Below are 61,225 nucleotides of genomic sequence, written 5' to 3' on the forward strand. Positions count from 1 at the left end.
CTTTCTACTGTAAAAAAAAAATCTATTGATAATTACAAACTTTTCACTGGTAGTATATTTAAAACAGAAAACTACATTTATATAATAATAATAATAATAATAATAACTAGAATATTAGATTTGCTTTGGTTCAAAGATCTGCACAGCTTTTTGAATTGATATGGAACTATAAAGCACTATTCATGGTCAAGCAGTTAAATAAAATTAATCAGCATTCTGAAATCCAAACAGAATAATGTTTCATGAATATTCCTGTGGCGATGTTGATTTCAGCTTTGCATTCATCAGACACAGTGTGGTCATCAGTTTGGCGTGAATGTGCTGACACAAGTGTTTTTGGCGCATGGCGGGGATTAAGTCACTAGATGTGCGCTACACTTCCCAGATGGTGGGGACACCCCGGCTGGCCTGGGCTGCTTTTGAAGGGAGGGTAGAGGGGATAACTAGCTTTTCCACCTGTTCATCTCACCTCAAAAGGCCGAGAGAGGGAACAGTGCAAATTAAACGATGATGAAGTGGAGGGGTTATCCATCTGCATCCTCAATGTCAGCCACAGTCCACCACACACACACCCTCAAAGAGGACTGGACACTCACCCCAACCCTCCCTAAATCCCCTCGGGATGATTTAGGCTCGTGTCTGGGGCAGATGGGCTAGGTTGGCGCGCTATGGGCACAGGGTGAGCGGTAAGTGCTAATGCCATAGCAGATCTGTGCCGTTGACCTTTGTGTTTGATCCTATTAGTGGCTGGATGGGAAGATGGACATTGAAATTATGGGGCCCAGAGCTCTGTTCATTTATCCGATGTGTGTGTGTGTGTGTGTGGGGGGTGGGGGGGTCGGGGTCACTCAGGCCTCAGTCCAAGACCTATCACTGGATAGTCACCCTGCCCTTCTGACCTCACCAAAGACACATATACTGACCACAAAATAACATACTGGCTCATGTGTCTTACAAAACCAAATATGGATCACTGTGAACCAACAGTAACAGTGTACCTGCCCTTCTAAAATGAAAAATGCACTTAATTGTATTAAATGTGAACTTGTAGTGAACTTACGATCTTAAAAGTAGATTTAAAAAACATTAATGAAATAAAAGGCTGCTTAATTGCACTTTAAGAGAGTACACTTTCATTGCTATGTTTGCTTTAATACATTTAAGTACACTTTTAAAAAGAGCACATTGTAATATCTAATTAAAGGTCTTACTTTAAAAAAATTAAGTGCACTTTTTGTTTTAGAAGAGTGGGTATGATGTTACTGTTGGTTCACAGTGTTATGTTGCATATATGTTCTAAATACGATGTACGGTTTGGAATGACATGAGGGTGAGTAATTTATGACAGAATTTTTGTTTTTGGGTGAACTATCCCTTTAAAGTAATTTCTTTAAAAGGGATAGTTCACCCAAAAATAAAAATTTTAGATAGTATTTTACCTTACTATAAATGCTTCTCAGTGTTTTTGGCAGTACACTTTAGCCATATTTCAAAGACAACAGAAGTAATTCTGAAAAAAAAAAAGTAAAGATAGTAACAAGTCAAGACTTAAGTGAGTAAAAGAAAAAAGCACTCTTAATTTCAAAACTTTTTAAAAAAGTAGGCTAAAGTGTATATCTTTTAACAAAAATGGATGAAACTTTGGCAAAACTTTGACTATTAATTAACTGTCAATGTTATCAATTAACTTTGATTAATAACATTAACAGACATTATTATTGTTATGTATTGCCAATGTAAAAATCCATAGACGATCTTAAGAAAATGTAGTTATATTTACTTAAATAAGGTTCACCACTGTCTGCACACAAGTTGTGTAGCCTATGCTATGCAGTTTATACATACAAATAAGACAAGTTTTAGAAAAAAAGTTTCCCACACTAATTACATGTTCAAAGCTTGTCTGAACTTAGAACAAATTCTGTATTCTCTGAAGGTGAGAAGTACAATTTAGCATACTTTAAAAAACAGTAGTCCTTCTTATTATAGCACTTTATGTAACGTTTAACAGACACTTAATGTATAATGTTTATTAAATGCAAATGTATTATATTTAAATTTATATATTAAATGCAGTTAGCTGAACAGCAGACTGTATAGTGATTTTTTGACCCACTTCTTCTTCACCAGGGGTCATTTGTCATCTTTACACCTGCAATGTAATTACTTTGTATCTGGCAAATTAAGAAACAAGTATGAGAGACACAGAGAAGCTAAAAGAAACAGGGGAATAAAGGAGGGATGAAGGCACTTTGGAAACACTACATATGAGGACCTCATTTTCACTGGCAGTCTGAATGTGTGTGTGTGTGTGTGTGTGTGTGTGTGTGTGTGTGTGTGTGTGTGTGTGTGTGTGTGTGTGTGTGTGTGTGTGTGTGTGTGTGTGTGTGTGTGTGTGTGTGTGTGTGTGTGTGTGTGTGTGTGTGTGTGTGTGTGTGTGTGTTGTCACCAGACTCTGCTGCCAAATGTGTGAGAGTGTGTTAGAGGAGCGTGGCGGCTAGCTGGCCCCCCAAGCAGGCCGGACTGTTGGAAGCAGAACACAAACCTCATTTCCAAAAGAGAGAGGCAAGAAAAAAAAGCAAAAACACACAAGCCTCTCTGATTAGGGCATGAGCCCAGATGAAAGGCGGCAGGGCCAATCAGTGATGAGTTAGGGGCACCCAGGGAGGAAGTGGGCCCGCCACAGGCATTCTGGGCCGTCTAGTTGTTACTATTGAAACGGCTCCCAGAAACAGAAACAAATCATAAAAATGGGGGTGGGAGACGTGTACGTTGTAGAAAATGTTATTATAATCAACTCTCCCCTTTGCAGCTACAGTATCTGAGATGTGCTCTGGAAGAAAGTTCAACCATTTTCTTTTCCCTCAAAAGCCATGACGGCCTCCACTTGCACCTTTTTTTAAATGTTGGTTTAACGGTTAAAGGTCAGGATTGTTTTTTTACTTTTACTTTTTCACTTTAAGCATTGTACTTTCTCCAACCCAGTCCTCCCACTAAATGACATCACTCCATCATGACTGATGCCTATTGAACTGCGCTGCCAGATGTGGTTTATTTCTTACGTAACAATGCGATCCTTCAACAATATGCTTAGCTCAGATTAGCAATGCCGTGTTTTCTTTTAGATTCGGTTAATAATGCACTCTGGCCACATTCAAATCTTTGAATACAAGATGCATTTGGTTTTCGAATACTGTATTGTACTGTCACACATTGTGATGTGTTGAAAGGTTTATTGTAGTTTTGATATGGCTTGTTTTAAAACCACACCACACTTGTTAAAACACTTGAGCATTGAAGAGAACATTCATGTCTTGTTGAGTATTCCCATTTGAGATGTACACACCAGTATGCAGACAAGGTGTGAAAGAAGGGTCAGGCTTGAGCATGTAGGAATAAGACGTACAGCCCATGTGGGAAAAGACAGACTCCATGGATCAAAAGGTCACTGTCAGTCCCCTTGGACGCCACAAGGCTTTTCAAATGCTTGGAGAAGGATCTTCAAAAGCTTTTCAAATTTTTTATCAAATTTGTGGGATAAAAACCATCAAAGTCTCTTTGGTCTGATCTGACTAAATAACTTATCTGAATAAAAAAAAAAAAAAATATATATATATATATATATATATATATATATATATATATATATATATATATATATATATATATATATAGATATATATATATATATATATTTTTTTTTTTTTTTTTTTATTATTATTCAGATAAGTTATTTAGTTATATATTCAGATTAAGATTATATATTATATATATATATATATATATATATATATATATTAATTATTTTTTTAATGCAGGCTAATATTGTGAAAGATACATTTTGACTTCATTCTCAAAATATTTCAGCTTATTTCTTGTATTGCTATAATTTTATTCTCATAATTTTGACATTATTCTCAAAATATTTTGACTATATTCTCATATTGCTATGGCTTTATTCTCGTAATTTTGACTTTTTTTCTAAATATTACAACTTTAATCTCGTAATCTTAATTTTTTAAAGTGTCACTAAAACCCCAACATATTAATTAAATAATTCTGTTTTAATATACAGAAAGTTTCATTCTTGTTTATTTGTGTTTTTAATGTTTACATGTTATTAATGTCTAAAGTATTAAGATCTAATAAATATTCATTTTAAGTAGGATTTTAAATCAATTTTAATCAAGTCTAATTATTTACATGGCATGCTGATGAATTAATGAAATTAATCATATTTATGAAAACTTTTTAAAAGTGCTGTCAGAAGTCAGTATTTTGGATGCTGAGTTGTCAAGATAAGGTAAACTTAGGGAAATTACTTTTTTTTTTTATTGTTGATCTATGTACACATGCAGATGAACAATAGTTCAACTTTTAAAAATACACCTTGAGACATATATGTAAAGATTTTTTGGAATGAGTCATAAAATTTGGTACTGAGACATGCCATATTTGATTCTGCATACTAAGTTATATGAATGTTTTATCTGCGAGTGAACAATTGCTTAAATTTTTGTTTTATTTCTCTTTTATGTTCTGCTTATAGTGCATTTTGGTGAAGGGACAGAGAAACAGCTCTTGAAGATAGCAGGTACCATTTCTTTCTCACATTTCCATGGAAGTGAAGGGACAAAAAGAGAGAGGCGAATGAAATGCTTTGAGCATGCACCACAAAATAGTTGCGGATGAAACAGTGGCAGTGCTGGGTTTTAGACTGAGATTATAAGGCAGTGCTATTACGTTTTCCACTCTAGGATTTACCCCCATTCCCTTAACCCAGTCTACACAGCTGCTTGCACCTTTGGTGGGATGCTTATACTGTGTGTTTCACATTTTGCCACACTCTTAAACCAACCTCTCAGACAGACATTAAAACGCTGAGAATGAAAACGATATGAGGCGCAACATTTGATTTTTTATTTTTTTCCTCTTCCAGCCACACAAGATGGATCAGCATAGGATTCTCCCAGCCTCGCAAACAGCATGTGTTGCCTTCTTTCTTCTTAGTATAGGCTTCTACAGAGGCAGCAACTGTTTATTTTTCCTGGTGGTATGGTAGCGTTACCAGACTAACGATAAGAGGCCTCTGTAAATACAGTTGTTTATAAGACTACAAGCTGGCCAGATCTACACCATTAGTATGAGATTTCAGTTTATTCCTGCTTTCTTTTTTGACATTGCAAGAACCCCTATACATCAATCTGGCTTAATGCAAAGCATATCCAAAATGTTCTTACACCACAAAACCCCCACAAACATACACAATTAAATTTGATGGTCTCCTTCAATGTCAGTGTTAAGTCAATATCTTTTTTTGACTTAATCATATTAGAACGGATAGATCAATAGCCCTCATGTTTTGCATTTGGAGTAAATGGCCTAGTTAAAATCATGTGTGGAGCCCCAACCATTTGTGAGGGGCCCCCTCACGTCATTATGAGGCAATATATCTATATCTCTCTTTCTCTCTCCCTCTCTCTCTCTCTCTCTCTCTATATATATATATATATATATTTATATGAGGAACCAATATATATTGGTTTTTCTATGACATCGCTGGCAAAACACATTTTTAAATTTTTATTTTTAAGAATGCAGCTGCTTTACTTTGATGCAGAGTATTTTTTAAACAGAGTGTAATTCTAAAATAACTTCCTTCTCATTTATATTATTGTAAAATGCATTTAAAATGTAAATCTATAGCACACTTTCTACATGACAGAAATTGAGAAAACAATTTTTTTTATCACAGAACAGTCAGAATAAACATATTTAAGAAATGTCTAAACCACTGTTCTCTTTAAATGATATTATTTAATCCCTGACATAAACATTCCATGCATGATGTCACTATTTGTGGGTGGGGCCTCACTTCATGGTTAATGTGGGAGGAAAGGAGGGGTCATGTTTTGCAGTTGGTCACTGCTGCCAGTTACAGAAAACATTAGTCAAAGACAATCAATAAGGACAATGTGGAAGCTCCAATTATCCTGATTATGGTCTTGACTATGAATGCGTGAGACAGCCATGTGCGGCATTTCAGGGACAGCTCTGATAGACATATATCATAGATCAATACTACATGAAGCAAAAACATGCAAATTCCAACCTGCCAGGCAGGGCCATAACCCCCTTTCATGGGAAGATCCTCTGCTGCTTGCTCTCTCAAAAACTCACTTTCTTCTTCACAAGCATTTATTTGCAAGGTATGGATTACATAGGAATCTTTAACATCAAGCATATGAGTGTCTGTTTGCAATCCACATGTTTTGATTGTAAAACATGCCTTTGCAATTTTTTTGATAGCAAGACAAGAAACAGCTTTGATTTCATCTGGTCCAGACTCTTCATAGCATATCTCCACCAGACCGGATGATGGTCTTTCTCTAAATTGCCTCAAATAGTAGTTTAGGCTCTCAACATAGCACTACACACAATTATTGCCATATTAGCTGTAAGTTCACTTACACCCCATGCAACATATTGGGGGAATTTACAATGAATGAACAGTACCTGCTGAAAGCATTGCTTATTTGCACAAGCTGTCTGAGTTTTACAGTCTGATTCATTCAAAGAATTAAACAAATCAGGTAATGACAGTTTTAAAGATCAGCTGCAGCAGACTACCACAATTTTACATACTTTACTGAGACTGTACCTCATCGCCCTGTTTCCATCTATTACTAAGCCTGCCTACAAGTGCACCTGGGAAACTTGTACTTCCAAGTCAGGCCTTCGTAATTACGACATGTCACACATTCAAGTTGGAACCAGTACATGTAAGTGTCCTTAAACAAAACTGGAGAATTATATTGTGAACAGCAAACCCTTATCTGAATTCACAATAGTGAAATAATTGTGTATCATCTAGAGTTTCTCGCTTTGCTGTGTCATTCATGTGCTCAGAACTCCTTATTATAATATTTCTAATGCTTTTCAACTTTTTTTAAGATTTCCTCAATATGCTTCCTTTTCATTTCTTTAAACGCTTTACCACTTTTGCAGGAGCGCTCAGTGTGGTGCATAACAGCATACTGTTATCTGCCATAATCCATGTGTTTTGGTACAACACAACTATGTTTGTTTTGGTGTGTTTTCTCACAACACATCCTACAATGATTACATATTAGGTCAGCAGGCAAAGAGTGGGCTGTCCTTTGTGCCTATTTGAATGCAATCAACCACATGAGCATCTAAACTATGAAAACAATTTGGTTAAATACATTTTAAAAAGTGGTCAAAGGTGGACAAGACACGTTTTACACCTGTGTTTGGATCAATAAAAATGCATCTTAAAACCAGGGGTAAACAGCACCTTAGGAATATTGACTCCTGAAATTATGGATATATTTCACTTACAATGCACTTCTCCTTCATTTAGTCATCATCTGATGAATTACTGCTTCCTTGATTACCAAAAAAAAGTGTACAGTTCTGTTGGGCATTGATAGTTCAATGCTAATTGTGCCATACTAATAGCTCTGCATTTTTTTGAATAAGGCAAAGCTATAAGTCTAATTTACATGAAAAGAAAAGACATTTGTGCTGAAAAGAATGGGAATGACTTAATGACTTTATTTCAGAGCATTTTTCCCCATTGTTAAATTGGATTGAAGGAGGTTGGCTGGTTTCATCCTATTGTAAATTAAGGCAAATTATGAAATTATATTAAAAAAAAATAAAAAAAAAACAATGCTTCAGACAAAACTCATGAACCAAACAGAGAGTTTTAAAGAGACGGCTTAGCATTAACTTTGACATGATGATGGAACAGGGGTAGGCCACATGCACCTGGAGGCAGCTCTGTCAAAGCCGGTATTGACCTAATTGTCTTCGTTTGGTTGGAGTGATCTGTCTGACTGCCAGGGAGAGGATGTTTAGCACAGACAAGCTTCAGTGCACAGCAGTCTCAGTCGTGGTTGTGTGACAGGTAAACCAGCCCTGTGGCAGCAACCGTGGCCCCCACACCTTTATTTCCTTTCAAGCTGAATGACAAGAATAAACCAGGCTTAGACAAGAAGGACTCAAACACCACAGATATTTACAAAGGCATTCTAGGTCAAACATTACCGTTTGCAACTGAGTACAATGGGTATGTATCCAGCAGTATGACAGGATTTATTTTTATTTAATTTTCTTTTTTTTTTTTTTTTTGTAGTTAAGAACACCCACTCCACATCCGAATATGAAACTTCCAAATAGTTTGCACAGCAGATTGCAGAAGTCAAGCTTAAATGCACTTCTATATGCAATGCTATATGTGTTTGTAATTGCACATTTGTACAAATATTTGCTTTACACTGGCATTTGTGCTTGTCTTATCTTATTTTTAATGTTTGCCATGCATGCAAAGACCAGCTTTCATGCAAACATCCTTCTACTGAAATACAAAAAAATACAAAAGGTTTTCAGGTTTTTTATATATTTATTTGTATTTCTTGTATCGCTTGCAGCCATTGTGTAACAAATCAGAAAAAGAGGGGGGCATGAGAAAACATATATTGCAAAGGGCCATTTTTTCTATGACTGCTTGATCTGTGTGAACCAGACTTTTCTCTTTCATCATACCAAACCCGATTACGATTGTGCCCTGTGTGCTGCACAAAATCTGAAACCACTTAGAGGGGCTCCAGGAGTGAGTGAGTGAGTGTTAGGGAGCAGGAAAGACAGCGAGGGGAAAAAGTTGACTCTGAAAAGAATGGAAAGCTCTCTGCCGCCATTAGAAGGCCATCAGACTCCATAGGACTCCCGAGTTCTTGGGGGGGTTGGACGTGTCTCATTATATTGACCCCCCATTTCTAAGTACACCCAGATATCGTAAGATTGATTGTGGCAGCCAAAAATAACAAAAGTCCAGTTTCTCTGGTGAGCTGTCGCCTGTACGAGCTTGTTTTTGAGAATCATTCACGTTGATGTCACTGATTTCATTTTAAGCATAGAGAAGAATGCTGTGTGGGTGCTTTCTTTGTGGTACTCTAGGTGGAAGATCAGTGTTTCAGTTTTAGGGATATGCAAGCATGTCAGCTTACGTATGCATATGTAGTCAGAGGACAGTTAATAAAATGGAGGTAAACTGATGCATTGCAAGGGCATTTTACCCCTGTGGCAATGTTTAGGGTGGTCAGCTATAGTTTAACTCAGCAGGGCAGCAGCAGTTCACAGTAGCCCTGCTCAGGGGTCCCTGGGGGGCCAGAATAATCAGAGTATGGGGCCCACGTAGCCTACACGAACTGACCCTCCCCCAGCAATGGCTGAGTTCCCACCCAGGTGGCATCCGGAGGTCATCCATCCAACCATTTTTGAGGGCCCCTTTTTGGGGAACATGGAGAACATTGGTCTAAATCTAGAGTTGAAACACAGGGGAGTTTAGTTGTGGAAACTAAAATGGAGTATTTTACTTTGATTTGATGATCAAGATAAGTTTTATCTACATGTTTGCCCTTAATCCAGTATTTGATGCCTGAGACTATGACCAAAAAAGCTATTATTTTGCATTTTTCCACTATAATAAAATATTTTTGGTACAAATTATATTATCAGCATAACAATCTGAGTGGAAAATGAGTTGAAACGGTTTAATTGCACATGAATTTCAAAATGTCTTAGTATTTGGTTTTTTCCTTATTTGGTTTAATGACACAAGTGCACAAGTTTGTGCAAAACCTTATGATCATGTTTTACAGCATGATTTGGGAACATGACCTTTTGTGCAAAGTTCACACTGGTCAATGTCACAATTGTTCTTATGTGATTACTGGCGTAGAAATAGTGTAGAATCTTATTATTTCTGAACTTTACATTAGATTAGGGTGTTTCTTTGTTCTGAAACATAAAGCTTCTATTGATTTCTTGATTTAAATTAGATTATACATCCCAGATTTTCAGTGCGGTCTTCAATTTTTGGACGCGTCTCTATAAGTGCACATGCTAGCCTAAATATACATGTGAAGACACTGCTAGTATTAAAGGGACAGTTCAACCAAAAATGAACATTTTGTCAGTTACTTAACCTCAACTTGCCATTGACTTCTATAGTATGGAGAAAAATGCTATGGAAGTCAATCTATACAGTCAACTGTTTGGTTTCCAACATTTTTCAAAATAGTTTCTTTATTTTCTTTAACATTAAAAAAGAAATTCACACAGGTTTGAAAGAAGTGGAGTGTTAGTAAATGATGACAAGTTCCATTTTTGGATAAACTATCCCTTTAAAGGCTTATAGAACACTCATGTCTCTATCACATACCTGTCTATACCTGTTATCAAGGAGGAATAATATTTCAGCTGTCCAGCTTTTAACTACAACTCATTTTGTTGGTGATAGTGCCAATACGTTTACTGGAATGAGTGGGAGCTTCCCAAGAATTCCTCTTTTATCCGAGGCTTTGGATCAATTGTAGTCTATAACCTGATTTGTAAATAAACACTCACTTCCTAGTTCAGTCAACTGTCTAGTTTTTTTGACATTGGACTAATGGACTTCAATACCATATCAGCTTGCTGTGGTTTTCCAATCAGCACCACCAAGTAATGGCCAGATGAAACTGGACCAGACACGTTGAGCTGCAGGCTCATACTAGAATGGAGAAGTTTTACATAGTTTTCCTCTTACTGGACGATGGTGATCTGTCATGCTGGGGGAACAAATGGAGAAGGGTACAAAATGGTCAGAAACTGCTAACCCCATTCATGTTTTTTCTCCCAAATGTTTCTCATTCTTGTTGCCAGAGACGTTTTTGTTGGAGGTTGAAAGCTGTGAGGGGGGTGTCCTCGCTCAGACTGTGATAGCTTTAACTGCTGCTGCTCTGTGGTGCTCAACATTGTAAATGTCTGTCAGAATGGACTATAAAAGCCGCTGAAGTCACCGCTCTTTGTACACCAGAACCCTTTGACACAGGTCAAACCTGAGAAAGCCAACCAGTACAACATGCCACAACTCCTCTTGAAGCATCCATCAATCAAGCAAAGTATGTTCACACACTGTTGTAAGCACTAAATTAAAACACTGCAGACACATGAATGCAGTCTAGAAGCCAAAAGATATGAATTGTACATCAATGATCTGGTCCTCTTTTTTTTCTCAAAAAGAAATGAAAAATGCAATTCATGACTTACAAATCACGAATAAACCTCACCTATAATGTGATAAGTGTTTTAATTTTACATTATGCCTCAAAAAAAAAAAAGATCAAAGTGTATTTTAAAGAAAAATATCAAGATATAATGAAAAAAAGCAAACGTAATTCTTTGAAAGAAACATTTATTATATTTGGAAGAGTCATTTATTACTTTTTCAATCAACCAATCAATCAGTCAATAAATATATATCAAATATGTATCTTTTAACAATTTGTTTTTATATGTATCACAATCTGCTTCAAAAACTTTCACAAACTCGAAATCATCTGGTGCGGCTAACATGTAAAAGAAAAAAAACTATATCATAATAGAGACATATCATAATAACAGACCCTCATGACTGTGTATTAAAGTCAATAAGGGTCTGAAAAACATAATTTGACGTGTATGACAATGCAAGATTAGTTGTAAGATGCTTTGTGGTGCAGTTTCCTAAAAACATAATGATATTTATGAATATGACAAGTGTATGGAAAATATGTTGTTACGTTTTACTTAACAGTCCTTGCATTGAAACTTGTCTTGAATTTTTTTCATTGACCCTTATTCGTACAAAATTCAAAAGCCTTTTCAAATTACATGCACATAATCGTTGAATTACACTGCATTCAAACTACTGCCTAATGGTTCATCCTAATAGGAATTTCTACCACAGGGAGGCAATTGACACATTACACATGGACGAAATGTAAATGAAGGAAAGCTTGCCCAACCATTCTCACCTTAATCTCTCCAGCTGCATGATAATGTCAACAAAACCCTGAAATCTGGCTCCGCTGGTTTGCACATCCTTGTCTGCTGTCTGTTTACAGTCACAGAGTCCATATGTAAATGCAAATGAGGGTTCTCACTGGGTGACAACAGTTCCGATTAGGAAGGCCAAAGGAAAACAAACAAACAAACATTTCACTTTGAAGAGGTTCTCCAATCTTCACCCAACCAAACCATGAATGACTATCAGCCGCTCTACATAACAAATGGGTGATCTCAGACTCATGCAGCAAGAAAAGCTGGCAGATGTCAAGATGATCAGAGAAACGCAACTTTCTGAGGGAGAGTCTGTTTGCACTGGAGCGGATAAATTCAAAATAAAGATGTTTTATTTAAGTGGGGAATATGGAGAGTTCCTGGGGGTTTATGGGAGAGGAACTGGCCCTGGAATGCATCTTTAGATCACTGCACTGGGGTGGGCTTTAAAAGCTCCTTAGAGAAAGTTTGAGCGATTCACAGCCAAAGGTCACATTCTCTGGCTTTAGACTTGAATAATTAATATTTATAAGGGTTTAATACCAGTTAGAAGTCCTAACTAACACTCCCACACTCCCACTCCCCTAGCTTAACATGTAATCATGTCCTTAAAGAAAGATTTTGAAGATAATGGGATTTTTACCACATGATAGAGGATTTGTAATGACTGACAATTTCACAGACATGTAACTCTTGACAAGGTTTTTTTTTTTTTTTTTTTTTTTTTTTTTTAAGGGTACCATGGTTAGTCCAATATTCAGATACAATCCTATACTGGGGCTCTCACTTATCTATCAATAATGGACACAGTTTGTCTGAGAAAGATCTTTTTAATGGTAAATGTATTAATGTGAAAACCAGATAGGATTAATAAAGTAAAATTATCTGCAATTTTTGTATTGCTGAATTCAGTGACCATCAAAGCTTAACAAGCTTGAAATATAAGAAAATTTATTACAGAGAAATAATGTTTGTTTGCTGTCACTACTGTTTTGACTGTTGTGTTTTATTGTTTCATTTATAACACTGTAAAAATATTTACTGTAAAAACAATGTTTCTTAAACATTATAATAGTGCATTTTACAAAAAACAAGATACAAGATACAAGTTCAGATAGTAAGTAATAAGTAACATAGTAGTAGTTACGTTTAGGCATAGGGTAGGTTTAAGGGATCTAGAGTTTGGTCATGTGTAATAACACATTAATATGTGCTTTATAAGTACTAATAAACAGTCAATGTGCTAGTAATATACACACTAAAAAGCAACTAGTTTATAGTAATTAGTGTTTCCTAATCTAAAGTGTTAACCTTCAAAATTTCCTGTTTAATTCAATGTGTTACTTGTCATTTCTTTGTAGTTATTTATAAAAATATTTTTTTGATGTATTAAATAAAAAAAACAATTAAAAAAAATCATTTGTAAATCTAAATGTGACAGATATATTGATATCATGTTTTAAAAAACATACTAGAGTGATAGAAGTCCAATGTGCTGAACTTTACGCGCAAATAACTACGAATACTAATGAGATCCCATTGGAGTTGTCTATTTTCTAGGGAAGGATGTTTCTTTGATACACATTCCATTAGCGTCTAGTGTCAAGGACGATTTACTTTCAAGAGGGGAACACAAAAAGTGTTTGTCAGTATCCTGAGATTATTACCATAATTGAGATTACTGGCGATGAGGCCATCCTGTGTTGTCTTCTTAATAAACACATTGTGGGCATTATTACGGGGCATAAAAAGGGATGGAACGACGGATGATGGAAACCCCGCAGCGCAGCAGCACTCATCTGCCGCAGTCCCAGCATCCTGCGGGCCGCAGCGGCGTGAACCACGCTAACCTGATTAGCGGCACGCATCCCTCCTCTGCTTTGTGTGTGTAAGTTGCGTTTTGTCACTGACCCAGGCGGGAGTTCAAATGCGATTACGTCCCCGTGAACAGAGGGAACCACGAGATCGCTCTCCAATGGCTGTGCAACAATCGCAAAATGAGAGGGAAGATAATGAGCCTGTCCGGTGTGCTTCTGACAATCTTGAACATGCTCAAAAAGACAAGAGTGGGAACTGATCGACAGAAAAAGATCCAGAAAGGAGCCTCAGAGGAAGAAAGAGAAAGATCAAACCTTCATGCCCTGTTATGGCTCATAAAGGGCACATCACAGGAGGAGCACAGTGAGGGACTGTGTCATTATCTGAGATGGAGGAGATGAGGCCCAAGCCTGCTTGGAGTGAATATAAATATGCACATTCCCATGACAAACAATACCCACATCTCAATGCCTGCGAGAGAGTCCCAGTTTACAGCTGTCAGACCTTTTCATTACATAACTCACACTGTACCACCACAGCTAACTATTATAGAGTTGTATTGCAAAAAACACACACATTTTGCATTCCCATCCACTCATAATGCCATTTCAAGATAGAGCCTACAGTTTGTGAGCAGAGGAAAACCGTACAATTAGTCATTTGCTCTCGCACAATCAGGGGCCGATGGCAAACAAAGACTTCCGTTGGAAGACAGGTGTTTAAAACAACAGGCAGAAGGTAAATAAAGCAAGCCGCTGGGCTGAATTTTGGTAATTAAACCAATAGTTTAAGCCACAGCCTCAGGTGTAGATTTAAAACGGTCACACCGAATTGGAGCATCCTGCATAGATCTTCCACTACAGTTAGAAGGCGGGTCTGTGAGTCATAACGTACATTAGCTCTTCTTCATTCTTATCAAGAGCACCTGTACTTGACATATGAGTCACACAGCAAAGTAAACAGCTCCTTTCACTGCTTGTTATGCTTTGTGTATAAAAAAAAACAAAAACATGGTGAATGTTTGCCACACTTAGCAAACTTCCTTTTTTTAAACAAAGAAGAATGATTCCTTTTAACTATGCTGTATTATTCATTTAAATTCATGCTGGCACTGTTTCGTCTTGCCCCAAAGCTCTTTTCTTGCCTTACTAGACAATTTCTAGTATGCAATACACACAATAAAAACTGTGCGGTTTGCTTGAGATCAGAAAGGTTGATTGTGCAAGGGGTTTTGGCCTGCTTTACTTACAACAGGATTCCCGGTGCTTTTCCAGGTTATCCAAACAGTTCATTCTAAACTATCAAGGAACAGTCTGCCTTCTTTGGGCGGCAAATGCAAAATGGATGGAAAATTATGCAAATGAGCTGTTTGGAACGTGCCACAACCACATCAAAATTTTTAAGAAGGTCAAACAAAAGCTGGCGCTGAACACGCTTTCGTTATGCCTGAGGCGCACTGGTGGTATTGCATTTCCTCAGCAACACAGTCAAATCCATGCTCTAAATGAATTCTACTGAAAGAGGTCTGTATTTCATTTGAAGCAGCCAGAGTCCAGCTGAAGATAATCTCTCACATCACCACGGCGGGCGGCGAGCTTGAGATCTGGGGTCTTCGTAAACCAGTGCGAGAATCATTCATATTATGAACAAAAAGTTGTATGGTTCAAGGATTGTGTACACTAAAAATAAAATTCTGTCACATACTCACCCTCAAGTTTTCCAAGACCTTTAAGACTTACTACTTTCTTCTGCAGAACACAAAATAAAATGTTTTGAAGAACTGCTTTGGCCATGTAATGAAAGTCAATGAGAATTTTTTTTTTTTTTTTTTTTTTTTTTTGTAATTTACAAGACTCTATAATCGATCAGGGAGCGTTTCCTGAAAAAATAACGTAACTTGCTGCTTAACTACCATAGTTCGATGCATTGTTGGAGAAACAAACTATAGCTAGTCACAACTGTTTCCAAAAAATGTAGGAATTTTGTTACACATCCGTTGTTCAAACCACATTGGTTAGAACTGATGTTAACGATTTCAAGCAGATGGTGGCTTGAAAACTCCTGCTAATGAATCGAGCTCAAATTAATATCAGGTTATTGTTTTAAATTACAAACATGGCATCTGAGGACTGCTTCACCATTTTTGTTTTGCATTATTTGCTGTTTTGTGGGTTCCCTTACGTCACTCCAGAGTTCCCTGTGGTAATAGAGCAAGTACACACATGCACACTCTTCAGAAATTCTAATAATCAAAGAAGTAGAATGAAATTAGTATGCATATTGAATGAAAGATATTGATTGTACGTGCAAAATCTATTTGTCCACATGTCATAGTAACAAGAAACTATGCTTCAAACCACAGATCAACAGCTGTAGTTCCAACCACACAACTTTATGCTGCTGTTTGTGAATGTTCTTTGGAACATAGATACGGCAAACACCAAATCCTTGAATTGTGTTGGTAATGAAGGTTCTTATGACCATTGTTGGCTCACTATGCATTTGGGAAACGTGTTTATGGAATAATGCATATTTCCTTCCTTCAAAAGTCAAAGATTGAATGGAGTGATGTATGTTAATACAGTCTGGAGACAGCGAGGCACTTGAATATCAGGGGCGCAGACAGAGAGCTATGAAGATTTATCAGGTCACCTGGGGCACACTGACAGCCTTTGAGCAGGACATTCAAATGGCTGTTGGGAGAAGGAGCAGGTGATAACGCTCTCCAGCCCCCTCTCCCAGCATGCTCATATTGTGTGTGTGTATGTGTGTGTGTGACAGAATGCGAGTGCTCTTTGTATGTCTACCTCAAGACAGGAAAAAAGAGGGTTACGAGGGCATTCAGAAGCAAATGAGCAGAGAACCAGCGTCCAGAGGCTGTTAGAGCGAGAGAGAGCAGTGTGAGAATTCAGAATCAAGAGCCAAGCAGACCGGTGTCGCTCTTCAATTTACCTTCTAATGTTGAAATACTGTCAAACCAAAATTTATTCAGACACCTTCAACATTTCTTACATTATCACAGTTTATTCGCTTAAATGGTAATAAAATATGACAAGAACTCAGAGTTAAACCGTGTCAGAACAAATTTATTTTGATAATGCCATCCTTCTATTAGACTGTTCACAAATAGATACAACCTATTTAGGTCAAGCAATGCTTAATTTTGTTCAGTCTGTGGTGTAAAAAGGTCACATTAGCAATTAAAGAAAACACACTTAAGCAAAACATGGTCAGGTCAAAGTGTCTGAATTATTTTTGGTCCCAGATTTTTATCAGTTTTACTGGTAGTCCACTGTATGAAGAATTTTTGGGTGTGATATGTCACAGTTAATTTTATTTGGCTATCCTCACTTACATAAATGAACTATAGTGTCCTGCACCCAGTAGTAAAAAATAAATGTCAAAAAATATATCTGATGTCTGAATAATTTTGGTTTTGACTGTATATGTAAGGCGCTGTTAAATGAGCTGTGAAATCACAAATGAGATTTCTTTAATATCTTAATTGATTCTCCTTGAAATCATTGAGATTAAATGAAAAATTTTCTCTTGAGAAATACATTTAAAACCAAATTATTTGATATATATCAATTTTAAAATTAAATCTGAATATATATATATATATATATATATATATATATATATATATATATATATATATATATATATATATATATATATATATATCTATATAAATTATCCATAACTGAGGGCTGCAGCAAAATTTAATAGTTTATATGTATAAAAAATTGCATATGTTCTCTCTGTCATATTTGTGACTCCAGACTGATAATTCCAGACAAGTATTGTAGTTTTGAACTAAATGGAGAAGGAGGAATTCACAATTCTCTCACACACCACTGGAAAACTATGATCATAATTATCATATTCTGATTGACAGATTGCAATCTTTTGATGAATGGATTAGGAACATGACTATTTGGCTCTAATAAAGGGATTCAGATCTGTTGACAACACATCATGTCTGTTTCACATTAATGTCAGAATATACCAACATGCCCAGCATGGCAACAATATTTTACAAATTGCAATACACTGAAAACTCCTAATGCAAATGGGATTTCCATTTAAGACCACCATGGCATTGTCAGAGTGACTGGAAAACAAGATGGATGATTCCATTCCTCCATTCTAATTGGCTTTGAATGTTCTAATTCTCCATCTGGCCCTTTCGGAGGTGACAACGTAAACAACAGAAGAAAGTGAACGGTGGCAACCCTGACTGGGAGAATGGGCCTGCCTGATCAATCAGCCAACATTGATTTTAGCACATGTGTAAATACGGTCTGTGTGCCTCTGTGTGAGTGTTTAGTTTGCATGTGTGTATGTGTTAGGGGGTAATGGTTGGGGAAAATGCAACGTCCATGTTCAGGGTGTGAATTTTGGGCCGTCTGACCTCCTAATTAAGGCTTAAACCCCACTTACAAAAGGTTAGAGGGTCTTAAGACTATGTATTTCTTTTAGATTTATCTATATATCGATCTATAGACAGATATCTGTTCATATATTCCTTGACAATCGAACCATGTCCTTAGCACCATGCTGTATTATTTGAGCTACAGGAATGCTACAGAAAAGTTGCTTTTGTGTGTAAACATAACAAATACAGTGCCGTGAAAAGGCATTTTTGCATATTTGTCACACTTAAAAGATTCAGATCATCAAACAAATTTTAATATTACACAAAAATAATGCAAGTAAATTCAAAATGCAGTTTTTAAATGATGATTTCATTTATTAAGGGGAAAAAGCTGTCCAAACCTACCTGGCCCTATGTGAAAAATTAATTGTTTAATCCTGTTAAATCATGAAATAACTGTGATTAACCACATTATTTTAGAAAGCTGAGTTAAATTTCACTAGCCACACCCAGGCCTGATTACTGCCAGACCTGTTGAATCAAGAAATCAAGTGAAGCATGCTTAAAGAGCAACACTGACCAAAAAGAACACAAAGGCTCGTCTCACATTTGCCTTCTTGATATTCCCCAAGACTTTTGGGCAAATATTCTGTGGACTGATGCGACAAAAGTTGAACTTTTTGGAAGGTGTGTGTCCCGTTACATCTGATGTAAAACCAACACAGCATTTCATAAAAAGAACATCATACCAACAGTCAAACATGTTGGTGGTAGTGTGATGGTCTGGGGCTGCTTTGCAGCTTCAGGACCTGGATGCCTTGCCATAATTGATGGAAGCATGAATTCTGCACTCTATCAGTAAATCCTGAAGGAGAATGTCCATCAATTTGTGACCTCAAGCTCAAGCGCATTTGAGTTTTGCAGTAGGACAATGATCATAAACACACCAGCAAGTCCACCTCTGAATGCCTCAAGAAAAACAAAATTAAGGTTTTGGAGTGGACAACTCAAAGTCCGGACTTAAATCCGATTGAGATGCTGTGGCATGACCTTAAACAGTCCATTCATGCTCGAAAACCCATGTGGCTGATTTAAAACAATTCTGCAAAGAAGAGTGAGCCAAAATTCCTCCACAGCGATGTGAAAGACTCACTGCCAGTTATCGCAAACGTTTGATTGCAGTTATTGCTGCAAAGGGTGGCACAACCAGTTATTAGATTTGGGGGGCAATTACTTTTTCACGTAGGGCCAGGCAGGTTTGAACAGCTTTTTTCTTTTCAAAACTGCATTTTGTATTTACTTGGGTTATCTATGTGTAATATTAAAATTTGTTTGATGATCTGAATCATTCAAGTGTGACAAATATGCAAAATATATATATATAAAAAAAAAACAGGACGGGGGCAAAAACTTTTTCACACCACTGTATATAACAAAAAAGTTACTCAAGTCAACATCCCTGAATAATCTGTAAAACAAAACTAGACTGTGATGTGAAATTAAAAGCATGTTCTAAATCTTCAGAGGAAAAGGAAGTGGTTGAGCTTTGTCCACTATGTTTGGTCTTCACATGGCCCTCAGCAGCCAGTCCTTCTGCTGCTGTGCTGTCTCTTCCAAGGACCTCTATTATCTTTAGGGTTTTTTTCCTCTTCTCAATGCCCTTGGCTTCAATTCATGTGAAGGCCTGACCCAGGCCACCCCTGCACTGCGGCGGAACCCTGTTTCTCGTCATTTGCGGATCACTAAACAGGACAATCACTCTATCCATCTTTTCATGGGCTATTGTAGTGCCACCCTGCCTGCAAAAAAAGGGTCCTTTTCAGTGGGGAACTTTTTTTTTCTCTTGCTCGATCTTTCCTCTCCTTTTGATGGGTTTTCTTGGAAGTGGGTGGGGAGGATTTTGAGGGTGCAAAAGAACCCCCCTATACTTTGTCTGTTATGGTTCTTTTTTAGCACATATCAAAGATATGAAAAGGAGTCAAGACTTCAAAGCTGAAGATGGACTTAGTGTGACACTGACCTCCCCCAACTCAACGAAAGAGGTTAGATCAGAGGTCAGACTTTGGGGACAAATGAAAATATATTTGCTTGCAGGCCTGTACAAAACCCAAAACTGGGCAATCATAATTTCAGTCACTCAGATTATTTGAATTATCCAATACTCAAGTGAAACAATTCCATGTCATTGTTTTGCCCACATAAAATAAATGCTAATGCACATTTTATATCTACTAAAACTTTTACAAATTTCTTAACTATTTCAACCATGTTTGTAAATGAGATTAGACTTATGTATGTGCCTATGTTATCTGCAAATACACAGTTATTAGCATTCTTAAATATAGAATTGTAAGATAAATGGGCTAAAGCAAAGTACTGCTTTAGCAAATCAGGAATTCTTTGAAGAGGATCTCAAATCCTAATCTCATGGGCAAGCATTTGCACTAAAAGACGGTGCATTGTCTGTCATCTGGTCACTGAAGAACAAGGCTTCTCTGCAGGGTGACCCTGTGTGCCCTTGTCAACACCCACCCGGCAAATTACAGACTTAAGTCATACAATTATGCATATGTGCTAGCATGCATTCCTTCCTTGATTAGAGGATGTAGCCAATGTAATGCAGTGTTACTGTATGTAGTACAAGACTTGGCCCTTGAACTAACAGATACTTCTGGTGTCAAATAATGGGCATGGGATAATGCTTCCTCTATGTATGTGCATTGCTATATATCCAAGGACCAAGGGTCCATGGACCTCCTTATCATTTTAACAGACTGTCTTTGTAAAGATGACCAGAATACTGAACACAGACATGTTTTAAGACATTTGAAGAGTTACATAACACTCCCAAATCATCTGCTAAAATCCATTTATTCTATATCATATCTGATCCCTGAAAATCAACATTGTGTACAATGCAATAACTGATTAAAATGTCAGTAAAATGTGAAGGGGTGTGAAAAGGGTTTAAAATTTATATTTTCTTTTTTGAGGGTTATGGGCCTGCTGCTCTACCTCCTGCAAGGTTCTTGGGAAATCCATTTGCTTTCATTTGGCACCACATTTATCTTCATCACCAGTAGTGGAATAAAAGTTAGCCACTGGGCGAGAGTGCACTGGCTTTGGGATTGGAATGGATCCCTTCAACAAAGAGGTTTTGGGGGCAGAGAGGCCGCAGGACTCCACTTGTAGTTTTTGGACACTGCTCACTGCTCACTAGTTCTGCTCAAAAATGTGCAGACGAGCATTACGGAAGTGGTATGACAGGACAGCAGAACTAAACAGGGAATCTTCGGATTATATCATCATGCTTATCTTGCAGAAAAAAAAGGGGAACGCTTCATCCTTCCTTTTTCCTGAATCAGAAATCAGCTGTGAAAGGGCACAGTGTTGGGCCTTGAAAGTACTCTTTTGGTTGTATCTCAAAAGTTACTGTTGTTGTATAAACGTTTTTGCAATGCATGGGCATCGCTGTCTGAGAATGTACCTGAAATAAATGCAGTTACACTACTCATTCATCTTGGATCCCTGTTATATGGTGCTGTTCCATACCGGTGTAGTTGTTTTTCCATTATTAAGATTTTATCAAGGCTGAGACATCACGACTTTTCATCATGAAGTCCTTTTCATCTCTATTTTACAATATTGTAAATTCTCAATAATTACATTCCAAGCTGTTGTGCCACAAACAAATTTTAATTTGAGATCACACAAGGTATGTTTACATGCACTAATTTTAATAAGGCGGAATGAATTCAATTTGATTTCAGATTCTCTGAAATAAAGGCACAAAAGCTGTCACTGGGGCGCTACCTTTTCAAGAGGTACATGTTTGTACCTATTAGGTTCTAATATGCACACTTTAAGGTACCAAAACAAACCCTTTAGGTACAAACATGTACCTTTTTTGACAGCTTTTGTACCTTTATTTCTAAGAGTGTATGAACCCTTTTTGCAATCCATTTTTCGTCACATTTTAGTTTACATGTGCATGTATGTATTTTGAACAAAACATCAGCACAGTGCAAATATTTTGTAAATATTCAGTCTCCTCCAGTCACCAGTTCAGAAGACTTAAATAAAAACTTATCAGAGATCTTATTATAAAAGTACCCTGGTAAACACACATCACATCATGTGAGCAAGGTATTTTTGAATCTGACTGAGAAGACAACATTGAACCGTTTACATGCTTACATTTTTGCTATTGATTGGAGTTTCAGTCTGATCAATATTTCATTCGGATCATATTGATTGAGTATAGCTTACATGAAGACTTTTCAATCCGACTGAGCTGTCAAATCAAATAACAGATTATTATAATCAATTCAATATTCAACAGATTATTTTGGTTTCTATAGACATGGCTAATGAAAGCACCTGAACTGAATTGTGTCCAAGCAAGCATCCCATCCCAAGAGCTAGAGATTATCAGTCTATTGTATGCTACAGGATGGACAAGATCAGTACTTGTACACCTGAGGGCACAGGACAAATAGCCAGGGCTTAATGAGTGGTAATATTCAGTAAGAAAGACGAAGGCTACAGAAGAGGAGAGAGCCTGCAGGTAAAAGTGATAGGTGGAAGGATTAGCTCAAGTGATTGATGGTCAGCGTTCTGCTCATTAGAATAGCCATTAGCTCTGCGCTAGCAACTAAGCATTACGATAGCTGTACTAGCACAATGATTTATTGCTGATTTACTGCAGGCTCCTTTAATATAATGAATGAAGTCATTTTTACTTTTCAGGGTTTGATGTTTGATGTTTCACTTCTAAAACCACCATGGCAGATTATTTTTGACTTTTACTCATAATTCTATATAAATGTTAAAGCAGAAAGTATGTAACTGTTAAATATAAAACAATATAAACACTAAATGACTCATACACTGTAAAAAAAAAAAATCATAATAATAAAAAAAAGTTTTGTCATGTAATTTAAAGCATGTGCTTTGTGTGGTAACATCTAAATGAACCAAGTTTTATTAAAGTAATTTTTTTTATTATTATTATAACTGAATACAGCCAATAATGGGGTACTTTAAGGGTTCAATCAAAACCCTTAAAATTCCAAAAAAGTGACAATTAATGTAACAAATTTTCACCGTTGTTACAGTATGGTGTATGTATGCACAAGCTACCGCTCAGATACCTCTGTCTTTTGTTGCAGTGGACAGATGTCCAGCTCTCTCAAAATATATTATTAAGAAAGAAAGAAAAAAAAGATATAAATAAATAAATTAAAAAAAAAATCTTTTGTGATTTAAATTAAGGCATCCAGGGCTATGTTTAAACAAACAAATTGCATATGTGCATGGTACAGTATATGTGCCATTGGCATTATGGAGATGGAAGGAATGGAAGGTGTAACTGCACAGGTAAAGGTATAAATAGTTGGGGGAGGAGATGGGCACTCATTGGCAATTAGACTGCCAGCATGTTTGAATCCTTGAAAAAGGATAGTCCTTTGTCCTGCTACTTTTGTTTCTTAATCTCAGTGCTTACCAGGACTGAGTCATTTACCTCTAGGTAGTCAGAGAGAGTTATTTATTGTGCCCTCATCCTTGCATTCATACACATGCTTCCTTCACATTCACCTTAATCCTCCCTAATGGGTAATGTGCTTAAGACTCCACCTGAAAATTACCTGATGGAAAAAAAAAACCCTCAGCTCTTTTGTTATACTTTTAAATCCAGGTTGTTTGTTGAGGCAATACATATAAATGTGTGTAGATTACAACTGCGCCACAAAAAATGTCATCTGTGTGTGTATGTGAGTGTAAATATATTTAACATAATCAAAAGAAAAGGAAAAAGATTTTCCATTTTAAATCACAAATGACTTTGCATTAGTTTTTCATTCATTTATGATTCAATGTAAACATGACTGAATTTATTATAACTATTTTTTATATAGTTTTATTTTTATGAATATCTATTATTATAAATTCTTTGAAGGCCCAAAGGACACCACTTTTATAGTCCCTGATATTTCCATGACTGTGGGAAACCTGCTAAAATAAAAAATGCAGTATAGCTTGCATTCATTGTAATTTCTTCCGAACCGACGGCACTTGTTTTCTGTGAGGCAGAAGAAAAGAAAATGTTGTGTTAATGCTGTCGGTTTACTATGGATTGTGATAGTTTCAGTCACTTGCAAAAGGCTACCTTAAAAACTGCATCAGTAATCCACAAACATCTTATGAATTCAGATACTTGTTAATATTTTGTTATCTCGTTTTTAAGAGTGAAATTGAACTTGAAATGTACGTGCACTGTTCGCTGACAGAAGAGATTGGACCGCAGCACTACAACTTCCTACTCTTTCTGCCGTATTTGTAGTAATAGAAGCACAAGTAAAAACTCACATGGTCGGTCATTCATTGTTAGCAACACTTTTGTAGCCCAAGAAAGCTATCAGTAATTATTTGCAGTCTATTTACAATAGCTTAGTTTCGAAACTTTCCTGAAACAGCTTCTGACCGTTTGTTATTGATAGGTCGATCTCAGACGTCTTGTCAGGGAGAAAAAAGGAGTTTTTAGAAAATTATTGTGTTATAACAGGTTCTTTAGTATATTATTATTATTATTATTATTATTATTATTATAAGCGTGAGTAAAAATAATCGTCCAGGTTTTTTTTTTTTTTCTTCTTCTTTAAAGATAATTGAAAAGATTGCAATGTTTTAAATAGGCTACGTATAAACATACAATGCATATATTATGTTTTTTTTTCCCACTCGGACGCATGTTCTGGACATGCACAGATAAATTAGTCTTAATTATACAAATATAAAAGTAATAAAGGTCTAGGTAGCATTTAATCTCAAAGAGCACAAAGTGAACTAATGTTTACTTGTATTAAAAATAATTGATATAGTGTGTCGGTGATAGTTATACAAAATAATTAAATCAAAATGAAAACGGTGTAATGTGAAGAATTTGTTCCTTTATATTTGCTAGCTCCTCTCAACTCCAAAGTTTTTGGGACAACCAAATTACTTGTTTTACGGTACTGAAAGTGGAATGTGTGGAATTTGTAAAGCTTCAATTCATCCTGAAGCTACAGCAGTGAGGCAGTGAGGTCTTTAAAGAGAGAGCGCCCCTATTTGATCAAACTCTATCAAGCAATCTGTGTTGTTAACGCTATGTGCAGATGGTCTGTCTAAACTCCATAAACAAGCCAGTACTCTTCAAAGGGAGGAACACTGTTTTCTCACGATTCGAAAAGGTGTAATGACATTTTTCAGGATTTTCTGAAATATGTAATAGCCTACTGACATAAACATTTTTTTAAACTTCAGGAGCTATATTTCTTTATGAAGTTAGGATGTGGAATACCTCGTGACATTCCTTAAAATTTTTACAAAATATTGTGTAGGCTACATTATAGCTTACATGTGCACGAGGAGTTTTCAGATGAAAGCTATGCCGCAGTTCTGCCTGGCAACAGGCGTTCTCGTTCATTGGTTAAGGATGATTTGTGCTTCCTTCTTTTAGGGTAACCCAAAAGAGTTAGCTTTTTTTCCACCCCAGACCACACATTTGTCTCATAAGGAAACCACATTAGAGTTTATGCATAAATGACCGTAATATAAAACTTCATAAAGTGATTGTGCCATAGGCTAGTACAGTCATAAAGAGTTGAAACAATCTAAAAAGCTGTCTCACCAGAAAACAATTGTTAACAGACTTTGAATTTGACATGAATAAAACTTCGGGTCCTGAGCGCACTGAGTTTCTCAATGCGACGGTGCAGGGCACCTTGATTTGGGCTATTATACCGCCCCCTACCAATATTACTTCACCAATACACATCTTCAGACCCTTTTACCCATTCTTTCCAGCCCCGAAACCCACAACACTAGCAGCTTGCCCCTTGCACCCCCACCCTAGCCTACCCCCCACCGATTCTCCTTGGTCACTCGTCACCCGGCATAGGACCTCCTATTTCCCTACTGCTGAAGAAAGGAGCCAAAGCTCGAGAGAAGACAGTTGTTTAAGATTGATCCTCCGCCCTGAGCAGACAGCCTCTCGCTCTCTCACAGGCTCGCTGCTGCTTTGATCTTCCCTTAACAACAGTCACGTCATAGGGGAGTTTTGTCAAGCGGAGCTGCAGCGAGAGTTTAAGAGGGTTCAGCAGAGGCAGCAAAGCATCCACGGGACCAGTGTCCGAGACGAGATCCAGTTTTCTTTCTTTTTGTCACCGCTAAACCTCGGGCACCGCTGAAGACATGGAACACCAGTTGTTTTGCTGTGAAGTGGATACCATTAGAAGAGCTTACCAAGATAGCAACCTGTTGAATGACCGAGTTTTACAGACAATGCTCAAAGCAGAGGAAATCTATCTTCCATCGCCAAATTATTTCAAGTGTGTTCAGAAAGAAATTGTACCTAAAATGAGGAAAATCGTCGCCACATGGATGCTCGAGGTTTGTTTTGGATAATAGCTGTCTTTTTGTATTAGCTGCACAATTTTGCCTCATGATGTGCTCTTGCTCTTTGGACCCCAAGAACTGTTTAATAAATGTAAACATGTTTAAATGTAACTTGAGCTCTTCAGCAATGTTATCCATCCAAGAACTATCACACGGAAATATGCTGTCCGAATATTATTAGTGATTTTTTTTTGTTGCGTAAAAATAATGTTATATTACGAAAGTAATATCAATCCTACACCTGGGAAGTTTTCCGTGGTTTCCGCTATCGCATTTTTTATTTAAATCGATTATTTTTCCCCGTTCATATGTTTCGTTTCTTATTAATCTAAAGAAAATATAAATGAATTTAGATTTTATTTCAATTTAATACCAATGTACACGTATGCATTCTCACTCGTGCCAGTAGCCTATTATACGCCATCTTTGTTGTCGTTTGCTTAAGTTTTTTATATCTCTAAATTCTAAAATGGAAACATTATTGACATCACTTGCGTAAAGACGCTTACTAGTTGTGCTTTAAATCACAGTTATAATTCAAACCTCATTTTTTGCAAGAAAACGTAATATTTGTATCTTAAAAGTTTTGTTTCTGTTTGCCATACACCTCCTGCACGACGGTCTAAAAATATAATATTTTTTAAGTTTCTAAATTCCATATCGTAATATAAACGGTCGGATTATATTTCCCATCGAATGATTTGGATTTACAGATGTTTAACATTAGATTTAATGCTTTGGAATAATTTATATTAATTTTTTGAAACACCCGCTTCTCGCAAATGTCGCATGCTTCTCTTTGTATGTTGGGGCTTTAGAATTCAATTCATTTCGCATCGTTTTTGTCACTGAATTCGAAAGATGTTTTGCTTTTATTCCAATAAAGCATGCGTTACCCAACATTTACATGTGTTTTTTAAGTCGAGCGCGAAACAATTTTCGTATATTTTTAAATATTTTTTGAAAAGATGACGAACTAGAAAATTGTTTCCTGAACCTAGCTTGGACGCCACCTTTTTGCTTCGGAAAGCAACGACCGCTAACATCAGCAGCAAATTGCAATATTAATACTTTGTCCGATGCTTTAAATTTATATTAACTAAATGATTAAGTACTCTTTTTACCGTTCGCAAAAGTCTCTTTTGTAACTTAACCCTTTCTAGTGCAAACGCACGACTCAGCAGATGCTAAACACGTGGGGCGACTCCATAAGATGAAAGCATAGCAAAAATATATAGCCTATATTTCACTTCGTTTATTTAATTCATTTTCACCCAAATATTAGTTTATTTCGATTCTTACCGCATATTTAGAGGGGAAAGCAGCCAATTATTCGAGATCTTTGTTTTATTATATGTACTTTGTTTTATTTAAAGGTCTGCGAAGAGCAGAAATGCGAAGAGGAAGTCTTTCCGCTGGCTATGAACTACCTGGACAGATTTTTATCTGTGGAGCCCACCAAAAAGACCAGATTACAGCTGTTAGGAGCAACTTGTATGTTTTTGGCCTCTAAAATGAAAGAGACTGTGCCATTAACAGCAGAGAAGTTGTGCATATACACGGACAACTACGTCCGTCCCAGCGAATTATTGGTAATTATTCAACACTTCATAATTATACAGCTTGATGCTGCTTTCTTATATTACATAACTTAAGTCAATTAAAGTCATGCAAGTAAAGTAATTTTGCTCAAAGATGTGTACCTACGTGAATGTCTTGGATAAAAAATCTTTACCAGATACATAGGCTAATTGGATTTGTCTACACATGTAAAGCCACCCCTCAGACATAAATATAAACGCGCATGTTACAAACTTCTTTGTACTTTTTATGTGTCCGCTAATTGAATGTAGGCCTTGCTTGACTGTGTAATTAATCGACATCTCCATCTAGCGGTCAAAGAGTGTAAAATCGGATATGGAAAATGCTCCTTTATGTAAACTTGGGCCTTTTTATATCTCCCCTCGCAGCAAAATGGAACTGCTGGCGCTAAATAAACTGAAGTGGGATCTGGCCTCAGTGACACCACATGATTTCATTGAACACTTCCTCGCCAAACTGCCTATACATCAGAGCTCCAAGCAGATACTACGCAAGCACGCCCAGACGTTTGTGGCCCTCTGTGCAACAGGTATGTTTAACTGTTTGTGTTTAGTTTTACTTTGTGCATATTTATTAATGTAAGAGTATTTGCCTTGGTATAAATATTGCTGACCAAGCAAAAGTATTGAGGGCTTTGTAATGAAACATGCATTGAAGAACCTCCCCTTACCTCACCCAGTTCTTTGCTATCAGGCGAACTTCTTTATTGCAATGGAAAGAGCCATCTCGCTTGTCCTAATTCCTCACTCGCAGTTATTGTAAACCAGTGTGGGCCTCTGCAAGAGAGAGGAAGTCTGTTTCCCTTTTGTGGTGATTGCTGTGACTGCACCATGGCTCCTGAGAAGCCCTGCCTGCTTCACAACACCACTGCTATGCACGCAGTGCATGTGAATCAAAAAGAGGAAGCTGTTTTCTGACATTTTTCTTGTGAAAAGGGCTTCGTAACCTGATATTTTCCTATGTCTAGACATCTTGATGTCCAGGTTTCTTTGATTGAGAGCATGTGCTCAGAAGTTAGGCTGCAAATCCACTTTTTTTTTTGCCCATAACACATCATTATCGCGAAACCTACAGCAGTCAGTTTATCACCTGCCAGAATAAGCCAGTAATGCTTCAGGAGGGAGCTACTCCGGTATATTCCCCACTCACATTTACATGGTGGGTATCACCACAGCTCGCTCCCCTTTTTATGTTTATGACCAGCATTTCTTTGGGAAGTAGCCTGGGATCTCAGCCAGGGAGAGTGTGGTTGGTTGGATACTGGGAAGGGGGTGGGCGCTGGTGAATGAAATGAATGAGCTGGGGTGAAGGCTCCCGTGCCTTTATGCTCAATTTGTCTTGACAATTGCCCTCTCGTCTCTGAGCTAGCAATGTTAGATGACTTCCTATAAGAAAGGCAGTTGTATTTCTCTGTTCGCCATGTGTGGGCGAAGCTCAAAGTGAGAGTATAAGGGAAAGAGGCGGCATTGATTTATAAGCTCCGCTTATTGTCCGTTCAAGTTCTGAACGCACCGGAGCCATTTTGAGCTAGATGTGTTTTATGAAGTAGGAGATTGTAATATCTTGAAAACCCTAAGATGCATGATTTATGGGATGTTTTGGGAATGAGAAGGCTGCAGTAGGGGGTAGCTGGCCCAGGACCTACAGCAAAGTCCTCTGCCTCCCCCCAAAGGCTTTGAGCCCTGCCGCAGAATGGTGTCGGGCCTCAAATGTCACGGACTGTCCCCTACCAACCCTGCTCTCATTATAGTTTAGTCATGCTATGCTTCATTATGAGCTCAATCCCAACTCTAGCTTCTGATCCAATATTGCCCATTTTATTCCTCTTATTCTTTGGGCCACTTACTTTTTGGTGGCTTTTTTGAGAATTTCCTGAGATCTAACCACGGTACGTTTGTTGTTTTCAGATGTCAACTTCATCGCAAGCCCTCCATCCATGATTGCGGCCGGCAGCGTTGCAGCAGCAGTGCAGGGGTTGTACCTCAAAAGCAGCGACAGTTGCCCTCTCGTCCCAGAACCTCACCAACTTCCTCTCACAAGTCATCAGAAGCGACCCTGTAAGTGTTCCAACTTCCGTACTGTATATCACTACAGAAGACCCGATATGTCGTTGTCATTGTTGCTAATCTCCCTGTTTCTCTCCAAAGGACTGTCTGCGATCGTGTCAGGAACAGATCGAGTCCCTGCTGGAATCTAGTCTCAGACAAGCTCAGCAGCACAACATCTCCACAGAGACCAAAAGAGTGGAGGAGGACGTGGACATCTCTTGCACTCCCACAGACGTCAGAGACATTAATATCTGAACGGATCGCTATTCATCTTGTGTGCGATGAATCTCTTCATCTTTGTTTCTGTTGGGTATGGGCTTTGGCCAAAGGCTTCATGGGACAAATGGAAAACGGGCTCACACCTGCACCCCACCATCCGACCAATACCTCGACAACTTGCCCCTCAGCGTGTCCTAACAGTTGACTGCTGAGCGGCATCCCCTGTGGTTTTGACGATTGGGCTATCACTGGCCAGGACCACCAGTGGAGCACAGGGAATGAAAGGAAATCTCAATTCTGTCCTTCGGCCCCCCTCTATGTCCCAAGTCAAAAATAAAACAAGCGAAAAATGATATAGGCTATCTAGGATTTTAAAATTGTATAAACGACAACAGTAGTTGTTACTTGCCCTGACTTGTCGCTGAAAAGACAACGCTGGGTATTTTTATTTCAAGTGTGTCAGAAACTATTTTTGAAAGAGAAGAGACGTTATTTGTATCTTCGATTTCTTTCTCTCATAGATAGTACCTTGTTACACTTGCTACGAGTGCTCCTTGCTTTTTCTGCAACCTAGCCATGTAAATATATATCCCCGCTTGCTATGCCTTTAGTCACTTTTTATATAATTCCTAGACAGATCCCCTAACAAGATTCTCTTCTCTTCCAAAATGGTTTATGTAACCTTAGTATATTTTTTTACGCATGTTATTTTTGTTATGATCTAGAAGGCTGTGGATTGCCAGGGGCTGAGGTTCTAACTTGAGGCCAGACGGAAACATTTCTTCGAATCGTTGCCTTCACTGCCATTAATAATGTATATCGTCATCACTGCCATGACACAATAAGCTTATGTTGTACCTGCTCCCCGGCTGAGCTTGCAGTGTGGTCCACAGTCTGCTTTTTTGTTTAGATTCATGTATTATCTAAAAACCATTCCATTTAAAAAAGAAAAAAAAAAAGCACTTTCAGTCCGTCGTTTAAGGCTGGCTTTTTAGAAGAAAAAAAAAAAAGAAAGAAATTGTTAAAAACAATGAGGGGGAACATGGAATGGAGGACGGAGCAGGTCTCTTTATCTATGGTGTAAGTGGTCTGTATAAGAGAAAGGAGAAGAGGGGGGACATTGAGAAGATATTTGCTCACTGAAGGCTTAAACTGAAGCCCGCGGTGTAGTTTTAATGGCTACGCGATCCTCTTGTCAGAACGGATGGATGCTAGGGAATGTTTAAGGTGCGATCCAACAGAACGCACGTAGAGCGGTAGAAACACTACGATGTTAAATCAAAGATTAAGAACTATTTATTTTTTTTCAGTTCCCCTCTTAAGGCCAGTATGCACGAATGCCCAAGTGTACCTATGTTTGAAGTATGTATAATGACCCGCTAGTTGCTAACTCGTGACACCATAGTTAAAGTATTTTTCCGAGTTGATGTACTCTGGTCTAGATATTGTTAAAACAAAAGTTGTGGCTTAAAGTAGATTTTGCACAAACCCAGAGATGTCAGTTTGTCTTGTGGATCTCTGGAAGGGGAGGAAGATGAGGAGGAGAGATGGTAGGGTGGGAGGCAAAAAAGGGTGATGGCTGGACATCAAAGAGTTAAAGCAGAACTGAGACGTTTGTACCGTGAGGAATAACTTAAGAGGAGAACCTGGGAGAAGACACTCCTCATATTTAGCTGCTATGGAGGGATTTCCAGCAAGTATGAAACTTTCAAATGGAAAACAACAAAAAAAAAAAAGACGCTTCTTTCTCTTGTCTTGTTTTGCTGCTATTTTTTGGTTTGTTTATATGAAATGTCAATACAATGCCATGTAATAGGTTTTAATTTTCTCATAGAAAAATTATGATATTATTGACAACTTTGGTTCTTTTGGTAGGTTTTTTTTTTTTTTTATGTGATCAATTTTTGTTAATTGTGATTTCTACGCTATGCTATTCCCAAAACAAAGAAAAAAAAATTAATAAATAAAAAAAGCAGATGAAAAAATAGTCAAATGTTCCTGTTATACCCCACAATACCTCAACCTACAGTGATTTAGCATTGATTTAGTCTGGGATTTTTCTTTAGTGCTATTTTTATGTTATGTTATTTTATTTTATTTTATTGTTTTTTGGTTTATACCATGCCTGTTAGTCCTGTTGTAAAATGCAAATGAACATGTTAATCATCCTACTGGGTCCTGATGCGAGCGAGTAGAAAGCACATTGAATGGAATTGGTGCCATAAACTCTTTTGAGTTTTTTTTTTTTTTTTTAGCTTGTTTCATTAAAGGAGACTATATACCCACTTAAGCCTCTACTAGCCCATCTTGATGAGTTTATGAAGCTTTTATTTGAAAAATGACACCGTTATACTGCCATGTGTACTTACAAAGCCATAGTTTAACACAGTGCAGATATTCATGTATAAGTGGCTGCCTGTCTTCTTCTGAATACAAGAGACCTGGCATGTCCACATCAACCCGTTGTCTTAATAAATGCTACGCAGCTTCAATCAGCAGTGGTGATTCCCTTCATCTTCTTTTTTTTTGCATAAACCCATGAAATTTGTATCCTTGTAAAGATCCATATATTCAGTGCTTGTGGGATGTTTTGCTTGGTTGTTTTACTTCACTCCCTTTAGCCTTTGACATGGTGCTGCTATGTGTTTGCATTGAGTCTAGAAATGATTTGCTGAAAGAGATGCGGCGATAAGCTAGGAATGATGGAAGAAGTGATTCAGGACCCAGGGGACACAGATTTTTTTATCATCTGTAGTATCAGGAATCTATTTTACCTCAAGGTGGAAATGAAAATACAACTGAATGATTAAAACTAGCTTGTATATTGATACACACACACCTAGAGTCTGTCATGCAATCGAGGAAAAGAGACTGCGGAGTTCCCGAGCTTTTCTCTTGAATGTGTTTTAGGGGAAACTGAGAAATGATTGACTGCATCCTCCCATCCCCACACCATAAAAGCTTGGCTTTTATGTCTTGATTCTGTTGTAAAACAAACCTGTAGTGTCTTTTAGTTCAATATGGCATTCATTCCCAAGGATCAAAGTGTGTTGATCCTGAAATACCACGTCATGGTTTGATTTTTGTTTTGTTTTATTGTTCACAAACCGGTCACTGGTCTGAAATGCACAATTTTGCTGACCCATCTTAGACATGAGGTTAACTAGAATAAAACTTGAGCTTCAAAAACCACTTGTCTTGTGTGATTTGTATTTTTATTGTGCTCGCACAGCTTATAAAGTGTTAAAAAAAATGAAAATTCTGCCATTTCCTTAACCTATTTCAAACCTGTAAGAAAAGTCATTTTTGAAAATATCTGTTTTTTATGTCAATACAATTACATACCTTCAATGTCTATCATTTTAAGTCAAACATTTTTTTTTTTTTTTAATATACTAACAATTTTCTGAATTAAAAATGCAAGGGAAAAAGCGTACACAAGAAGCATTGAATATTAAAGTTCCCTAATTCATCTGAGTTCATCTATGGCACATGTAAAACTATAAAATTAAGTGCTAAAATGTGAAATACATTAGCAATTGCTTAGTAAGGGCGACTTGGGCACATGCCTCCAAAAAAGAGCAGCTGAAAACAGGTTGTTCTTGTTTTTGCTTAAAAACTTTTAGATTCACTAAATATTAATTAAGCAGGAAGCTGAAGATATGTCTGATGTGTACAGCTAAAACAGATTCTGAAAATAACATTTTCAGAGGAAGTGAATGTTGAACTTTGCTGAGGTGAGAAAGGATTGGTCTGTTGAGTAAATAAACGCTGTTCTCTCATGTATCAAGCAGGTGATACCCTTCTTTTATTGTCAGAGTATTATCTGGCATCCCCAACAGACAGTCTTTGATGTTCTGTTTTGAAACACACTGCAGACAGGCCAGCAGGCATCATTCAGGAGACTGCAAGAAAGAAAGAACTCAGACTATTTCACGCACCTTCGCTACCGACTGAGGTTTGAGATAATACTGTCTTTGGCTTTTGTGGGCATTTCAGTGTCTGCAGTTTCAGAGCAAGAAGCAACATTGCTCCCCTCATACACACTATTCCAAAAGCTAAAGTGCTAAGGTTTGCCTTTCCAAGATCTGACATACAAAAACTGAACTCTGTTCACATGTGAAAAGTGCATAGGTAATGTATGTCTTGATAAAAATGATAGAGATAAGTTAAATGACTTCTAAGGTCAGTGTTACAACTTTTTAAACTCTACTTTTGAGCATTTAACTTTTAAAAGTTCCACTAAGCACTGGAACAAACAAGTAGTGTGCTTTTAATCAAAGTATAGGCATAAAGATGATATAGAATTCATAGAGTTGTCCCAAAAAGTGTATTTGGAAACTTATGACCAATGTATGAACGTCATTTTGCATTCAGTAACAAAAAAAATAAACCAGATGGCATCAGGAAACAAAATTAATCTAGAGATTGTCAAAACTAACTTTTTTGTGTATTAACCAACCATAGTGCCAAGGTGATTTTAGAAGATGTATTAAATATGGCTCCTGGAGGGTCAAGGTCTTGAAGAATTTTGCTATAACCCTAAGTAAACACACCCAAACCAGCTAGTCTAGGTCTTCAGGATTACTACAAACTTCTGGTCAGCTAGACTGGAGCTAAACAGTGACTCAATTCAAAACTGTGCACTAGAATACAACTCTTACATTTATGTATTTGGCAGACACTTTTATCCAAAGCAACTTACACTGCATTCAAGGTACACATTTTATTAGTTCTTGGTTTCTCTGGGAACTGAAGATATAACCTTGGCGTTATGGGCATGCTCTATTGTTCGAGCTACAGGAAAGCTTACGCATACTATTTTTACCATGTCTTCATATGGCAGAAAGAAGAGAGTATTATGCTAGAATGTTAATGTGAATTCAGACTCTCTTTAAGTTCAGTCAGGTGTCCAAGCAGAGAGTATCACATTTATAGTTCATTATAACTGTGAACGTGTTTCAACATTTGACCACTATGACTGCATCTTAAATCGCATACTCTCTGAATAAGTACTTTTTTTGTACAAATAGGCCTAATTATTAGACCATTAAAAAGTACATTTTATGTAGTATAAATATTTGTGGTATGAATGTAATCCAGATGTACTACATTCAATTACATTGACATGTGACCTACCAGTGATTCACTGCCATTCACAAATCCTCTCCTGTGATATGATGGGATACACACTTCAGAATCTCACCGGAAATAGTAGGTCATACAGAGACTTGTTGCCTACTGTTTTATGAATACTGTCAACTCTGTTCATATAGGCTGCTGTTACAATTTAGTAGGGTAATGTGTGATTTCAGATGCGACCAAAGTGACATAATTTTTGCCTTTAATTAATTAATTAATTTGAAACCTAACAAATATCTTTCCTTTTTTTTTATTTTTGGCTTGAAAAGTGCACTTTCTGCTGTCTTTCTTTACAATAAATGTAAAGGTTTGATTCATCCAATAAGACAACACTCTTAAAGGGATAGATCACTAAAAAAATAAAATTCTGTCATCATCAATTCACTTTCCAAGCCTATATGGAATTTATTTCTTCTGCAGAAACACACACACACACACAAATTATTTTGACGAATGGTTACTGCTGACTTCCATGTTTGAATGAACAAAAACAAAACTATCCTACAGGTTTGGACTGACATGAGGGTGATTATTTGATGACAGAATTTCCATTTTTGTGTGAACTATTTCTTTAAGTCCTAACAGAGTGATTACAGGTGTCATTGGTAATTGTATTAAACTACATTGTTAATACAGATGAAATATTAAAGGGGCCGTGAACTGCCTTTGTTTTTTTGTTGAATGTTTTTTTTTTATTATTTGTCCTGTTCTCTGAGGTCCACTGATAATGTTATCAATATTTTATTTATAAGTAATAAGCGCTTTTTTCTGTCCTGTTTTTTGACTCACTCATCAGAACGCTCTGTTTGAATAGGCATGGTGGATTGTAGACTCTGAAGTAAATGCCCACCATAAAAAAAGCTATTCACACTTGTGTGTTGCGACATTACTGTCGAATCCAATATAGTCAGCACAGCATTGTCTTTCAGTTTTCAATATTTTGGAAAATCCTGCGTTGAATTTTGCTTTGTTTATAAAATAATCTGCAGTAAAAATCTGCAGTAAAATTAAGCAAACAAAAGACCGAGTTCTTACTGACATGGTCGGGAACTGATCTTTCTTCAGCGCGAGGCGGTGTTTAGCCGCACTATTACATCATAAAGTGGCACACTCCACAAGCTGTTGTTTTTTTGGCAGACTGGCTTCAAAATAAGCTGTTTTAGACTACAACAAAAGTTTTGAGTTCTGAACTTACAGGATGTTTTTTATAGCACAATAACCTCTCATATTTCAAAAGATTAAGGGAATTTTGGTTTCTCAGTTCGTGGACCCCTTTAATAAATTATGTAATGTGAATGGGAGTTTCCTGCTTTTGTCCTGTTAGATTCATAGATAAGCTGCAAGTTAGTTTTTGATTAATTTTATTTGGAAAATAATTACCACTTTTACAAAAATGATTATTTGAACCAAATACAGTGAGGAAATATATTTTTTGATCCCCCGCTGATTTTGTATATTTACCAACTCACAAAGAAAATGAACGGTCTGTAATTTTTATTGGTAGGTTTATTTTAACAGATAGAGACTGTTAAAAATCCAGAAAGAAAAACACAATATATAAAGGTTAGAAACTGATTTGCATTTCAGTGAGTGAAATAAGTCTTTGATCACCCTATCAACCAGCAAGAATTCTGGCTCCCACAGATTGGTTACGTGTCCATGTGGAACACAGATTAGTCCTGTCACTTTAAGAAGTCACTCCTAATGTCAGCTCATTAGGCGTATAAAAGACACCTGGCCACACAATCTGTATCTTTTCCATTCCCACCTCTCCCAGCACCATAGGCAAGACCAAGAGCTGTCAAAGGATGTCAAAGACAAGATTGTAGATCTTGGCTTGAATGGGCTATAAGACCATCAGCAAGAAGCTCGGTGAGAAGGAGACAACTGTTGGTGCGATTATTCAGATATGGAAGAAATACAAAACAAAACCATTGATCGGGCCTCAGTCTGGAGCTCCGTTCAAGATCTCACCTCATGGGTAAGGATGATCATGAGAAAGCTGAGGGATCAGCCCTGAACTACAAGGGAGGAGCTTGTTAATGATCTTAAGGCAGTTTGGGACCACAGTCACCAAGCAAAACATTGGTAACACACTACGCCGCGATGGACAGAAATCCTGCAGCGCCCGCTCAAGAAGGCACATGCACAGGCCCGTTTAAAGTTTGCCAGTGAACATCTAAAGGATGTCAGAGAAGGCTTGGGAGAAAGTGCTCTGGCCAAAATTGATCTCTTTGGCATTAACTTAACTCGCCATGTTTGGAGGGAGAAAAATGCTGACTATGACCCCAAGAACACCATCCTACAGTCAATGTGAAAGCATTATGCATTGGGGCTGTTTTTCTGCTAAGGGTAAGGAGATGACTTAAACGGCATTGAGGGGCAAATGGACAGGCCATGTACTGTAAATTTTGAACGAGAACCGCCTTCCCTCAGCCAGAACACTGAAGATGTGGTCATGGATGGGTCTTCCAGCCTGACCTGAAACATACTGTAGCCAAGGCAACAAAGGAGTGGCTTCAACATTAGAGGCACATTAAGGTCATGGAGTGTCCTAGCCAGACTCCAGACCTCGATCCTATAGAAAATCTGTGGAGGGAGCTGAAACTTCAAGTTGCCAAATGAAACAGCCAAGAAACCTTAAATATCTTTAGAGTGGATCACAAATCCTCTCCTGAGATGTTGCAAACCTGGTGACCAACTACAAAAAAACGTCTTACTGTACCTCTGTGCTTGCCAAGGGTTTCTGCGCCAAGTACTAAGTCATGTTTTTGCTTGGGGATCAAATACTTATTTCACTCACTGAAATGCAAATCAATTGTATTTTTTTTGGTTGATATTCTGTCCCTTATGTTAAAATAAGCATCAGCCTACTATAACAATTACAGACGCTTCATTTCTGGGGCAAGTTGGGCAAACTTTACAAAATCAGCAGGGGATCAAATAAAATATTTTCCTACAATGACTCTGAAATCTGTGTTACATAAATATGAACTGTGAAGGATTCAGTTTGTCATTTTGAGACACTCTCATACCCAGAACTGAAGAATATTATATCAGTGTAATTACAATATATGACTGCTAGTCCAAACTCAACCATCTCCCTCATGACCACATTCGTGCCCCCCCCCCACCTCTACCCCTTCATCTGAGTGATAGTGGTTGAACCTTTCTGTCTGTGCTGTGAATAGGAATTGCGCATTTATCATCCACATCATGAACAGTGCGAGGAGAAGCAAGCAGCCTCAATGCTGAGATTGGAGCTCGTGTTGTGTGTGGTGTTGTGTGGTGTGTGCGGGTAAAGAGTTGGGGGGTATGAGAGCACCAACGGCAAAAAAAAAGGGAGATACTATGCCACCATTCAACTTGCAGGCCTTTTTTTCAAGTGCCCGTCGGTGCATTTGTCACGTCCTCCTTTCATTTCACCACTCTCACACCTGCTCCGAAATTCCTGAACATTTTTTCTGAACCTTCCCGCGTCCTGCTTCATTTTCTCGACTCCCTCCCTTTCGCTGGCCCCATCACTCTGTTCCACCAACGTGAAAGGAAACCAAAGAGAAACAGTGCCTCCCTCTACCTCGTTCACAGACTCAAGCCCTCTGTCTTACACCCCCCAAGTTCATGTTCTTCTTGTTCTGCATTTTGGAAATAAGCTCTCCCCCCCACTCTCTCAAGCTCGGCACACACACAAATACTGAGAAGATGTGTATCATTTATGGGATCAAACAAATAACAAAGGAGGACACTGACTCTACTGCCACGTGCCTCATGGAACTTTAACTATGAGATCAACAATATGAAAACATTAAAGGGATAATTCACCCAAAAATGAACCATCATGTATCATTTACTCAGCCTCGCGCTGATCAAAACCTGTGTGACTGACTTCTTTTGAAGATAAAACATCCCATTTAAACTGAGAATTGAAAGTCAGTAGGATTCCAGTGTTGCATTCACCCCCAAAGCTATCTTCTTGCAGACAGGTTTGGAATGACCGCGGCTGATTTAATTGATGACAGACTTGAAATCCTCTGTATGATACAATTTCTTAACATATAGTCAGGTGGCACCAAAAGTATTTATAAACATAAATCATGTTATTCCATAACTGCTTGACTTTCTTCTAGAAAATAAGAATGTTTACCCTGAAAAAAATGTGTTTTGAATCCAGACAATGCAATCGCTAAATTTCATCTGATGTTGTTTCAACACTACAAAATATCTTCTTTTGTATAGGGTTATTGAAATGACCTTTGCATGAGTAATACATGATGATACCCCCTTTTTTGGGGGAGTATTTCTTTAACACCTCTTGAAACTTGAACCACAATTCAAAATTGCATCAGACTCCTTCATTGTATAGATTGCCAAAATATCAAACACAAGCATGGGTTTATTTTTAAAGAACAAGCATAAAAAAAAAGATGATAAACCAATAGATTCATTTAACTAATCCTTTTGTTATTTTCTAATGATTATTCAGTTCCCATTACTGTATAATATATGTAGTTCTGGCTTCCTTTCCATCCCTCAACCAAAACTTTGTATGACTCCACCAGCACCCAAAATGATCCGATGTGTAGCGGCTGACCTGGAGAGGTCTTCAGGGGAAGAGCATGGTTTTATTCTGTCAGGGCCTCAGAAGGTGCCGCCAACAGGCTAGTGTGCGTTCCTGCTGCTGCCCACATCGTAGACCAGCTGCCTCTCTAGAAAACACCCTTAATCTGCTGCCCACTCCGTCGTGCTGATATTCTGATCTGCACCTCATACTTCAAATGTGAAAACAAAGGGGGCGGGAGCGGGAACAAAACCGAGTACGTCGTACAAGCCCCCTGGTCGCTCTCGCACTGGCCCCACTTCAGCAATTGTTGCAGCCACAGCAACTGTCCCCCTTCTGGGCCCGCGTGTAGCGGCACGGCCGGCCAACCTATCCGTCCGGCGGACTCTGCTGGCCACCCGGACCACAGCCCGAGGAAGGACCCCAGGATCGGCGTTCAGGCCTTTAGGATAGGGGTGGTTCGCCCCGGGACTCCTCGGGGAAAAATGGGATTCTCCCAAATGGCAGATGTGTAATGTCTCCTCACTCTCTAGCCTCCAAATTATTTTATATCTTAAAATATCAACTAGATGTATAATAAACTGAAATCCAGCAACACACACCATGCGACACATCAAACATGTTATTCTAAAAATATTTTGAAAATATCCATATTATCATTCCCCATAAATAACTAGAAAAATCTAATTTAGAACCGCTTTTTTTTTTTTTTAACTCCCCCCCTGACTGTCTTATCTTCTTGCCCTGTTTTATTATCGCCATGGCCTTAACACATCAAGCTTTGCAGCGTCCTAACCTGTAGTCCAGTGTAAACGTTACCCCTTTCTTGGACTCTGTCTGTGCTGCTTATCTCCAGTTAAACACTGTTTTTACAAGCCCCCCCCCTTGCGTTCCTTGCAGTTGATCGCCCGGCCGTGCCACCTGCCGGCCAAAAACCTTTCCTCCCATTTCACCACCAGATGGCGTTGTTAACGTCTCTTCTTTGTCGAAATCCCCACACCGCCGGGTTAACAATGGTTTCCATGTACACCAAACCCCCTTGGGAGAACGAAGAGGATTCTTATGAGGACCGTGGCTTGGCTTGTCTGGATCTAAAGTAACTCCTCCCCACTGCATTGTCTATTTCGCACATCTGATCTCCCTTTCCACCCTTCACACACCTACGAATAGCACGCCAATCTTCCAATCCGTGTTTTTAGCCTTCCGTGTTCGCGCGTGTGTTCCAGACCCCAGAATTTGCCTCACGTGTCGAGTGTGAGCGTGCTCCCCCGCGTCCTATCTTATACACACGGCAGGGTGAAACACCACAACACTCTGAATCAGGACTGTTTCGTCTGCCCAGCGGCTCCTCATGGCGTGCTCACAGGCGGAATGGAGGCGCTCTGCGCCTTGCCACGGCTGCTGTCCGGCCCCTGACCTCTTCGAAGGACATCCTGTTGCTCTCTTACCTATTCTTCCAGTCTGTTGGCCCCGTCAAGTAAACGAGCCCCCTGGAGCGGTGCACTGTGTTCCGGCTGGGGGAATTTTGTTGCTTCCCCAGTAAAAACACCACTTCGAACCCAGGTCACGTTGCATTTTAACCCCGCGCTGATGGGCAGGTTTGCTGACATTCCATTGTCTAAACTGGGCCACCACCCTTTCCATGTTTCCTCTTGAAGCGGTGTGAGAGAGGTCCCCTCCTACTGGAAAGTTTTGGATCACTCCAATCCGCAGATTCCTTATGCCTTCCGCCCTTTCTACAAGTCGGGAAGAAATATATGATTCCTCTCTCCTCCTCTTAATACTACTGCTGAAAAGCAGTGTTTGAATGTTTCCTCCGCACACATGCCTTGCTGTCACATCATGCTGTTGCGAAGGGCGCTTCCATGCCAGGGCACCTCCATAAATAAAAAGAACTGAAAAAAAAAACCCCCCCCCCAGAGAGCTCAGATCTTCGTGCATTTACCTCGTTTGCCTCGCTTACTCCCCGTCAATATTCCCTCTATGGGTAATGTATGGAAACTGTAGGCTATCTATGCGGCCCTGGCCCACAAACCAAGTCCCCCGTTTGCACGGAGGGCCTTTGTCGCCATCGCCAACCATCACATTGCTGGGTCAAAACCTATTGCTTTTTGTGTTGTTTGTTTTTTGCTGGGGGTTTTATCACAAAAATCATTCGGGTTTTATGTAATGTTCGTGTGATTATTTTGTACTTTTCCTACCATAAAGATCTCAAAAACTTACCTTCTGGATAAGTACTATGCATTGCTATGAACCTTCATTTGGACCCCTCCCGGCGATTTTCTCAATATTTCGATTTCTTTTTTTTTTTGCTTCTGGCACCGTCAGATTCCAGATGTTCAAACAGTGTATCCAGCCAAATACTGTCCTCTCCTAACAAACCAACACGTCAATGGAAAGCTAATTCAGTTCAGTTTATGTACTCTTAAATTTTTAAAAAAAATCCCGACCCTTGGTGTTCGGTCTTGTCTCAGGTTATTCCTGTTCCCACCCGTCGAGCCCCCCATGTTTCTCAATATTTTTTCACAAACACTAACAGACAGGAGGAAAACTCCCCCCCTAAGAACTACAATTCATCCTGTAATCCTCTCCTGTAAGGTAATAATAATCTCTTCCCGGATACTGCGGGTAATGCTGCGCGGTGCCTGGCCGTCTTGTAAACCCCGATTTTATGCATGCCCGAACGTCATGTCTTAACTGTTCTCCCCGTCTCTCTCACCCGCCATGCACCACGATTTCCTCAAACCCTTCCTGATACCCTTCATCACGAAACCTGAAAACAAGAGGGACGTTATGAGACAGTCACTGAAACTAACGTTAAACAGCCACGCTGAACTACTGAGAGAGAAAAGACATAAAAAAAAAAACTCAGTGACGAATACGTGTACGTGTATAATCACGCGCTGATTTAGCCTGTCATCAGCCATGATAATGGAGTCAAATAGAATCATCACCGTCGGACACAAAAAGCCATTTTACAATAAAATGATTTGTTTTTCTATCCCGAAGTTTTCGCTGATGGACACTAGCTTCCGGAAGTCGTTCTTCTTCGTTGCAGTTGGGCTGATGTTAACACGATGCGCCAGGACCACCACAGCGCCTCTTCTGGGAGGGAGAGTAAACCGAAGCAAGTTTCGATTTTTATGAATCGATCAAAATAAAGTGAAATGTCACATTTGTTCTAAACTGAAAGAACGACTTTATCTTGAATTTTAAGGCAGAACATGTCATTCAATCATACTTACATGTTTCATTTACCTCGTTTTAACTTTAGTTTACATTCAGAGCTACACCGAGGACAAAATCCCTCTTTTTTCAGGTGTCATAATTCAACAGGTAAGATTTTTCCGTTTTTCTTACTCCTCGTAAATTGTGAATAAATAGTTATTATTGTCATACTGTGAAAATAACTTTTCTGATTGAGTGTTTTTGGGACATGCTAGGTGGTGCCACAAGGTTGTTAACACTGCTGCAATAGGTGGCCCATGTTAACTGAACTGATTATGAGACAAATATCTACCAGCACCTTGGAAATGATTAGAGCATAACGTCACAAAACTACAAAACTGCCAACAGTATTATGTTTTACATTCACATTCATACATTCATACATATTATATATATATATATATATATATATTATATATATATATATATATATATATAGATATATATATATAATATATTATATAAAATAAAAAAATAATAAAACATATATAAATATATATATATATATATATATGTATATATATATATATATATATATTTATATATATATATATACATCACACAGGTATAAAATGTGTCACTATACTAAAAATGTAATGTCTAATTTCACAAATAAAAATGAGTGATTTGTAAACTGTACCTGGCATGGCTTTTCAAGCATTGCTCCTTGTCTTCAACTTTAATTTTAGAAAATTGCATTTGTATGTTTTTATTCATTTAACTGTGCAAAAAACACAAAACAAAAAAACATTTATTTCTAAAACTATTCATTGCTTTACTTCTATACTTTGCTTGCTTACAGAAGACACCACATATGGGCTCAGTCCATAATCTTAAGGTTGAGTTTGAATGAAGCTCTATATTACATATAACATTATCTCAAAATGCAACTAAATACTATGACAGTAGAGGGAGCCACAAATTTTACAAAAAACGTTTTTTGTTATTCAAGGGTATCATGCAAGCACATGCTGTATATTCTGCTGTTTTTTGAGGCCCACACATATGTACAATACATCAGTTTTTTGTGGAAGTACCATGCAGTCAAACAATATCAAGAATAAAATATCTAGTCAGTTTTTAGTTTTTTTTTTTTTTTGGTTCTGGCAATGAAAGATGAACAGCTGCTGCTTATATTTAAAAATGAACCAACCTTCCACTTCTGTGGGGGGGGGTTATCAGTTGTGATTTTCTGTAGATTTTTTGTCCACGGGAATTTAAGAAAACTATGTAACCACATTTAGCATGTCATTTATTTCAAAAGTAGAATTTAATTTCACCATATTGTCCTCTTTTCAGAAAAAACAAATAGTTCTTATATATTTATGAAATACTAAAAAAAAAGGGTTAAAACAAAATATGTTTTTACAGTGCATTCTAAATTATGCTGATATATACTGTATTAACTAAAGTTTTAAAACAAATAAGTTAAAAAACAGCAGGGTCGTCACACAAAACACATGGAAAAATAAATAAATTCAAGCTGAACCATTATGGTTGCTCTTATAACGATCTTCAACATTTGGAGTGGATTTTGTTTTGTTTCCAGTCTCTAACACTACATTTGTCCAGTGACTGTATCCAGTGTGCAGGTTGCTTTCACTGGACTTTTTCTGAAAGTCTGGCCCTGTGCCCTGTTTCATAGCAGGACTGATTTTATACAGTCTTCAGTTTCTTGAACTATCTGGGTCGTTTCCTTAGAACATTCACAAGTGATTATTTAGTCCTCATCTTTTGTTGAAACTGGGACTCTGGATCACAATTTGAGAGATCTTTCCAAAAGGGTCTATGCTGTCTATTTCAAGGCCCAACTGATGGTCCTGTTCAGGGTCAGCAGAAAAACGCTGCTCCCCTGAAAGGTGGTTGGTAGGTTCCTGAGAAAGTTTGTTGACCATGGGCAGGAGACTGGGATGCAGCATTCCCGTCGTTACTGTTCAACTTGCTTTTTGCACCACCCAAATTCACAAGGGGGGCTCCATTGTTTGCTTGAGATGTAGATGTTGTTAGCCATCTGGCATGATGTGTTCCAAAAAAAGAGCAGTCCTCCCCTTAGTGTAAGTGTGCTGCAAAAAACAAAAGCAACAGCATGAGAACTCACAAATTTATGCAAAGAACCACCACATAATATGGATATCTCATCAGCCTGCCCTGCCCTGCATGTGTTTTAAGTTTTTTGATAGCTCTTTGCTCTCCACATGGAGAGGTCCAGGGTTGTTATTGCTGTTTCTTTTCAATGAGGGTTTTAGCTATGCAAAACATCCCCCGCCGTGGGCAAAGGTTGATGCAATGACACCACTCAAATCAGCGTATTTGGACATTTATGTGAGAATCATTTTTGTATGTTGTTCTGGTCAAATCAAGTAAATTGAGCAGTTGAAGTACTCCCAAAGTCATATTTGCCACTATTCATAATTTGTGATCAGTTGTTTTAATTGGCTTGGCAGCTGTTATAAATATCAGTTCAGTATCTAAGAGTGAAGGACAGATTTCTAGGACATCTACTCAAACGTTTATTCATTTCTGAGTTATATGCATGCTGATGACTGGTTGTTTCTCCTGTCCGAAAATAATGTTCTTGGTTATAACGTCAGATGGGAGTAATGAACCCATGACCAGAACATAATGTCAATAAAGCTAGATGTCTGTGGCGAAATCGGCTTGTCTACGCTTCCGCAGTCTATTTTAAAGGACATTGTGGAGGTGACCTTAGCACAGCAAGGTTATCTCTGATGAATGTGTGTAGCTTGTATTATGATTGGTGGCCAGAGTGCCAAAGTTCCACTCTCTAAGAATTAAATTATTGCAATAAGTATGTCACTGTTCTAAAAAAGAGTTTTAGAAAGTGTCCCACTACTTGTGGCCTCAGTTGACCTCTTTTTTCAGTAAGACAATATTGGCTACCTGAACTCTACTGTTTTTGAAAAAATGGGCATTATCTTATGATCAGGAATCTAAATGCACCTGCAAATACCCCTAAACCCTCAACACAAGTATTTCAGTTAACAGGGTTCTTCAGGTAGATATGATTCTCAATAGAATTGCTAATACAAATAGAGAAGACAAATTTATAAGATTGTACATTCTATTGCTTCCGATTGTCAAACCTACCGATCCATACAGTTTTTCCCACTCGGTCCATGCAGAGAAATCTGGTGCTTGCAACACCTTTAATGGCAACACAGCCCGTATCCACAGGTCGTATCTCAACCAAACCTTTAGGAAACAAAACACGGTTTTTATTGAAGGCAATAACAATAAAGATTGTTATTTTGTTTACTCTGAAATTAAAATCTCTCAAATCTTCATTTAAACATTATCGGTCGGAAAATGTCTCACAAATACGGGTTTGTATTGTACATTTAACTTCCATCGCATCGCAATTCTAGGCTTAATGATTTGCATCAAATTGCGTAGCACCGAAAAAAAGCATAGTGCATGTTTGCAGAATAATATAATGATGCATGACATCCAACAGTGAGGTAGTGAGTCAAAATAATAATAATAACAATAACTATAATAATAATAGTGCAATTCATAGAAAAGGTGACTTAAGTTCACTCTTTCTAATATTTTAATGTTTATTTTAATTTTATTGTGTTTAAATAATAAAATGAAATGAAATAATATATACAATGTCATTAATAAAGAAAAAAAAAGTCTAATTGAAAAGCTGAAAATCGGTCATAATCGTGCATTAGGCTATTATATCTAAATAATAATAATAATAATAATAATAATAATAATAATAATAATAATAATAATAATAAACTACAATATTTATTTATCTTTTCAGAACGGAAAACCATAAATCAGAAAGAACATAATGATTCAATTGTGCACCCACGTGCTGTTTTACTTGATGGTTACACCACTTGACATTTTTTGTATAGGCCTAGCCTATGTTTAATACACATATTTGAAATCAATATACATTTCAAAAATACACTTCTAAGAAATCGATACGTGTTTTAAATTGTATTTTAAAAGATTTTCCCTCTTTATCATCTTGGACGCCCTTATTTGCCATTGACACCATATATACGTGAAGCGCTGAGATAAAGCTTAGTAAAAACAAAGGGTTGTTTCATTTTGCCAAAATGTTGGAACAGGCGAGGTCACGACAACGGGGGTACGCTCTCCCACGCCCGATGCTAACCTTCACCACAAAAACAGTGGGGTGGGGGGGTACAAAAGAGTAAGAGGGAGTGGCATTATTAACTCTGGTAACTCTGTAATGGTAAATATTAGGCTGTTCTAGTTTCTGATGTGAAATCACCGCACACTCTGTTTATCCTTTGTATTGCTCTGTTTTGGCCCAAAGCTCTTGGGCAACTGGCCCTGTTTAAAATTGGTCTTCCTCTCTTCTCAGGGATTTCAATTCGGGGATAAAGCAGTTCCCCTCTTTGGCAGTTCTGCGGAAATCCGGGCAAACACCACCACCCCAATGGAAAAACATTTTCAAACAGAGCGATTGAAGGGGCAGAATAAACAATTATTTCAAACAACAACATTTTTATTCCTGCTATGGTGTTATTCTACTGCAATAACTCCGATTAATGTGAACATTTTTTTTCTCTTCAGATGAAGGCAATTTCGAGAGAGGGTTCAGTGTTCACGGTCGGAAGTTGGGCAAGCTTTTTGGAATTTTGTGCTAAAAAACTTTTCCGAATATTATAGTTTTACATTTTTCATATTCAATGTAAAGAAACGTTTTAGAAAAACAGTCAGTTGAACGAAACTATCAAAAATCAATTTTAAAGAAATCGGTGCTAGAACCTATAATAATAAAAATAACTAATAATAATTAACTAATTATATAATAATAAATTAATTAATAAATATAATAATAAATTAATTAAAATAACATTGTGATGGCACTTGATCAAAATATAAAATGATTTTGACGGTTGGGAAAGAAAAAAAAAAAAAAGCTTCACTTTTTAAAGGACTGGTAACCCAAAAAAAATAAAGCATGGCAGACTTACTTTCTCTCTCTCTCTTTCTCTCTTCTCTTCTTCTTCTTCTCTCTCCCTTTCTCTTCTCTGCTCTCTCTCAAAAAAAAATTAATTCAATGCAATTTAGGGGCTAGATGTTTTGTATTTATATTGTTATTTTTTGTTATTTATTACTTTTTAGGGGAAATCTTTGCGCGTTTCTTTTTGAAGATTTGCCATTGCATTTTTAAAACGTAGGCATATTTCTTGGGGAATTAAGATTCGGAAGGTGGGGGGGGGGGGGGGGGGGGGGGGCTTCAACAGGGGGTCAATTTTGGAAGGAAGAAAAAAGGAAAAACCTGTGCATTTCTTTTTTTTAAAACAGTAAAAACATTGGCCCGACACTCGGGACGTAAGGTGGGACTACAACGTTATTATTAAAACAACATTTGCTCTGGTTTTTGGTTTAAATTATGTTTTTTGCATAATTGGTGTCTATTTTTGTGAATTGCTGACCGGGGGGCCCACTGGAATTTACATGGCAAGTAAAACACGAATTAAATTTTGGGAAATTAAAAATATAGTCCCCAATCTGCATGTAAACAATTTGTGAAAAATTGGGCATATTGTGGGCTTTTCTCATTTGTTAGGGGACATTGACCGGTTTGATCCATTTGTGCACAATTAAAAACAGTTAACAAATCTTTAATTGGGGTTCACAGACTATGTGGACAGTATATCCCTGTGCAAATATATTTTTCTCACCAACCAACAGCCTTTGCAGGATTTCTGGCAATTTTTTGCAACCTGACGCCCAAGTGATCTCTTAAGATGGGGGCCGCCTCTTGTCGTTCAGGCCCGCCAACTTTGGGCAATTTTGGCTGACTCCACCCATTACGGGATTTTTGTGGAAACTCGAATGGGGGGGGATAAATTACAAAGGAAAAGGGATTCAAATAAAAACGGGGGGGACAGTGTACAGCTTGCATGACAAAAGGGCACATTCTGACAATAATAAAAAAGTTAGTTTTGGATTCCTTGTTAGGTTAAAGGGGAGACCGCTCCCATCCACTTTTGTTCCAACACTTGATCTTTTCCACTATGAACTTGTGTTCACAGCCAACACCATTAAAAAACCAAAATGCCCAAGTGTTTTACTAATTTAAAAATTTGGGCTGGATAAATATATATGTTGGACACAGGTTTTAATAATTAAAAAAAAACCAGCAAAAACCTAAAACCAAAATCCCCGTTAATATCAAATTACCAAAAAAACTTAAGAACAAAAATTTGAATTGAGACAATGAATGAAATGGTTAATTTTGGTTCTGCTAAAGATCGACCTAGTTACCCTTTAGGAAAAGTTTCCAAAATTCATCTTCATGTTGTCATTGTGTGAAAAAAATTTAACATGTATTCCATTTAATTTTATTAAGTATTCCCCCCCCAGTTGATGTTACACCAAATTTTTTCACTTTGAAAAGCGTGGGAAAAAATTTGTGGTTGCTGTTTGTCAAACACTCGGGGGTTCCAGGAGTCTGGGCATTGCTGGGGCCTCTAATGCCTTCATTGCAGTTTTGCCTCCCTAAAATATTACTGGTTGCCTTCTGGAAAACAGGGAATAACAAACCCACCTTACTAGTTAACTTACAGAGGAACTCCGGATTCCACAACAACCAGTCCCCAACGTCAATTTCATTGGGGGGTCAGGTCATGGGATTATCTAATAAATCACAGTTCATTCATGGAAAATTGTTCAATGGGTGGGGCTGTGTGCAAGAAAGGAGGGAAACATTGGATGTCTTAATTTGATGTAGGTAATTTTGCAGGACGAAGTAGCGCAAAGGGTCCCTTGTCTGGATTTGATATTTTGTAATAACTTTCAACATTTTGCCTCTTAATTGTGAAACTTTATTCTGAAAAACAACGGGCAAACAAGGGGATGTTAAATCAGGGGGGACAGAAGGTATTGTATATATTGGATAAAACCCTTTAAAGAGAGGGGGGCTGCTAATGTTATTTTTTGTGTCTTCTCCTTCACTTTAAAATGTGTACAGGAGTTGTGGCATTTTGAGGCTACGTGGGGAGATCCCCTGTTAAGTAAACAAGGATAATTACATGTAGTGTTTTGTACTTTTGGGGTCAATGCTCTTTTATGGACGCACCCATAAGAGTAAAAAAATACCTTATTGCTAGTGGTTTGCCACCACTTTGAAACCTCCCTTTCCAATTCTCCAGGGGGACATGCCCTCCGCCCAATTATTGGGAAGTGAAAAGACTCACCTTCGAATGTAGACAGGTGATAAGGGACCTAGCAAAAAACTTGGTCATTTAAAATTCCCACAAATATAGCGGGATGTACATAATCAGAATGTATTAGATTATTGCGATAATAAGTATGTTTTTAAAAAATGCTACCGTTCAGTTCCGTTACTTTTTAGTTACTGTTATTGATGGGTTACACTTTAAATATGCAAAACAAAAACTGCCAATACAGTAATTCATAATTAATTGACTTTCCCTTAATTCATCTGGTTTTATTTTTTACAAAAACTTTTCCTTTGGGTTTGAACCAGTCTGTCCAGTTTTGGGGACTAGGGGTTCAGGGCAAAAGCTAATACTTTACACAGGAAACAATTGAGTAAGGAGGATTTAACAGACATCAAAAACACAAATATAAAATGGGTTTTCATAATTTTGTTTCTGTTTTATTATTTAAAATTATTTTCTTTTTTAATTTAACAAAACACGTGGTTTTAAGGATTTTATTCATATTATTCTTTCATTCTTGTTTGAAAAACAAAAAATATTTTTTATATTATTATTGTCTTTTTATGGTTTTAAAGATTTGGCAGTATTCAAAAGTGATAAAATGATAGAGGGTCGGAACAAGTTTAACTCTAGGTATAGAAAGAAAAATGAGGTAATTGGGCTCAATTACTGGATTACATTTGGAGTTTAACGTATATTTTTACCTAAACCACAAAAAATAAGTAGAGTTTTATATTCATTTTTCCAAAGCTGTTCAGTTGCTTTGGGAAATGTTCTTGGGGGATAAATTTTGTTTTGGTTTTTTTTTTCTCAAGTGGATTGTTTGATTTACAAATTTTTTACTGAGGGAAAAAAAAATTTGTTGGAAATATATAAGACAACAAACTCTAAAAAGTGTTTTTCGTATATTGAGTGGTTTTCAAAATAACAACTCCAAGGGTTTCAAATGTCTGTAAAACTACTTACAAATCATTATACAATTGTTTAAAAATTTTTTAAAAAAAACAAAAACTACTGGTGGAAAAACCCAGTGGGTGATGTGGTTAATATGTGATTAAAAGGGCAGTAACTTTTGGGGATTTCATCACTATTTTTAAACACTTTAGATTGTAATTCATAATTTTCCACTGGGAGGGAAGATATTACATTAATTTGTATTACTTATGGCCACAAAAAAAAACGGGTGTTGCCACTGTCCAAGGTTAAAAAAAATAACCCCCCCTTCTAATGATGGCCCAAGAGTATATGCAAATTTATTACAGTTCCATTTCTTTTTTTAGGGGGTCACAAATTTTGAAACAAAGTCCAACATTTCAAAATGTCAATGTTAAGAACTGGGGATTTCTGTGATGGAATGCCTTTTTTGGGTGGTCTGGGAACAAAACACAAAAATCCACAAAAAAGAATTGTTTGATTTGTTTCAAGGTTTTTCCAGTCTCAACGGTTCTTCATACTAAACACTTAAAGATCAGGTAAAAATATAGTATCTGAATTTTCAAAAATAGTTTTCAAAAAAATTGATTCTGTTAGTTGGAACAAGTGGCATGATTTGGTTCAGATCATGGGTCGCAATGCAAAAAAGTTTTCTGTATTAGCGTAAGAAACCAGTTGCTACTTTTTGAGGGGGCCACTCACATCTGCACATCATTTTACTTATGTGTTGGGCCCTTTTGTGGGAACAAAACCTCAAAAGAATTGGGAGCTTCCAGTGTAAATTATACAGAAACAAACAGCGACATGGCAAAAGTTATATATAAACAAATAAACCGCCACTTTTACTCTGTTTATAGTCCTTTATTTTTTCATTACATAAAAACCAAAAGGGGGGGATTGTTTTGCACAGTAAATTTCCGAGTTGTTATTAGAGAGATTTATCACGCGGCTGAGTTTCTGTTATGGACAATAGGGTTGGATTTGGAGGGGGTGGTTTGTGGTCGTTTAGTTGGGGGGGAAAATACAAAAGCGTTTGTTAAAAAACACCTCGAAGCATTTGGTGTTATAACGGTGCTGCATTGGCAGAGGGGTAAAGGTAACTATTGTTCCTTTGAAGCCTCAAAACAGTTGGGTTTTGGGGACTACGGCGTTGTCTCTTTTGTTTCCATGTGTGCCAAACAATGACCCAACTTTTGGGTTGGGGTGGTTACTGGAAATTAAAGCCATTTTTGTGAAAAAATCCTACCGCTCACTGTTCTGTACAAAGGTCTTGGACTTTAAAGCTATTTTTTAACCAAGGGATGGAGGAGCTTTGTACCGTTTTTTTTTTTTTTTTTTTCTTCCAGTTATCTTATTAGCTCGGCAAAAATAAAATGGTTTTCCCATTACAACTGGAACTTTGCCCACACCAACCACCAAAATTTTTTATTAAAAGTTGTTAAAGGTTTTAAAGGGGTGTGTACCAAGAAAAAAATACTATTTTAACTCATTCTATTGTAAAGGAAAAATCATTTTAAAATGGGTTAGTGTCATGCAAAAAAAAAAAAAAATGCAAAAATCTGTACAAATCATTTTACTTTTTTTCCTCATGGTTGGTTCACCCAAAACCTGTTTTATTGAGTGCTGTCTTTCTTTTCTGTTAAAAACAATGGAACGGTTATTTTGGGAAGAAAGGGAATGTAAGGTAACCAAAATAGCTTGTTATTTTTTCCCACTGGATTTTACATGGTTATGCGAATAACGATTTCTAAAGGGAGGTCAAAAAGGGGGGGAACCAGGGAAAAACTGTTTTTGGTTTTAACTATAACCCCCTGGATCTTCTTGGACGATATTACTGAGGAATGAATATGGGAGAGCAACAAACAATCCAAAATAAGCAGTATAAATTTGCAATTGTCAAATTCACGTTTATTTTTTTTGTAGCACTGGGCGTTTTCACCACGATAACAAAAAAATCGTTTTTGGGCAAAGCCAGACTGTACAATTTTCTATTGGTTTTCACCAAATATTTATATTAAAAAGAGTTTAAGCTTTTACCAGGTGGTGGGACTGATGTCCCCCCAGTAAAATGTACAAATGGGAAAAAAAAATATTTTCAATTAAAAAGGGAAGTAAATCAAACAAGGGACTCTATGAAAACCACCAACCACATTTATTTTAACCAGCGGATTATTATACGTTGCAATCAAAATTACTAATCAAAGCAAAAAACTTGGTAGGCTTGTTTGTGGTTGGAGGGTTGGGCCATTTCAAATCTGAAGGTACTTCTGCGGGGTTTGGGGCATACATCTTCTTATTCCGGTTGTGTTGTTGGATCACAAGATTCTGAAGGCTTGTTGTGGAATAAAAGGTTAACAGAAGACCAGAAAACAGAGAGAAAAAAACAAATAGGGGGAAAAGATCATAATTAAAGCGTAGCTGCTGTTCCAAACCAAAGCAAAATAATTGATTTGTTTAAAACCCAAGCTCAAGGCAATAGTAATGGTGGGCCATTGTTGAATTCAGGATAAATACCAACTGTCGTACAAGGATTAATCAAGGATGGCATTTATTGAATGCTTGGGGCCAAAGGGGATTTGTGTTTTAATATAGATTTTTAAAACAGAGGAGGAGGGAGGAGTGTGGTCCTTTTTGCAAAACCCCCCGGGGGACGTTAATGCAAGGAAGGCTATTTCCAGAGTTTGGGGAGCCAAAATGTGTGTGAAAGGGGCTCTAATTACCTTCTCTTAGTGGGTGGAACTTTGGTCTATTTTCCTAGGGTAAACACCGAGTTTTTTGTTGGGGGCCGTTAGGGGAAGGCGGTGAATGGATTGTAGCGTGGTTCGGAAAAGGCTGGGTTAGGGTCTGGCAAGGAAAGCCCTAAAAACCATTAAGGGGGGCTTTCTAGATAAGTACTAAATATTGTGTAAACTGATACGGGAAAACTAAAATAAGGTATGAGGTCCAGTGGCCAGTTTTCTGGGACCTTGGGATAGGGATCTAAGGTCGTTTGCCATTTTTTGGGGGAACTACCTGTAGCTAGTTTAGGAGGGATGGGTAGGAGGAAACCCCACCTACAGTTAAGCAAGTGGCATTTACCAATAGTCCAGGTCTAGAGATCATGGGAATGTCATGGACAAACTAGCTTTTCTGGGCATCAGGACAAAAAAAAAACAGGATTTAAACATGTGTTTCGTTAGCTGGGCAATGGTTTTAATGAAGTGGAAAGGAATGCTTGTTTTTTGGTAAACATGGGGAAAAAAATATGGGTTTTCAAAAGAGGGACAAGGGTTGTGGTCTACATATAACACCCACGATTTTTTTGGGAAACTGTAGAGGGGGATAGGTAAAAGAGTAACTAAAAGTAACAGTACATCTGGTCTAGTTGCAAAAACGTAAATTAAACGGGAGAATTCTGTTGTACCTGTTTTTTGTCATAATAGGGAGTAAGAATCCTCTGTCGTAAAACCGAACAAATTGTAATAGGAAGAAAAATGAGTGGCTCATTCCAATTTCCTGTACATTTTTTAAACACCACCTTTCTGTTTTAATCTTAGGTTGAATATAGAATTTTTTTTTTTGGGTCGTGTGCAGGATTATATAGTTTGAAGGCAATTTTCATCGCGGCATAAACAGTGAAAACTTTAAATACAGTATTTTTTTTAATTTAATATTACCAAGGGGGGGCGGGAAGGCACAAAATTGTATATTTGAAAAATAGGCAGGAGGAAAACCCCCCTAGGAAAGGGGAATCTACTTGTGGGCCACTTCCAGTTTACTTTTTACTGGTGATGAATTTTAAGATGACTTCTCCGTTTTAAAAATAAAAAAACAGAGTGGTAAAAGTTTAGTGAATTTCGGGAACAGGTAAGGCGCTCTAAACCATCTTACAAAACTTTGACTGAAATACCCGTATTAGTTTTTGAACTTCGGGGTGGGGAGTGTGTGCATGATTCTTGTGGTATTGAAAGGCAATAGCACTAAGGATCAAGGTAAAAACATGGGCAAATGGAGATGCAAAGGCCCTTGGGGTTCTGACGGCTTAGAAGGCAAAGTTCATTTGGTAAATTTTTAAACAAGTGCAGTTTTCTGGTGCTATGTTTGGGGGCCCTGTGAATCACACCCTGAATTTTCCAAAGGGTTTTCCATTGGGGGGGACACTGTGTTTGGGTCTAGTATGGTTTTGAACAAAAAAAATATATATTTGAGCTCACAAAAACACACTTGATCCAGGTGCTTGGGCATTTCAGGATTTCCATCTTTTTTTTAGCCTTAGGCCACCTGGCCACTTATTGGAGCTGTGTGACCGGGCGTGTAGAGGGGACAAAACAATGCAAACATTTAAGGGGGGGCCTTTTTTTAACAAGTCTGATTTTAAAGCACAAAACACTTTGTTCATTAATATATGAACCTTATTGAGTGAATTCCATAAACTGCTTCTAAAAAAAATTGCCAATTAAAAAATTATTACGGCATTACATGGTAGAAAAAAGGACTCTTTGGTATATAAGGGGTGATTACTTCCTACCCCAAAAATTAAAAAAAATTTTTTTCATTAATCCACTTACTCCCATAGTCGTTCCAAACACGGTAAAACGGCTTTGTTCGGTTACGTGGAAAACCAAACAACATTCTCTCAGGCGTTAGGCGCACAATTTATGGTGGATATCTTGACGCTGTATGCAGGGGGGGGCAGCGTTCTACGCTTTTCGTTTGGTCAGCTCAGATTTTCGCCCAAAAATGGTTGGCTGACGGGCTGGGGAAGGAAACAAAATTTGTTGACCTAAAATTTGTTTTCTTTTGTTTTTTTTTTTTTTTGCATACAAAAAAGCTTTATTGGTCAGGTTATTCTGGGACACAAGGAAGGAGGGTTATGCATGGGGACTGTTGTACAAGTCAGTATTCCCAAAAAATGGCCGCTAACGTATGTATCGGAGAAGTGACGGCCAGAGGAGGAACAAAACCACAATGTTTGACTTATTATGTTAATAAACCCATTATTTTAAAAAAGTTCAACTAGTAAGTTGTTGTTGAATCACGTACAAGAAAGTATTGTCGTCGCGTGAATAACATTTGATGTTTTGGAAACCACTGATGGGCAGATGGGGTGGGGGGGGCCGATTCTGCCGATGGTCCTGTTGTCCCTACTTTTCTGGGGGGGGGACCTGACAGGCGTTATTTTACTTTTGAAACAGGGGTTCTATGGGGGGGGGGGGACGCAACAGGTCACAAAGGCCCTCTCCTCTTTTCATCCCAAAAATGGTCTGTAAATCTTGGGTTCTCGGAAGACAAAAAAACCGCATTGTTAAGGGGTTTAGGATACGGGAAAACAGGGGGTTAAGGTTGAATTAAGGGACAAAAATTGTCATTTTTGGGGGGTGGGAGTATCCTTTTAAAATCCGTTAAAAAAGGACTGTGGGTTCAAAAAATAGGTTTTGCAATTGGGTGGCTGTTCATTGCTCCGATTTCTTTTAAAAAATTGTATATAATTATGCAACAAGATCACTCGAGGTACGACGAGCACGGATACTGGCTCTAATATTCAGCATGGGCTTGTTCGATTTAGGGCCAAAGGCACTGACCGGTGGGGCCAGCAAGGGTCGCTATGAGAAATACTGGAAAGGAGGCTGTTGTATTAAAACTAAAGGCAACTAATCACTCAAGGCACAGAAAGTGTAGGTTAACCGGGGCTATATAATATTGCATTGCGGCCTCAGTGTTGGCCTCGGACCTAATTCCAACTAGCACACTGATATTTAAAAAGGCTTGGGTATCGCTTCTTCGAGTTTTGAAACGTGATATTTTGCGCGCTGACTACATACGTTTAATGGAACCAAATGTATAATTATATGAGGAAAAACAAACCAACAAAAACGGGGCTGGAGTGGGTCTTTTAAAACACACTTTTTTTTGGTGGGAATGAAAAACTGCCTTCATTCGCCCCACCCCCCTCCGATTTTCAAATTGATCTCAGTGTGCAAGTTGTAAAAACAAGCACCTGGTGCTCAGGCTTGTAACACGCCTACATTGCACTGTGTGTACTTAATTCACGGAAAAAACGTTTCACTTGTGTAGGGAAAACTTTAGGTAACAACAACAGGGGAACGTTGAAAAAGCTGGCTTTCATTTAAAACAAAACTGTGGGGTTTTTACTTAAAAAAGCTTCAACTTATTTGGTAGAGTTATGGTGAAGAGAAGGAGGGGAGGAGAGGGGGACTGATGGGGAGAGTGTGCATTTTTTAAACGTGCATGCTGGGATCTACCCCACCAAGTTAGTTTCATTGCTTAATCGCTTCAAAATTCTTCCATTATTCACAATACAACATTGAGTTTTGGAAATGGCCACTTGAAGGAAAGTGATTTATCTTTGTCGTTGCCCTTTTCCCTTTTTTTCATTCTGACTAAGGTTGATTTCCGAGAGGGGGGACAAGTTTGGCTGCTCAACTGCCATTTTGTTAAAAAAAACTGCGTCTTGGCAAAGCTATTAATTAAAAAAGTAAAAAATAACCTTGCCATTTGCAGGTGTTTCTTTGTCAAATATTAAAAAGTCTTTTTACTGTGCTGGGATCGTAAAAAACAGGGTCCCTTGTCGGCCCAATTCGAAATGGTGGGAAACTCACTTGGTTTCCACACAAAAAAAAGTCCAACCACATCACGACAACACCACAACTGGTTTTTTCCCAATATCCTAAAAATACTTACTGTATGTAATGACCAATAATATTATTTATGTAATAATTTATTAAACAAACAAAATACAGGGCCCATTCCATAACAAGCCACGCTGTTATAATATAAAACAAGCATTAAAGGTTACATAAACAATATATAAACGTGTGAGTGGAAATCGTTGGCCTGGTCGGTTCCCGAATCCTATCTGCATCTGGTACACAAATAAAATAGATTAATGAGGACACAAACGGGGGGGGAACTTGGGCCACAGTCCAGATTTAACCAAAACTAATTATATATCATGTTTCAAACCCCCACTATAGGAGATTATTCAGAAAGGCCAGCCGGGGCAAATTCTCAGATGGTTTGGTGGGGCCCAAGGTGGCGGGGCATGCTCTCCCAGGTGGGGGTCATTGGCGCGCTCTGGAATGTTGGTCCTGAGTCCAAATAGAAAAAATATAGAAACCCATTTTTCAAAAGATAAGACGTTAATCCTTTATTAAACAAAAACTGTGTCTTATTTTTGGAAAATCTAAAAACCAAGTTACAATTTCCTTCGTCGTAAAAAAAAAAATAATAAAACAACTCTTTTTACAATAAACCATTCTGGTATGGACCGCAACATAGGAGTATCTTAAACATTTTTTGTGGCGTCGCCATCTACAACCTCAACTGTGATAGAAAAATTTAACTGGGAAAAAAGCCCCCCCCCCCGGATAGTGATTTTTTTAAAAACTGGGTGGGAAAAAAGCCAATACCAAGTACAGTTTTTCGGGTATTCTAAACCAATAAGATTTGAGGGAAATTCAGAAAATTGCTGTATAACTTGTGGATTATTTTATATATTCTAATATCTAAGTATCATATAAATCTATATAATTATCTATATTATATATATATAAATATATATATGATATATTTACAGTACTGGTGGCAGAAAAGTCAAGTCTTAGGCCCAATTTACTTGTATTTTCCACAAAAACAAAAAAAAAAAAAAAAGTTTTCTCAGTAAAAAAAATTGGGATGTGGTGAAAGTTAATTTATTTCAGGAATTTCAAACTCGGAAAAATTGTGAAAAACTCGTTGTATTGCCTTAAATAAAAATTCCAAAGTTTGGCACAACAGGGGATGAAGTAGTTTACAGTCTTGGTTCTTTTAATTGTGATGATTTTGTCTCACAATTTAAAAACCAAAAAAAAAAAACCCATTCAATTACCACACTCAACAAAATAAGAACTTTCATAAGGGTTGGACCAAATAAAAAAAAAAAAAAAAAACATTTTTTAAATGGATGTTGGGGCCTTTTCTGGGGAAAAAGTATGTTAATTTATTGGTTAACATGTAAACTCAATTACACGTCCGTGGGTTTAGGGGGCTCCATTTTGTGGCTTTTCAATACTTACTGCCTTCAATTTGGCGTGGGCAATGGAGGTTGGATCAGGTGTGGTGGCCACTGCTGAGGTGGTAATGGAAGCCCAGTTTTTCACTTTGACCCAGTGGTCCTTCCAAAGCTTCATCGTATTTTTTGGTTTCTCTTGTTTTCTCATTTTCCCTCTTGACAATACCTTCATAGATGCTCTATGGTTCAGGTCTAGGTGAGTTTGCTGGCCAGTCACGCACACCAACACCATGTATTTACCATTTTGGTGCTTTTGGCAGTGGTGGCAGTGCCAATCCTGTGGAATGAAATCATCATCTTCAAAAAGCTGGTCAGCAGCATGAAGCAATGAGTGTTACCAAAATTTATTGGTAAATGGGTGCAGTGGACTTTAAAAACAAACAAAACACAATGGACCGACACCAGCAGAATGACATTGCACCCCAATCTCACAGACTGTGGAAACTTACACTGGACGTCAAGCAACTGGGTATGAGCTTCTCCAGACGCTAGGACCTTGGTTTCCAAATTAAATTCTAAACTTGCTCTCATCTGAAAAGAAGACTTTGGGACCACTGGGCAACAGTCCAGTTCTTCTTCTCCTTAGCCCAGGTAAGACACCTCTGACGGTTGTCTGTGGTTCAGAGTGGCTTAACAAGTAGGAATACCTACAACTGTAGCCAGGCTGTGTGGTGGCTCTGATGCCTTGACTCCCAGCCTCAGTCCATTCCTTAGTTCACTCAAATTCCCAACCATCTTGCTTGGACAACCTCATAAGACTGAGGTTCTCTCGCTGGTTGTGCATCTTTTTTCTCTTTCCACACTTTTTCCCTTCCACTCAACTCTCTGTTAACATGCTTGGATACAGCACTCTGTGAACAGACAGCTTCTTTTGGCAATGAATGTTTAGGCTTTAACCTCCTTGTGAAGGGTGTCAATGATTGTCTTCTGACCAACTGTCAGATCAGCAGTCTTCCTCATGATTGTGTAGTGAACCAATCTGAGAGACCATTTTGAAGGCGTCTGGGAAACCTTGCAGTGTTTCTGAGTTGAATAACTGATTGGCGCGTCACCATATTCTAATTTGTTGAGATTGAATTGGGGGTTTCTCTTTTTTTGTTAAATGTGAGCTAAAATCATCAGAAAGAAAAAAAAAAACAATTAAAATAACCAAAGACTTAAACGACTTCAGTCTGTGTGCATTGATTATTTATACCGGCTTCACAATTTGAGTGAATTACTGAATGAAATCTTTTGCTGACATTGTTAATTTATGAGATGCACCTGTATATATATAAAATAATATAAATATATAGATATATATATAATATATATATATTTATCTATAGGTTATGTATAATATATATATTTCTATCTTATGCCGTAGTGTGTTCAGTAGAAATATCTAGTTCACATTTCCAAACATTCCTTTTGCCATTAATTGTAATAGTCCAGTGAATTTTTTCTATGCACAAGAAGTCTGACAGCAGCCAGTGCTCCACGCAGAGGTCTGATCTCACCATCATCAGTCTGTCTGGAATGACATGAAGAAACAGAACAAACTGAGACAGACTTAATCCAGAAAAACTGTAGCAATGTCTCAAAGATGCTTGAAGACATTAAAGCATCTTGGAGGGCTTGATTGTTTTTGATATAAGAAGTTCTATTTAAAGCAAATATAAAAGCCCTTTCACACCAAAAAGTGTAATGAATAAACCTCAGGCTGAAGGAAAA

General features: G+C 37.7%; 1 protein-coding gene and 1 pseudogene across 1 annotated transcript; one reads left to right on the forward strand and one right to left on the reverse strand.

Annotated features, from left to right (window-relative positions):
* Window positions 1–26,044: 26,044 nt before the first annotated feature.
* LOC109093191 (G1/S-specific cyclin-D1) lies at window positions 26,045–30,746 on the forward strand. Its single transcript, XM_042754412.1, is given in 6 exon segments — window positions 26,045–26,521; window positions 27,904–28,120; window positions 28,500–28,658; window positions 30,037–30,131; window positions 30,133–30,186; window positions 30,277–30,746. Coding segments are annotated over 6 exon segments (879 nt in total). The 5' UTR covers window positions 26,045–26,323; the 3' UTR covers window positions 30,433–30,746.
* A 14,267-nt stretch (window positions 30,747–45,013) lies between these two features.
* LOC122143825 lies at window positions 45,014–59,630 on the reverse strand (annotated as a pseudogene).
* Window positions 59,631–61,225: the final 1,595 nt, after the last annotated feature.

The sequence above is a fragment of the Cyprinus carpio genome, unplaced genomic scaffold (genome assembly GCF_018340385.1).
Source record: "Cyprinus carpio isolate SPL01 unplaced genomic scaffold, ASM1834038v1 S000006513, whole genome shotgun sequence".
NCBI lineage: Eukaryota > Metazoa > Chordata > Actinopteri > Cypriniformes > Cyprinidae > Cyprinus > Cyprinus carpio.